Source organism: Magallana gigas, chromosome 2 (assembly GCF_963853765.1).
Source record: "Magallana gigas chromosome 2, xbMagGiga1.1, whole genome shotgun sequence".
Classification (NCBI taxonomy): Eukaryota; Metazoa; Mollusca; class Bivalvia; order Ostreida; family Ostreidae; genus Magallana; species Magallana gigas.
Genome location: NC_088854.1, coordinates 2,225,021 through 2,297,109, shown reverse-complemented (window position 1 = coordinate 2,297,109; position 72,089 = coordinate 2,225,021). Strand labels below are relative to the sequence as shown.

Here is a 72,089-nt window from a genome sequence, read left to right as displayed (position 1 = left end):
AAAAGATTAATTGGTTGTATTAGGATAAAATGGCAGCCTGTTTATTAGATCTAATATTTGCTTACTCGTGGTTTTCCTCCGTCCCTACCTTACCCGAGAACTTGAACAAGGATGATTCGTAGCTTGTATGGCTAATCATCACAGCGGATGTTTCTTTTTGACAGAATAATGAATTGATGTGCATATGTTTTATGCAAATGAACACTGCACCTTAATTCTTAATATTAGTGTACTTTTTTTCCTGCATATTACGATTAATCAGATTAATAATCAATTTTACCTCTGAGTGACTAAACAAAGCCAGAAAGTCGCACACATATTTTGATATACAAGCGAGGGGTTACATTTGATTTTAATCTTCAGAAAGCATCTTCATTTAACCGGTTGGTTTTAATTATTTTTTAATTCTCCAGTATCATCATTTTCAAATAACAAACTCTGTTGTGTGTCACAATCATCGACAAGTTTTCCTTTTTCTCATAATGTACACCGTAAATTTATTGGACGCTGAATATTAACTAAAGATGAATCAGTTTGTGACACGGAAACCATGAATTTATACCCCGTCGTACAGTGTTGTTCAAGAATATTAGGGAGATATAACACATCTAAAGGATTACGAACAAAACTCTTTCTTTCTTTCAGGTGTTACAGAGAACAATTTTTCAGGTTTTCAAACACTATGAAACATATTGTTATTATTAGACAACCTTGGATAAATCATTTTAATTCACATTTTATTTACAGACATCTGGATCTGTTTATTATCTCTTGAAAAATATACAATCATGTATTAAATGCTCGATGTACAGTGACTCCAACAGGGAACCTGATTACGAGCATTTTTTTTATTTATTTTCCCATGATAAAAAAACGGAAAAAATAAGCCGCCGTTAATTAATAAGTTTAAAAAACAAATTATGAATAGACAAGACTGAAAACTAGAGGTACTGTGAGCGAGCTCACAATTGATACCCCCCGCTGAACTTTCTCAATTGACCTTGGGTCAAGGTCATGACACACCCTTTAATCATAAGCAATCTTTGTTTAAAGTAAGAACTTCCAATGTTTCCCCATAAGAAAGATATGGACTGGACACGAATTTTGCACTTCTCCTGCCAGTGACCTTGACCTTGCCCAAATGACCTTGGGTCAAGGTCATGACACACCCTTAGGTCATAAGCAATCTTTGTGCGAAGTAAGAACTTTCAATGTTTCCCCATAAGAAAGATATGGACCGGACACAGATTTTGCACTTTTTCTGCCAGTGACCTTGACCTTGCCCAAATGACCTTGGGTCAAGGTCATGACACACCCTTAGGTCATAAGCAATCTTTGTGTGAAGTAAGAACTTCCAATGTTTCTCCATAAAAAGATATGGACCTCACACGAATTTTGCATTTTTTCTGCCAGTGACCTTGACTTTGCCCGAATGACCTTGGGTCAAGGTCATGACACACCCTTAGGTCATTAGCAATCTTTGTGTGAAGTAAGAACTTCCAATGTTTCCCCATAAGAAAGATATGGACCGGACACGAATTTTGCACTTTTTCTGCCAGTGACCTTGACCTAGCCCAAATGACCTTGGGTCAAGGTCATGACACACCCTTAGGTCATAAGCAATCTTTGTGTGAAGTAAGAACTTCCAATGTTTCCCCATAAGAAAGATATGGACCGGACACGATTGCACAGACAGACGGACAGACAGACAGACGGACAGACGGACGGACGGACAAGGTGATTCCTATATACCCCCCCCAAACTTTGTTTGCGGGGGGTATAATAACAATTCCTATTCACATTTTATTTACGGGAAATCCTTAACATCTCCTGAAAAAGGCATTCTGAAGGATTGATGACAGCGACTCCAACATGGTACGTGATTTATACATTTATCCCCCCGGGCCCATTGGCGTAGTTGTGGGTGTAGTAGGTGTCATTGTCGTCGTCGTCGTCGTCGTCGGGGGGGGGGGGGATTGGTTGATTTCATTTCTCTCATTAGTCATTACGGTCCATGAACTACTGACCAATGCAGGGACGATAACTGCGGCCAGCACAAATAATTAGATGAGATATCAAAAATCATTTTATCACATGTTTAGCTCAATATACGGTAGGATACATTTTTGATATTACACTGTTTGTTTCTCCGCCACGTGCATCATTTTCAAACGTAGAAAGAAAAAGGGGGAACAACATTAGTCGAAAAGTGTTGAGTTGTAAATGTGAACCATTTAATTTTGTTTCATTTATTTTTCACGAATTCAAAAATATTGTTTTAAAATGAAATGTTTGTTTGTTAAATTTCAAGGAACTTTTTTTTCATGTGTAAAGTTGTTGACGTCTTGTAAATAATGTGTTGTGCGGTTCATGAGAATATTTGCCATTACTTGGTATGATGAAGATAGAAATGTGCGACTGTGGCCATCATTTGACCCGTTGGGTACGAAGAGTAGACACTTTGACCGTATGTCGACTGGTAACTGTACTGGGAGTTGACCGTCCTAGTCATAAACAGGAGAGCAGCAACAAAGACAAGTAACTGTACTGGGAGTTGACGGTCCTAGTCCTAAACAGGAGAGCAGCAACAAAGACTAGGGTGACCCCACAGGAAGTTGTCATCTTTTTTTGAATTAACCGTCAACTAAAAGTGTAGAATTGGAATGTTAAATATCCTACCCTTTTAAATATCATAATTCATTATAGTCCTTAACCTTGAACATAAAAAGGGTTCCGTATTCTCTAATTACCAATATAAGGTAGGAAATGTAAAATTTAATTGCCTTAAATATTTTTTTTAACTTAAAAGTTTTGTGAAATTGATGTTCATAAGAACGATTTCAAACAGTTCTAGTCTAAACAGTTGGCAACATTACATCAATTATATATAGGCCAATTACTTGATGGTAATTACTTACTCTGAAACTAAAATCAGGTATTCCAAATGAAGATTAAAGATGTGGAGTTCAAGTGTAGACTTGTCACTTATATTAGGTGACTGTTTGATCACGTGATAACTAAAGAAATGATCCGACAGATAAGCCGGCAAACTGATTATGCATGCATAAAATCTAATAAACATAATTATGTTAAGCAGGCAACATACGCTTGTTTTTGTAAAAGTTCAAATATAGTATAATAATAAGACAAGGTATCTAACTTTGAATGACAAGGAATAACGTTATCACCTAACGTGATTGGCAGTCATTTTCGCTTTAAGATGAAACGCACTGGGAGAATGCTTACTGCAATTCTCTTTTACAATAGTTTATCTACAAAATTATATATGTCATGATTGCCTTTGTTTACTTTTATTTGCATACACACCGTCCAAATATTGCTCACCGAGTGGACAAATTACATCACAAACATCCATGAACTAGAAGGTCATTTGATAGCGCATCCCTAGGGGGTTTCGGGAAAGCTTACAATATCACAGAGAACGGTATGTCAAACACATAAAGTTTTTATCCTAATGATAAGGCAAAGTTTACTGATTTTTTGAGGTTGATATTACCACGCTTATTTTTGAACTGATTTTACACAGAGTTTTAAACAGCTTCCAGATTCAAAATTCATTTTTTACTGTGCAATTAACAGTGATCTTTATATGTAAACTGATTGCATGACTTTCTTGAATAAGTGTTAAGTAAGAAAACACATGTGTTTCCTGGTACTCGACTAAACAGGTGCCAGGCGCAGTACTCCACTGATTTTGACCAAAATGTGCAGTTGTCTCTAGAGCGAAAAATTATTTTAAAATCGCAATTTTTTTGTTTATGCTATATTCAGTCATAGGTTTCGTATCATACAGCTTCTTGCATGCTCATTCAATCAGTCTCCTAGATTTATTTTGTTTATCCCTTGATGCGCCGGTTAAATTTCAACTATGACATTTTGATGGTTATTCTATAGGTTTTTTTCTGTTTTACTCAGTGTGAGTTTTCTTTCTTTTCACGCGATGCCGTCAATGATCGAGTTTATTTCTACTCTAAATGTCCCTTAAAGTCATGAAAGATTCTTCTGAGGGTAGATGGAATTTGTTTTCGTTTGTGTGGCAAGTCGTTATCCTTCTCTGACTTCAAAAATTGCGTCGCAAACCCAGGTGTGTCATGAAGAAGGCAAACATGACAAATCCAGACACAGGATGCCGTTTATTATGATTATACTTCGTGAGATTTTTAGAATAACATCTCGGCAATACCGACCTGTAACAAATTTTACTCTTTGGCAACGAAGTGTGTAGGACTTTACAATCAGTTAAAAAGTGCAATAAAAAAACTTATCTTTTGTTTATGGTTCTTTTGGCAACCACAGACCATCTACCTTGTTTAGTTTATATTTTCTTACTGGTTCGAAATAGTCAACACATGTTTTTTGCAACAGATACGATATTTGCAAATTGTTTTTCGTTGAATTTCTGAACGTTTCAGCAATCCCTTAACGGTTTTGGACTTGTGCCTCGTTTTGGACATCAGTCAATATGTGCGGTATATATATGAATCAATTCTTTCAAAATGCGTTTCAAAGTGATTAACCCACGATATCGATATGCCAAAAGCTTAACAATATCACAAGACGGATATATGCCAATATTTTTTTTATTATTTTCCTGACATTTTCCTTGTCTGTAACAGTCAAAGGTAGGCCAAATTTGCAGCATCATTAATAGACTGTACCAGTCAGAAAATTCTTTCTCCACCAAGGAACTTTCTCATAACACCTTATCAGACCACAAAATTGCCAATTAAATTAAAAAAAAAACTCAATCAAATGAAAACGTTGTTACCTGAATATCATAAAATTGGTACCCAAACCAAAAATTGCTGTTAGGTTGAGCTTTAAAATAAATGCAAAAAAATATAGTTTGTTTATATGATATAAATCTGACCTTGAGAGGTTTTACTCGGTGGTTACCTTGTACAGAGACAGCACTTGTTCGTGGAGTGTTCGGTAGGTATTTCTTATTGACAGAAAGATGAATTGGTGTACATCTGTTTAATGCAAATGAAGCGATGCGCCTAAAGCATTTACGTCCGTGTTTCTATTTTTCCGGTTTAACATGATTATATTATGGAAATGTATGAATTTTTTATCTTTTGCTTAATAAAATTTTGGCCTGTAAGTAGGTCACCTTTTTGCAATAGAATCAGAAGTGGGGTTTCCATATCTATTTTTTTTTGGGGGGGGGGGGCAGAATTTTATCTTTTTTATTGAGAGAACGTTTTTTAAATCAATCAAAATTTTTCTTAAACAACAAACCATCAGGAGCCTATCTGTTTTTATTTTGATGCTAACGGTGAATTTTACGAGCAAGAATATATTTTGACTTCTAAAAAATATAATAAAATATGATTGCATACTGGAAGCCTTCAGAATTTATTTTTCACTGCCAAATGGTTGACTTTTATTTAATAGTAAAGGTAGATATTTTGAGAATCTGGTTTACAAGCACGATGTTTCTGATGGTGAATAGATAAAAACATACACGGCATGTAAGTGGACGGTCGTTTATTGTGGCTTCTGTTTCACACAGTATGATACAAAGGGTTGGCTCACTCACTAATTCCAAGTATTTTGCGCAGAGTTATTTTCGTTATCCTGATAAGGAGTTCTCGAAATCATTCATGCAATAGTGCACATTTTGGTAATAACTTCTAAATAATATGAAAAAATGGAAATAACAATAAACCGGTTTCCTCGATGATGGTACGCTGGGCAGGTTAAAATGTTGCTTCGCTGTCTCAGTGTATGGTGCGTGGCATTCCTTTGTCGGTGATAAACCTCCTGAATGCTAATACAAATGTTTCAGTTGATAGATCCGGAACAAGTTCCAGATGATCAGCTCTGGTTGTTGCACATGTGAACAGACATATTGTACATATTTTATGTCTGTCTTTTTACTTTGACATTAATGAGTCCAGCATAATCTACTCCGGCAGTTGAAAAAGATATGCAGACTGATACACAGTCCTTAGACAGTGATGGTGGATCTGGTAACTGAAACTGGTTGTCCAACTATCTTCTTGCATAGAATGCATTTCCGTAGCATACGGTTAACACTATGTCTTATGGTCGGTATCCAAAATGACTGGCAAATTTCTGCGAGGGTTTGTGAACATCCGAAGTGTAAACGTCTTTTGAGGATATCCATTATTATCAAATCATTAAATCTGTGTTTCTTGGGTAGCAAGGCAGGATATTTTGCTGAGTCATCTAAAGGAGAATTGTCAATTCTACCTTTACAACGTAATAGTCCTTTTTCGTCTGGATAAAGTTTCAACTGTTTCTGTAGAGATGTTTGTTGTTTACCTCCGTTCATGGCAGTAATCTCTCATTCCAATGCGTTTTGTTGTACATCTTTGATCCAGAGCATTGTTGCTTTCTTTATTTCATCTAGTTGAGGTTGTTTAATATAATTTTGCCTTTCTTGACTGTTGTTCTCACTGGATGTTTTATAGACTTTTTATGAATCTCAGAACATGACACGTAACTCTGATCAGTTTTTGTAGACTGCAGAACCTTGAGATGTTTATGATGTTGCTTACTCCAGGCATGATGATATTCTCTGATACAACTTTCGGATTTTCATTGTGTAAGTTGTAAAAGTAGACGTCCTTGAGATTTCCCACTGATGGTATTTTGATGGTTCTGTTACCCATGTAGGACCATTCATCCAAAGAGTGTTATCTTAAATTGTGTGTAGGAAAGTTCCCTTGTCAAGATCTGGGATTAAAGTCAGTTGGAATGTAATTCCATGTATGTCCTTCTGTTGATTCTTCAGTCACTGCTTTTCTCTAGGTTGAATTGATTCACCGCCTTTTTCGAATGAAGCCAATGAAGGACAATTTTACTGTCACATCATAAGGTTGTTGATTTCACGTTCACTACGCCATTCAGGTTCTTAGATAATATGACTCCAACTACTGCTCCCATTAATTCTAGACGAGGTAAGGTTGTAGTTTTGATAGGTGCAACTCGGTTTTTTGAAATAATCAGATTTGAGGTATTTTCTTTCACAAGATATGCACAGGCTCTGTAAGCTCTCTTGCTGATATCTGTGAATAAGTGTAAATTAGGAACAATATCATCTGCAGCCGATATCTTGGTATTGTAGTAGATAACAATTCTGAAAGTTCCTCAGCGAGCTCCAACCATCTCTCCTGGTAACATTCTGGAAAGCTTTCATCCCAGGTAACATTTTCTTCCCAAATTATATCCTGCATAAGTAATTTGGCTCTTATAGTGATGGGACTCAAGATTCCTAGTTGGTCAAAATCTTGAATGATTGGCTGAGTACTTCTCTCTTTGTTGTAAATTTTATATTATTGTCCAAGTCTCGTCTTGGAAAAGAAATCTAGTCTGTTGTAGAATCCCATCTTAATATCTTTACACTGTCATCTCTGTCCAGTACCTCTTCCTCATCTGCTTTCAGACACAATCTCTTCTTGTTCGAATTCCAACTTCTTAAATTGAATCCAGCCTCTGTTAGATGTCCTTGAATCATTTTCAACTGGATGGTTAGGAATGTAATATACCTGCCCGTTGGGGGTGTCCTCTTTCTCTACTTTCTCGATGAATCCACATTTTTCATGTTTATTAATTATGTCGTCATATGTCTAATGTCACATGATTAACGGCGAATTACATTCTTCGTGCGTTCCAGTGCAATTATTTTATTTGAAGGTAAAATGCAGACTTCTTTCCATGGTGACTTTGCTGTGTATCGACTATTTTCATAAGTAACATATTTCTGATCTTTAATCGGCAAATTGGTTGGGTTTCTATTTTCCAGAATTCCTCTTAATTCAATTTCTCTAGGCGATTATAAGACAGTACATTGTAGGAAACAACGTGATTGTATTTGGCACTTGAGTGTGTTGGTCCAGAGAGTAGATAGCCTATTTTAGAACTTACAGCAACTGGTCCAGGTCCCCGTATGATGCCATTTCCAACAATGTCCCAGTAGTGATTAACGCCGATTAGTAATGAGATATCAATGGCGATCCATCGTAGAAGTGTGCAAACTACAAATGTTTCAGATAAGGGAGGTTCTTGATTGGAACATGATGCGTTTGGACTTTGGCCCCAATACATGGGACAACATCTACATGAATTTGTTCCACAGAATCTGCAATCAGATTCAAGGTGGAGGTTTTCAAAGTCATTTCTTTTAAACCAAATGCTGCAATTGTCGGAGTTTCAGTTTCCGTATACTTCAAGTTCAGATTTTCTGCTAGTTTCTCTGTAATGAATAAACTCTGTGATCCCTCATCAAATAATATATTTGTGACCATGACTGTTTCTCCACTGGTAACTTTGGCTGTTGCTTGTTCAGTATTGATTGAGTATTTGCACTACAAGATGCGTGTTGAGATGCTGAAGAAGGGGCAGATTTCTCGTATCTTGTTGAATCATGTGTCAAAGCCATTGCATAAGTATGAAGTCGTTTCCCAGACTTTTTACAGTTTCCTTGACTCGATGTGATTCAAGACAGTTGAAGCATAATGAATTCTGCTTCACATTGATTTTCTTCTGTTCATAGGTTAAGGTGCAATTGCCTCCAATTTGTGTTTTATCATCACAAAGTACTGTTTTGAATCTTGTGTGCATTTCTGGTTTCAAAGTTTGGTTTGCGTTGAAAAAATTGCTGTTGTCTCCTAATGTTAGTTATCTTTCCATTAAATGCCTTTTTGTAAAAGTTGGCTGTTCTCTGACATGTTGTGTCGTTGTAACACCAATCTTCATCAATGTTTGATCCAGTTTCAAGAATTGACAGTTTGTGTCATTTGACTTTCCTGAGATCACAAAGTGTCTAGTCATTTCCTCCATATTTTTAACAGACATTGATCAATGAAAAAATTAAAAACTTTTCTTTAATGTCCGTTGCCCGGTATAAGCTGTAACGACAATCAAAAATACTATTATATCGGAATGCGCTATGCTATTCAAGTAATGCTAATGCTCGTTAAGTATATTAATTAGAACGTAGTCTCGGCACAAAACAGTCTTATATTTACCTCCTCAAATATATTAGTAACGCCTGTTTAGTGCGTTGAAATCACAAAAATTTGAATTAATGCTTCTAAAATTGACCAAACTTTTATCGAATAATCTTTAATTATACACCTTTCTGTGCTGGCTTCCCTATTTGTCTTTTAAGGTATTCGGCTTGGTGCATGTGAACCATCGTTACTGACAAAAATATACCAATTGCTATTGGCAGTTCAAAAAAAAGGAAGCCATTTCCCACGATATTAAAGTTTACTTTAAATGTATATTTCTCATTATGCATATTTCTTATTATTGTGAAATACTTTTTCAAGTTTTAAATTCCATTTATTGAATCCAAAATATGATCTTATAATGAGCAGAATCTTAACAGAAAAAACTAAATGACTTAAGTCGTCGATTTTTGAAAATAATATAAGAATAATGTCCTCATTTTGAGAATAAGGAAAGATTTATGTCCCATCCCTCCTTCTTTTAAAGCCTTGTACACCAATAAACATATAAAATATGTTGCATCTGTTGTTTTTAAGTTGTTTTTGTTCTTTTTGTTGCTAATGTTTTTTGTCGTCCAACTTCCTGTTGTTTCTGCTGCTGTGGTAGTCAGGGATTGTTGTTGGAAATGTCAGTATCGGTGTCATCTTCTTAGCAAAACACAATTTGATGTACAGGGTTTTGAATTTATGACAATTGGTATGCAACAGTAAAACATGTATTGGATTCGTGGGGTAATTAGAAATTACCTCTGTATTTTCTATTTAGAAATAACAGAGGTATGCTTTCGATCATCTAGTTTCCGTCATTTACTAATGTTACTCGATGCGGAAATTATTCACTCAAATTATGAGGTCTAGATATACAATTTAGCATGAAATCTAGAACACAGAACATTAGAAATGGTAAGATTAATCAAACCTTTATCTTCTGTTGAGGCGTTTCAAATATTGCGTACAAAATTTAAGTAGAACTAAGACCTTATTATAATTTTCTTTAGTATATAACTATGTCTTGACGTTGAGTAAAGTAGAAAACATTTTAATTTTAAATGAAAACAGTATACCTGTACGTAATGTGTTTCGTAACATAATTCATTTAACCTTTACATGTCCGATATGTAATTGGGAATAGCGCTGAAGAAATGAAAACGAGAACTTTATTTTCAACATATTCATTCATAATCCATTGCAAGTCAGCTTTATATCAACCACAATTTTTAGGCCGGCGTGGGGTCTACGGGTTCTTCTGTGACCTTATCCTACAGAAAAAGGATCCAAAAAATTAAACAAAAGGTCGAATAGCGCTGTATATCATATAATGTCCTTTAAATACTAAAATAAGAAGCTGCTTACCCCAGAAGGTGAATTCGTTATTCTTGGTATCCTCCCTTCTGTTATTGGTGTCTCTGTTGTATAGTCCGGTTGTGGGTTTTCGTTGTTGTCCTCGTCGTCCATATCCCTCAAGAAAATCCAGGAACTGCCCACAAGTAGAGGCAAGGAGGCAAGTATCAATAGGATGACCACTACTATCAAAGGAGGCATTGAATTATATAATAATCAGTATCAATAGGATGACCACTACTATCAAAGAAGACATTGAATTATATAATAATCAGTATCAATAGGATGACCACTACTATCAAAGGAGACATTGACTTATATAATAATCAGTATCAATAGGATGGCCACTACTATCAAAGGAGACATTGAATTATATAATCATCAGTATCAATAGGGTGACCACTACTATCAAAGGAGACATTGAATTATATAATAATCAGTATCAATAGGATGACCACTACTATCAAAGAAGACATTGAATTATATAATAATCAGTATCAATAGGATGGCCACTACTATCAAAGGAGACATTGAATTATATAATAATCAGTATCAATAGGGTGACCACTACTATCAAAGGAGACATTGAATTATATAATAATCAGTATCAATAGGGTGACCACTACTATCAAAGGAGACATTGAATTATATAATCATCAGTATCAATAGGGTGACCACTACTATCAAAGGAGACATTGAATTATATAATAATCAGTATCAATAGGATGACCACTACTATCAAAGGAGACATTGAATTATATAATCATCAGTATCAATAGGGTGACCACTACTATCAAAGGAGACATTGAATTATATAATAATCATCTCTTTACTTTTGTCTCTATATACAGCATGTTTGCTCTTACTAATTTTTCATAAATGTACTCAGATGATTAAAGGACCTCACAAATACAATGAAATTTAGCACACAGTATCATTCATAGTGAAAACAAATTATCTCTAGGCAAAATACTAACAAGTCAGACCAAATGAAATCCTTGAACCTTGCGTGAAAAAAAGATAAGAGGAAATAGAGATTTTTATATTACGATTAAGTTAAATACAGGACAAAAGACGAATGGGGTAGAGGACAAGTGTAAAAAGGGGTAAATAGAAGACAAGTGAAGAAAGGTGTATGAACGATGTTGAGAAAGCCTCATATAATTGTATCTTGTGGTAAAAGTCATAGTCAATAAGACATTTTATGATTATATATATTCAATGAAACACTAGGATAAATTTTATTACCTGGTAAAATGAATTGAGAGATGTCCAACGGTCTATTTGGGGATAACCCTTGGCCACTATTCTGAGGGTTGAATAACTGAGAAAGAACTGGTCCTGTGTGCAACAAGACAATGGCGGCGAACCAGGTGACATCGAAAGTTTTCATTATGAGGAAGAAGACTTGAACATATACATAAATAAGATCAAAATCATCAAATACATATATTGTATATAGAATAAGACAGTATTTTCGGTTAAATTGAAAAATCGTCAAAAAGTTACTAATTCATATGAAGTACAGCTACAAATCGATACACCATATTACATTATTTTGCATTCATAGGTACAGTAACCAGCTCACCTAATTATGAAGTGGTGCCAATCAACTGTTATCAATTTCAGAATCGATTTTAATGCAAAAAACCATCGATTCACTGACTTCCTGTTTTTGAATGTTCATCGCCTCATATTAGTACATATACCTGACATCAATGATGTATCTACGTGTACCCCGTCACACGGTAGGTAGGAGAGACAACGCGATCTAACCGCATTTCGTAATCAGTAATGTTCGACATCAAAACAACTACTTGTAAATTGCAAGTGGATAAACATTTATTTTAGAAAGTGTAAGGACCCGTCCCACAATATAATCGCATATCGGAAAAATAAAGCTCCCAAATTTACACTTTCTATATAAACCAATGTCAAAACCATTAAATCTTTATTCCCATCAATAGAAAACGTCTTTTTCATTGAATTGGTGAAATCTAGTTTTCTAAAATGATGTTGCAATTTTTTTTTGTCTTATGGTCAAAGGAGGGGGTGGTTGTAGAAAATCAGCATAACTATCTTTTTTATCGTAGACATTTGTTATTAAATGTAGTTTTATATTCTATCAGTATGTTCACTAGGGTAGTGTTTACCTTTGTAAAATTAGTGGTCTTTGTTAGGCCACCATCAGCCTTTATTTCTATCAATCAATTTGCTAGAACATAGTTAACCCTCATTGTTGTTTTGGTTATCAGTTTACTTGTTCTTAAAGATCCGCCTACCCGGATCCACATATCGTATTCGGTGAGGAAAACATTTTTGCAGTTCGTGTACACTACTATTGGCAGTTATGCTACTGAGCATTACTCATTTGCAGTAAGAAATGTATTTATAAAATGTCTTTACATTATTGCCTCTAAATCTGCTTTAATTTGCATCAAAACACCACGGAATCAATAACATTTTAATAATGATTATTATTTAATAATTATTTCATTAAATAATAATAATTTAATAATTATATTATTTGATATTTAATATCATACTCTATATAAGTTTTTAAGTGAAGATAAGCATGTTTTTTATTCTTAATATTATATTATGGAAAAATATGGACTAGATAAACAGCACAAGAGCTATAAATAAGAGCAACCAGAAGCCTCTTTATAAAGTGCAGTTGATCATAATTCCACAAACCCCGTATTTTGTAAAGAATTTAATTATAGAATTAACGATGGTCAAACTACGTTGTCAATTACTAAAGTATTTTTGAACTGCGACAAGACAATTACCGACACATTCAATTTATTTGTATTTTTTGATAGCAAAATGAGCTCAACAATAAACAAGATGGATAAATTTTGCACTAACATAACCTCATTACATAAGCTGGTAATGATATGTACAGCTGTCAATAAGTGTAATACAGATATACGCCTTATTCTATATTCTGTGGGTTATTTTACTACGTGTGCTTCGGAATCAACCTTTTTCTTCCTTAAATCAACCAACAACAAAAAATACCCCACCATTTAGTGGCCCTCTTTTACTAAGTCTCTGCACCTTTTACAACTATGAGTTTCCGCACCTCTATAAATAATGTATAATCAGACCTAAATACATAACGTAGCAGAGACACAGTACTCTAGTCAATAATCACTGAAGCAGAAAGTCGATCCAGCCCCGTGTACCCTCAGAGATCAGATTTATTCAACATAAACTTGTTATATGAAGGTTAAACACAAAGTTTGTAAGAACTGATGTTACATGGATTTGACCGCTTGTTTATAACCTTTAAAATAAAATTAGTCCTTAACGTCACGAATTTGCTTTTATTTTTCATATTCAAGGTGTGCAGGAGTTGTAGAAGTATATATTTTTTTTATTTTTTAATAATACAGATTTTAATAGATTCTCTTTAATAAAAACTTAAAATATCACTTGATGTTACCCCTTTCAATTTGCATGAACATTTCCTATTTCGTACCCTTGTATTATTTGGGTTTATTCCGGGGGGGGGGGGGGGTGGCTTACTTAAACATTACCCTTTCTTGAAACTTTCCTAACTTTGTAAATTATTTAATCAATTAGCAAGCAAACAATCAATCCAAACACGTTAAAACAAGATGTCATATTACAATAAAAAGGAATAGTTTAAAGCTATCTAACTGTCTGTCCCAATTTTACATGCATAAAGTGTACATTATTAGCTTTTAATCAATCAAAATTACACCATAGATCTGCTTCTGAAAAAAATGTTTACAAAACTTTCTTTGTTTTCATTATCGCAGTGTCTTGTACATATTTCTATTAAATGTAATATTGTGTAAACGGTTTTGTAGGAGAAATTCGCAATGCCTCTAAATCTCTTTCCTCAACAAGGTCCGATAACTCCTAAATCTGAATGAATATCGGAGCGTGTGCAGTAGTCCAACTTTATGTATACATACAAATAAGTGGATGAAAAGAGTTTATAAACAGAATAGATGCATAAGATAGTATATGACAATAAGTTTGTCAGATATTTTGTGCAACTTGCCTGACTTCATTCCTTGCAATAAACTAAAAAAAATTAAAACCCTAGAATTCTTAAATGCACCACATTAAGAGGGATGTGTTGCCATCTTGTACATTTAGGATAAGAATGTAAACATTTTTTGAAATCTTCAAAGTAAGTTTGACAGCCATTCTAAGTGATCAAAAAGGCATTGCCCTGTTCTTGTTTGAAAACTTTTCCAAGAAAATGACATATATGTCTTCATATGTATTGCTTTTATATCTTTTGGCAACAGTTTTGTTCCGTTTCGAGCAGAAACAAGGCAGTTTAATAAATGTGTACATTCTTATCCTCAAATGTACAAAATGGCGACGCAGCCCCCTTAATACATGTATATACTTCTAATCTATTCTAATTTAAGAATCGGTAGAAATTCGTCGGCTTAGTAGTATTTGTTAGTTATTTCCTCTTTAAATATTTAATGACAAGAGCTTACATACATTTTGTTTTCGAGTATATTAAATTTTATAAGCTTAATGCCTTTTCATACTTATGTGGAATTCAAAATCACTGATTAGATTTATATTTCATATCAAAATGCTCCTATCTTGGATTTAAAATAAGGAATGAATCAAATATATACAAAATATTGGCAATGAAGGAGGCAAATCTAACTTCTGATAAAGTAAAAGATAGCCAAATACCACGGTCAGGTCGGCTCTATTCGGGACCCGTACCCAGGCACTTGCTTCTTTTCCTGACAAACTTTCACTTATGTGGTTTAAAACCTCACAACAGAACAGCTTCGGCTCTATTCGGGCCACTGATCTAATTGTATGGGTCCAGAAGTGTAATACAGTATATCTATAACCTTCTCCTTCAGCTGCTTACACAGGAATGATACCGACTCTCAGCTTTTCTCATTTATATATTTCATATACACATAGGAGGTCCATTGGAAAGGGGTGTCGGGTTATTTCATTCTATAAAATTGATTACAATGATCAATTCTTTTACTTTACCCAAGCTTCTGGGTACATTCGTCCCGAATGACAAAACTCTTTAACTTTTTATCTAGTATTTTTTTTCAATTTACAATTAACTACAAAATTAAATGCAAATTTTACAACTGCTCAACAGTGGTTTAAAAGAACAATGCTCATAACACTTTCTGTGTTAAAGATGAATATTAAAATTAAAAACAAGATCAATTACTCTATTATAGTTTCATTAATCTTAACCTCAACCTCTATATACTTCCTTACAGATTTTACTGAAACTTGTCTTTTAAACTCGGTTTGGGTACTAATGTCAACCTTCGCTTTCCTCTCTTGACAAACATTTTCACCATATATTCTGATTGACCCAGGTGGCTTACTGTCATCATCTGTTAATGTACGTTTTCCTGAGATAGAAGGTGACGTTTTCTTGCAAAAAAAAAACGACCAACGTGAGATCTAATCTCTCTTCATTGACTGTTCCTTCAATCTTAATGCCATCCCTGCTACAAGTTGAACTACTGATAGTATTTCCAATTGGAACTAGAGCTCACTCCTGGGTCTTGAAAAAACCATTCTTCGCTCTCTGATTCGTCTACACTTGACACAATATTGTGGTCGTTTCTAGTGTTATTTGCATTGTCCGGTGCTTTGTTTGTTTTACCCAGCTTCTGGCCAAATGCAATAGGTCTTTTTGTCAATCTGTGGAAAATTCAACATCGTCGAAGAAAACACTGGATCACATTGAACATTTCCTTGTCCCACTTCTCTTTGTCATCTAAGTCTCCACCATGCCTTTACTTGAAATCTAAGCAACAAAGAAAGAACATTAGTAACATAATCTAATAATCAGTCATGTAATCTTTTGACCAGACAGGGGGTCTTCTACTAAGAAACTGTATTGCAGGCAGTTCTTTTTCCTTGCTAGACTGTTTCTCATTTTTATATTTCTGCTGTTTACTGTTAACGAAAACACTCTCGTTTTTGCATTTTGTATTTTCTCTTGTTGCCTATGTTTTGCCGCTACACGTATGCTCTTGCTCCTGTAATGTTTCCGTTTGCCCTTCATCTGTTTCTCCAACAAACTTTTGAGGTCGTTTAGTCTTGTTCTATCAACATGTATGACTTGAACTGACTCACACTGACCAAAATTTACTTTGAACGTAACATTTGACATTTTCGTTATGATTCTATATGATCCATGCCAATAGTTAGTAAATTTGGATGACGGTCCTGACTTCGTTCTTGGAAAATACACATTCACCTCATCATTTTCCTTGAACTGTCCCCAGTTAAATTTTTTGTCACGGTAATGTATCTGGCGAATCATTTTGTATTTGCCCGAACAGCTTTATGTGCATTCTCAAGTATTTCTTGTAACTGCCCAACCCATTCATTTTAAGGAACTGGCTTAATAGCTGAATGTACATCATACACGAGGTCCACAGAAGTGCAGCACTTTCGTCCATGCATCAGTGAATTTGGTGGATACCTTTCATGGATGGTTGACCTATATGCTATCAAGACATACGATAAATGTTCGTCCCAAACTGTAGATTTTCATTTACAAATATGCTTAGCATATATGTTAGTGTTTGATTGAAACGTTCCACCATACCAACCGATTAGGGGCGGTACGGTGCTTTATGTGTCTCTTTCTGATGCCTAACGATTAACACATATATGAGAACAACTTGCTTTCGACCTGTCTACCTTGGTGTGCCATTTCGACGGATCACTTCTTCTGCAATGAATCTAGCAATTGTGGTGGATTCCATAATTTGATTTGCAAAGCTCTCTGTCCATTTTGAATAATAGTCTGCAATAACCATGATGTATTTGCTACTTTCTTTATTAACGATAACTCACCTTAGATGTCCGTCGCTATCCTTTCCATAGGCTATCTAGAATGTACCACTTTCATGGATGCACATTTAGTTACATTGTCAGTCTTCTATTTAGAGCACAATTCACAACCCTCTATATGCTGACGCACATCTTGCTGTAAACCTGGCCAGTAGTACCTACTGCGAATCTTAGACAATGTTTTCTTAATACCGAGATTTCCTGATGTTTTCATGTCATGGTAGTGTGCAAGAACTGTACAACGCTCGGGAAGATATAACTATATACTGATAAAGAGTCTGATTAACCGACATTTTTCCCCATTTACGACAAAGAAGATTATCGTTGTAGCACAATTTTTTCAAACTGAGAAACCAGTGACTTTAGAAAATGGTTTCCTTGCAATACTTTTATAGCACTTCGAAATGAACCTTCCTCTGCCCATGCACGCAACTTCATGAGATCTTTGACATTTTTCTGAGCCAACAACAATGGCTGACCTTGTCCAATTTGGTTATAACTTTGAATTGCATCATACAACTGAAGGAACTATGGTCCGTTCTGACATGGAAGTCCGAACTGTCTGCCATAAAGTGTTTAAAATACCTGAAAATATAAAAAAAAAAAACCTAAGATAATATGCTTAATATTTTCTTCTAGTTACGCAGTAGCGTTCTTCAGATTTTGACAAGCATCGACTGACTTAAGCACAAACTCTCACCTTGCCGTCGATTACTTGAATGAGAACAGCACGTATGGCTTTGTCGCTGGCAACAATATCCAAAATGGAATCCTTTTAAAATCAAGATGTGCAAGTATTGGTTCAGATGTTCGGAAATGTTTCAACTTGTCAACGAAATTTGACAGTCCTCTCTCCACTTAAACGATTCGTCATTTGAAATAACTACATAGACCAATAATGACCTAACTTTCATTAACATTAGTTGGCACGTTCAAATCCTGAATTGCTTTTGTCTTATCAGGACGTGTAGGTATTACATCTGAAGATACCATATGACCATTAAATTCAACCTACCTAGCAACAAGAGTATTCAAACAAACCTCGTCTTTTTGACATCCTCTCTTTACTTGAACGATTCGTCGTTTGCTGTCAAGTCGTGCAATAGCTTTGCTATAGTAGCAAACTCCCTCACAAATATCCTAGAATAACTACTGAGATCAATAAATGATCTTACATCTTGAACATTAGTTAGCACCTTCCATTCCTGAATTGCCTTGATCTTGTCTGGACGTGTAGATATTCCTTCTGTAGATAATGTATGGCCCAAAAATTTATTATGTCCTTGAACAAAATACACTTTTTCGGTTTCAGTTTCAATCCTGCACATTTTAACCGATCAAAAACTAGGGACAAATTCTTAACCATATCTCTAAAGTTCTTACAAAAGACTTATGTGTAATCTAGATTGGTAAGGCAAATTTCAATTTGCACTCCACGAAGAACTGTTTCCATTAACCGTTCAAGGGTTGTCGCAGCATTGCACTGGTCAAATGCATATGGCATTACAGAAATCTAAAAAAAAAAACTCGTCTGTTTGTGAATGCTGTTTTCTTTTCTGTTTGTCTTGATAGTCAACAGCAACCTGCCAATATCCTGAACACAGATCTAGAGTGAAAAACCAGGTATCTAGCACCCCTAAGCTGATCAAGAGAATCGTCTATCCTTGGCAAAAGATAAGCATCGTGCTTTGATTTATTGTTCAACTTTCTGTAGTCTATACAAAATATAAAAAACTGAACTGAACTTTATTTATTTTACAACGATTGATAAACACGTTCTACAACTTATATTAATATCTCTCGTTGGCACAGATGTTAGCGCGAGGGGGTCATTGTTGTGGGAAGAAGCCGGAGTATCCGGAAAGAACCCACGTGTCCAAGGGGGCGACCGCCGTACCCTATCACTTACAACCAATGTCGATCACAGGGATCGAACTCGGGTCGCAGCGGTGAGAAGCGAGTGCATTGTCCACTACGCTACTTGGACACCAAAACAAAATATGGTGGTATCGTTCAAAATTACATTTGATGCCCACGGATTGCTAGATGGTTTAATATGTTGTTGCAACAAATCGTCAATAAGCCTATCAACTTCTTTTTGCATGTGAACAGGCATTCTTCCTGGGGCTTGTTTGATAGGAAGACTATCTCCTGTGTTAATTTTTGGTGTTTTGTTGTGTCCTTTCATCAATAATCTCGATCAGACTTTGCGTAAGATGTGTAATAACGCATAAGCAAATGACAAACAGTCTCCTTATTTCCATGTACATAGTTGACCGTTCAAAGAGATCCTGTATATGGACAGGCAGTTTCGGCATGGTAAGATCATCATTACCTTTTTCAGTTAAAGTCATCACCTCAAACACTTGGTTTAACTCGACAATGAATGTTCCTTTTCTCAAGTTTTGTTACTTTATTGTGCAGATTCATAAGACGCACAGGAACTTTGTTTTATGCGTTCCTTGGTTCCCTACCAATGCTCCATCAAAATCACAAAACTACTTGCATTGTTGCACTATGCCAAGTGCAGGAGATTTCGATTATACGTCATTAACATTGCAGTATGTCATCACGTCACTCTTTGGTGATATCCCTTGATTTTCACAACCAATTTTACCTCTTAACACATGGTCAATGTTGCTACCAAAAACCTTAAGTTTTTATCTTAGACTCTAACTTCCAGGAATTTTTCTTTCTCAATAGCTTTGTTTATGGCTTCTGATGCTCCACAACTTAGTTGTGTAGTTGTAGGTTGTAAGGCTACAAATTCTCTACATTTTTCTTCAGATGGCCTGGCCTTCATAAATATAACATTTAAACGTCTTGTTCTGCGTTGGATTTTCTCTCTCGTCTAACCTTGGCTGGGACGAATCTCATCTTCTCTCCCCTTTAGTCATTTAACTCCTCCCTTATATGAGGCTAAGGCATCTGTTATATCTTTTCATGCCTTTTCAGTTTTGACTTTCTTTGATATCACCGATGTCTTTTTTCGCTCCTCTGACATTTCCCTGGCTTCCTGCATTTTTCTGTCAGCGCTGTGAAGAGCTGTGTGTCAACTGCATGGTCGATAGCATCATTCAAATCTACTGGCCGCGCTTGTTGTGTCAGGATCTCTCAATGCATCTATGAACTGCTCTTTAGCCAGTATTTCTTTGAGATCAACTTTGCGGTTGAGTATGCCAAATTTGTCAGCCTACGAATGTCCTGCCCTAACCCTGGAAGAGACACTACAGCCTTCTGTTTTCTCTCCCGCAGTTCAGCCCTATATAATTTCGTTTGGTTTGTAGGTGCAAACCTTTGCTGCAGTGCTGTACATTCGCATTGTTATTCCGCTTGTCGTTTGATGGCAAGTTTTCTAATACACCTTGTGCATTACCTCTAAGAGATATTGCCAAATACATCCCTTTTTAATCACTGACTAGCAATTTAACTCTGCACAAACCTCTAAGTGTGACTGTAAGTCACTCCAATTTGAACTTCCAGCAAATGTTGCCGGTTTTATAGACTTTCGTTTGTGTCGACATTATGAGGCAATTCAACATTTTGTGTCCTGTCTCTTTGTATATCACCTGTGATCACGTTTTCATTTTTGCATGTCACTTGTCTATGGCTATGTATGGTGTTTGCTCATGTCTGTTTATGTTAGTGTGTCATTTCTTATCCATAATTATCTCGGTTTGCCATATTTCTCTGACATGCCAAATGCCATGGTCTGCCAAACGGTTAGCCCACTCACTCTGGATTGCCGTTTGGTATTCATCAAGTCTGGTTATCGCATTTTGGCGAGGCATATGGTTTGCCAATTGCCCACGACTAACATGCCGTTCAACTACTGGTGTTGAATGTATATCTCTTGTCAACTCAAACCTTAGCCTATGTATCTCATCCTCCAGAAAATATATTTCATTATAAATCAAATCATTCACGTTAGATGTCATGTCAAACAATCTGGAAAGCCAACATAATCAAAGTACTGAAGTACTGACGGAAGTTGATTTTTTCAATTATCGTTTATTCAAAATCAACGATATGTGATTTTGCATGGCAAGTAGTATCAGTAATCGAAATATTTCTGAGAAATTGTATGGATCCAGGCAAGACTGAACTCTTGTCTTGTTCAACCAAACGCTCGGCTGTCTCCGTTTATCTTCGACAAGCAAGAGAGACTCTGTTTTGTCGGATATTAACGGATCGAGACAGCCAAGCGTATGGTTGAACGAGACTACATTGAACGATAGCGTAGGAATGCATACGACTTTAAAAAATATCTAAACTGTTTGTACAATTTAAAATATTATAATTTTCATGGTATTAATAAATAAGTTTTCTTAAAAAACAATGCTTCAGAATACACAACATCGAATTTATGGATTATTTTCAAGAACTAAGTGTTGTCAGCGGTATTGATTTGTGCTTAGGTCCAAACACTGTTTCACGTTCGCTTTGCCCGAGTAAGTGCATAGGAGAGTTGATTAAAATCAACTCCCAAAAATCAACATAATAAAAGCAATTAATGAAACACAAATAATCAAACAAAGACACGGTCACCGCTGCCACCAAGTAATGTAATGTGTAAATGAGTTTAGTCCCTTCTTTGATCGTTAATATAAGAATGAAAGGCATACAAATTTTCCCAATCACTGATCACATTTATATTTTATATGAAAATGTCCCTCCCTTGGGTTATCATCAAGAATGAATCAAATATACAAAGGATTGACGATGAAGAAGGCAAGCCTTCTAATAGAGTAACAGATAGCTACATGTAAGTACCAAGGACAGGTCGGCTCTATTCGGGCCCATAACCCAGGCACTTGCTACCTTTCCTGACAAACTGTCAGTAATGTGGGTTAATACCACCCCTTATAAACAATACCAAACAACAAAACAGCTTCGGCTCTGTTCCGGCTGATCTTATTAAGTGGGTCCAGACGTTTTATACAGTATTTCTGTTACCATGTCTTTCAGCTGCTAACAGGAATGACACCGAATCTCAGCTTCTCTCACTCATAACCACATGGGAGAGTCCAGTGGAAAGGGGTGTCAGGTTCTAAAATTCTATTATTTAACATTGATAAGTATGATCAAATACTTTACATAATTATTTCCATTACTATATATTGTATAGTTTTCATTATTAAATATTTTCATTTTTTATTGTATAATTTCTCATTTGCAGTAAAAACATTACATATACATATACATGTAACAATACTTTTAGATCCGTAAGGCACTGCTGTCGAAATATTAAACAATTTTACCGCACATAATCCTGTATTTAGTATTACCATTCTTTGTTAACTTATTCTAACCAATGATATCATCAGTGTCAATGACGTCAAATTAGGCAGCCCTAGACCCGCCCCCTCACAATATACTTAACCCAACCCCCCCCCCCCCAACCAACCAAATATCATTGGGAAACTATTATACGTTTCAATTATTTCTGTTCATCAATTAGAAAAGCTGTACGCAAAGTAACACAATAAGTTAGAGAGCTGGAACTATTTTCTGTTCGCCCTCTTCCAATTGCTTTATCTTTCAGCTCACTGTGGGTCGATCCTCCCAATTAATAAATATAACCTCGTTCTAATCCAAACAAACTGTTAAAATGGGTCTTTGAATGTCCCTTTCAAGCCCACTTAATCATCAGTATCGCAAAAAACCATGACAAGAGAACAGTTCCTCTTTTCACCTCAGAATCAATTGAAAACGACGTTAAAATGGAGTAATCACTACGCTAGATTTAATTAGTAATGTTCCTCGAATAGCATTTGTAAACCCAGATACCACCATTTAAAGGGTACACCTGATGCAGAGAAGAATGAATAAATCCGGTAAAATCTACAAGGGAAGGTTAAAATGTTAAACGGGAAATATTGTAATATTGGGTTGTCGTGTACGGTACATCACAATGGGAATAATGTCAGCCCTGCACCGCGTCACCTTACACTGTCACCCGGGCCTGCCCCTGCCTTTGTCCCCCGGTAAATAACTCTCCTTTTTTATTTGGATTGGGTATTTTTTCGATAGTTTGGCCTTTAACGGTGACAGATCAAAATTGTTTGCCTCCGTTTACTTAAACTCAAAGCGTGTTAATTGCGATTTAACAAGTAATTTTAATCAGAATGATTTCTCACGTTGTAAATCGGGTTTAAATAAAAACACAGAGGAATGTGAGTGTCAAATCAGTCGGTTAACTCGACCAGTGCTCTCGTGCATGCTCGTGCATGGGGTAAATTAGTAGAGAAATGGATTTTTTTTAATCTTAGCATTGATTTTATGAAAGATTAAAAATTCAATCAGATACAAACGGAGAGTTATGTCTCTTTCATCATCATCTCTCTCTCTCTCTCTCTCTCTCTCTCTCTCTCTCTCTCTCTCTCTCTCTCTCTCTCTCTCTCTCTCTCCATTTTCCCGTCATTTGTTAATTCAAAGTAAAACAAATTTATTTTAAAGAATTTTGGTACAATACTGATAAAATTATACAGAGTTAATTGTTTCTTTTTTTTTAATGCAAAATGACTGTTACCTTTTGCGCACGCTTCGAAAGAAAAACGTTATATAACAAAATTTGCAAGTGCTACTATACTTTTTTTTTTAAATTCCCCACTGCCATACAAACATTCTACGTGGGTAAAACGATAATTTCGGAAAGATCAATTATGTAATCTTGACCATAAAAGCACTGCAACGCATCTGGTAGCGTTTTCGCCAACTATATTTGTAGTTATTCTTACATATATTTTTTTGCAATATTCATTTCTTACATAAATAATATTTTTTTGAACTGTTACTGCTTCGCTATCAGAAAAACCCCAACTGAATTATGCCAGTAGAGCGATTGTAGTTCATAATCCCATGATCGGTGGGAATATTGGCTGCACCTTTTTTGCACTTTAATTATTTTTCATGAGTGTCTTAAATTTCAAATGGAGGATTGTGTTTATGGAGTTATAAATGTGACTGGTGGCTGTATTGTATTGTTTATTACCAATAACTATGCGGTTCAAAGGTTTCACGTATTTACATAAATAAATGTACAATAGATGCATAGACCTATATCAATAATGACGATTTTAAATTAAAATAACGAATATTGTTGTTAAAATCTAATTTATACTGGCAACAAGATGATAAAGAAAAACAACTGTAATAGTTAACATGATAAAAGAGAGGGCAGTCTCTGAAAATGTATTATAATTTCTATCTTACATGTAAATTTGAACATTTGGTAAAATTTGTACATAGGTACTTTTAGTTGTAAGGATCAAAAAAAAAGAAGCCTACAAACGTTTTGTCGTTAACTGAATTTTATAGAATTGAATTTCGTGCACGACAGTATATTATTAGTCTTGTACTTAATTCACTCGATAAAATAAAATTTAGCTAACTAAAATTAAACTCGTTAAATTCGTTAAAAAAAAAAATTTTTGACATAATTGATAAACGTAGAAATAATCGAGATTGTTTAAAATCTATAGAAAATATTTAGGTACAAGCATGTGCCTAAATATTTTTTATAGATTGGAAGACAGCCGCAAATAAAACATTTACAAATGAAATTCAGTGTTGTAATACCCATACGAAATTTGGCCCATTCTGATCATTTGCAACAGCTAAAGTCAATTATTCAATGTCTCAGGATATCGGAAACTATTTTGAGAACGCTCCAGTAATTTAGGCAGAAAACCTTTCATTTATAAAAGTCTCATTAGCTTTAGAATTAGTATGTGAGCATTAGCAACAGATCTAATGCCGTGGCCCGATCAGGAGAGTGTCGTTTTTTGTCATTGTCATAATGTATATTCATTTATTAATAAAAAATAAACAAGAAAGTCAAATGCAATATCAGCTTAGTAACTAACATCTCGAGCAATTTGCAGCACAAGGGAATTTGCTACTGAGTTTGACATTTGTTACTGCAGCTAACTAGCTGAACTAATTTGATAGCCCTGATTAAAGGGGATAATCCGTGTTATCCTGATTATTTCCCGACCAGCACAATACAGGTGGACACAGAACAGGATTTTTACTATCTCTTAATGTCTGACCTTTCTCTTGAGAAACTGAAATGTTTCTCCATTTTATGGTATCATTTTGTTTGAATTCGGGGCAAAAGGCGACGATAAAATAGGAAACTTCATGGAATGGCTATTTAAGTATACGGTGGCCGATCGCGGGAAAAATAAAAATACCACAGCTAATTTAACTATCAAATTAGCCCCTAATTAAGGTCTTTTTCTGAATCTATAGCATGAAATATTTTGAAGACGGTTTCACTTCTAAAAAATGTACGTTAAAATGTGGCACTCTTCTATTGCGAAGTAGTATATGTTTATTTTGACATCGAAGTAAAGTAAATGTACATGTAATTTTATATGAGTAGTGGATTTATCAATATATGAATTTTATTTATACATATGTTCTTCAAACGTAGATGAGGGGCTTTGTATTGAAATTGACGCGAGTCTTTCGTATTTTATTATCTCTCACAACTGGCAATATAGTTAATTTGATAAATAAATGGCCCAGGGCAAGATCGGAACGCAAAAAAATAGAAATAACAGAGGGCCGTAAAATTAATCTTGCCAAAACAATGTTGCATGAGATGAATTGTGTGGGTGCGCGCCTACCCCAAAGAGCATGTGTTGCAGAGTCAACCTTGACAACGTCGAACCGACAACCCGTGCTGATCGCCATTCAATAAATGTTGCAAACTCCATACTTTGTTTTCGAGCTCATTTGCTTCTTGCCTTGTCTTGAAGAATCCCCATCTACTGTCACCTGCTTCTGGACCCCGCCCCCTGCACGTGGGTGGATCGGGTGTCCCGGGTAATCACAGGGTACTATAGAAGGGTACTAATCACTCTGTCAGCTATTCTCAGTAATTCTATTCGGACCAAAGAAGAACGATCACGTTTGCTATTCCAGAACAACCCGTTTAATTATCATTAAGTCCTGCGCGAGGCTCCGACTCCTTTATAGGTCTTTGCCACCGCAGTTAATTTAGGATATGTATTTCGATGACAATGGAATTTTCGAGTTGTTTTTCAGGTCCCTTTGTCATTTCGTCGTCTGAGGCACTGCTTTGCATCGGAGAGAAATATCTTGGAAACTCTGAAAGAGCACCAAATTAATATGGAAACTATATATCATTTATAAAACGTCCCGCGCCGTGGGAAACGGGCAAATCGTGAAAAAACTGCCAACGAAATGATAGCTTAACGGCAGATGAGAACCCTTATTTTGCGAGACTAAAAGCCGATTTACGTACACAAACTTTGCATAGAATTGATATTGAATAACATCGTTAGTTCCTACTTATTAGGGCTGCTTTTCGGTCAGCCCCCAACCACCCCTTCCCACCTCTACCCGCCCCCTCCGCACCTAAACACACACAGGCGGGGACTGCTGAAAGGACACGCGTTTTTAAATATCAGCCTGGGTCAGAGTTAGGTCACTTTCAGCAGCATCACGCTGGCATCCTTTGAGGGGGGTAGTATTGTCTAGAGCTCAAATGGTAGATTATGTATATATACCTACAATGTACAAAACCACCGAATCACCGACAGACCACGCTTTCTTGCGCACTTTCTGGTGATAAGTAAGTACGGTGGAACGTAACAATCAGAGTCAATATACCAGATATTAAGGCAAAGTCACTATTCCTGTTATAACACATGAGTCAGTTAGTTCCTCTTATGATGTTAATACCATAGTCATGGTTTATTAGTACAAATGAGTACATGTATATCGGCGAGTAAGGGTCCTAGAATTTGATTGCGAAGACCCCCATCTCTGTATCAAGTTTTAATCGTTAATTCATCAGCTGAAGGCATTTTCATTAACTGCCAACAATACCACCACCGGCCGTTGGGTGTCGGACTTCATCGTCTACCCATAAATAACAATACATGTACTTCCGGTGCTTCATTTACATTAGAGATTTATCATCACAACAATCGCCATTGACTTATGGCAGAGTAACGGCCCCTAGGTATCATATGACCGGAAGCGAGGTCAGCCAGAGACCACTCTACTAGTCTTCAAAAATAGATTATCATTAATTTCATTTCTTGAATTAAAACGGAGGTATCCGATGATGATCGTATTAAAACTGATCTCTGTGAATTACCCAACACGTACAGGTATACGATCAGTGGCGATCATTGACCAAATTTACACACCGACCTCCAAACGATAACCGTTAATTTTGATTTTATATTCTCAGGTGAGAACGTTAAGCAAGCAATTGATTGGATCAGGATCTTGGACCTTCTAGATAGGAAATCACGAAAAATGACCCGAGGGTAAAAAATTCCTTGACATGGAAGTTAACATGGTTAAGTTGCAATCTGAAACAAGACTAGCAGAAAAAAAACAGTTCACAAAGTCAAACCTTCTGTCTGAATTCTGAGGCATGCTTAAACATCGCTAGCTATTATCTGACTTGTATTATCAAGTATGTATTATCACGTATGTGTAAGGGTTATAGAAACGCCGATTTGGTAAATGCAAAAGGAAATGATGTAGCACTAAACCACGGCTACGACAATTTGGCTTAGACCATCCACAGTTTGGCAAATCGTATTTTTGAAGAGATAGAAAATCGTGGTGTCAGCTCGGGTAGGCCTCGCCAATTAGAAAAACGATCACAGCGAGAAGATTGCTTAAACAGAATACATGATTATCACCGAAGTCCCGGCCGAGACATCAACCCTGCCCTCTCCCAAGTCTTTAACTTGTCGGAAACTATTTACGTTTTCTTCTCAGGGATAAATCATTCCCAAAAAAGTGTGATGATTGAAATGAAAATGATGGTATCTCTTTTTTGTCCAACGTGGGAACATACATATGCCCCATTGCGTTGTTTTGAGATAGGACACTTTTCTTCACAATACTTTTCTGATTCGATTTAGCGATTCTCGTCTGCATCCTCCACCGAGCGGATGGCCGCAGTTGTCCGAGGTCTAGGCTGTCTCTAATTACCCGCCCGTGGGGCACGAGTCCCGCAAACAACGAACCACAAAAGAAAATGCCTCGTAAAAGCTGGTGACCGTCGATTAATGACTTTCCACTATCGTGTACTGGTCAGTTTTTCAAGTCTTTAACAAAGTTTTCTTGATCGCTTAAGAAAATCGAGTGACATAAGGGGCAATCAAAGCTGTAGGGTCCCTTACACCCGCAAGGAAACGAATGACCCTTCAGTGTTTGAAGTTAATAGCAATCATGATGAGGTTGATAATTGTGTATTAACTCTACAAATCGATACTCAGACAACACCTGTTTTATTTCCACTCTTGAGGAGCCATTGAAATCAAAATGCGCTTTTATGCACTTTATACAATGGTATAAACAATAAAACAGTCTGTGAATTCCTGCTTACTTTGATAAAACAAAGCGCTCCAAAGAACAGATCGTGTGAAGAGCATCATGATTGGGACCAGCGATAAGGGCAAGGAATCACCGGGGGGGGGGCATGGGGCAGAGACCTTCCCGCCTACCATCCCTGTCAAAATACCTAAGTGATCGACGGCTAATCAGGTTTTAAAATTTTCGAAAACTGAAATAGTTTTTTTTTTTAGACTTATAGGCTCTTAGAACTGAGTACAAAACTTAATTAACAAGCATTCTGAGAGTATTGCATAAGCAATACACGTCCCCTACCGGTTTGTAGAAATTTGTGAAAACAATACACTGTTATGCGGAATATCATTTCTTACCGTCTGAACAGACCAACCCGATAACGAACCCGATTGTAATAATACATAAAACCCTGTCGATATAATTTACAACACAATGTTTGACACTATTTTACAGAACTTATTTGTTTGTTAGAAACAATAAAAGGAATGGTCCAAGAAATGCACGATATTATTACTGACAACATACTTTCCTCGTTTATCTGATACACACCGAGCCCGATAACGAACCCGAACATTAAAAAATTGGAATATAAAAAATTAATTTTCTTGAAAATATATCAACCAGACCCTACAAAAGTGTAAACTTGATCTGTAGTTTGAAATTTTGAAGCTGGTCAGCAAATTTCATATCATTCCTCAAACGCATAAAGAAAAAAGGTGTGGAAAACTGAAGTGGGACAGACGGACACACAGACAGACGGACTGACGGACGCAGAGGAAAGCTATAGTCCCCTCCGGTGAAAAGCGGTAGGGGACTAATAAAAAATGAATATTCTTCATCTATTCTGTTTATAGATATTTGTCAACGATACATGAGTTAGAGAAATTTCTTTGATGTAATCATACGCATCCGTATTGTATATTCTCGAATGACTTCTGAAGTAAACGAAACAATCAAAAGATTATTTTGATGTTTCTAATTTTATAATGATAGGGATAAAATGTTATTATCCTGACTATTTTTCTTCTAAAATTCCTCGAAAAAAATTTCCATACACGGTATGTAATACCGGGCAAGTCTCTGTAGACTACAGAAGTATCACATCTTATTTATCGTCCCTGTAATTGCTCCAGATAACTGGGATTTGAGCGATGAATACACTGAATTTGTTTCAATTCCATCAAAGACGGGCTTCTTCATAAAAAAAGTTTACACTGACGAAAATTTGAATTAATGTTTTAAAGCTTCTTAAACCCTTGGATGAGAAAAACGTTATCAGATTTCGGGAGAAGAAGTCGTCAAATTGTCCGCAACGAAGTCATACCGCTATCCATTGACAGCGGGGATAAAATGGCCACACCAGTAAGATTTTCTTACTTGCTTATGACTAGTTCATTAGGAGATTATATTTTACAAAACTGCTCTTGAAATTATGAATACCAACGGCCATCAATGCTTATACATGTACAATCTTTCTACACGAAAAAAAATAATATATAAGCTACAATACTTAGAACCATGACTTCAACCTTACTAAAAAAATCTTAAAAGTCAATGTCATCATTTTCAGTACCTCCAATGAATGTTTTAATTTGGCTAATTATGGGTTTTTTTAACAGTACTTTGAGACAAGCAGTGTTAATTGATTGTTTTTGTTATAATTAATAAAATTCATTGAATACGATCAGTTTTGATTTCTAATGAAATAAAACAAATTTTAAAAAATATTTTCAGACAGACCAGTTAGCTCGTCTTTGTTATATAGCTGGTCACGTGATTACCTAATTTTTGAAGAGTTACTTCTATAAATAGAATTGAATTTATTACTGGATATAAAAGTTATGAGGTATAGTATTTTGTGTTTAAATAATATTTTTGAATGAAAGGTTCAACCGTTTGAAAAAATTTAGAACAAACAAATATGTTGATATAAAGAATAAAGTAGTGAGTCGTTCTATACTCTCTTTCCTTTTATTCACAACATTTTATATCAAACAATGCACAACAATACAAGAACAAAGGAATACCATTCGAGCATTTTCTTGGCAGGTATAAAATAAAACACAAAAAATCTTTAAACAAACAACTTTTCTTTGGATTTTTTTTCTTTCGGAAAATTTCTCACATCTTCTGTTTTCTCAGAGATTTTACAATCAAACATATAATTATGTAGATTCTTTTCTCTTCTGTGATCCATTGAAGTCATACACAAAAAATCTTACAAGATTTCGCTGAGAGAAAGAACGTGTTTTCTTCTTCTTTTTAACTGATCGATCGCTGACTGTTTGAGTTCTTTTTCTGTTAAGTCGGGCTCTGACCCCCCATTATCTACTGTTTGTCGTTTATTCTCTCTCTTCAATATTTAATATAAGCCCTTTAAAGGCTTACATTTGATGATATAACAATTAGTGCCACACCTTATAATCATGAACAAATTTAAAGAAAATGTGTGTGAATAGATAAGACAGATTTTTTTTGACATTGGTTAAACTTCAATGGTTGAGATTTCTGGACTCCTGTCTACAGTCATTCAGACTTCCGGTCTCTTTCACAGCTAGCTCAGCGTCCGTCGGTTTGATATCAATGGTTGGTTTTTGGTCCACCCCTGTATCTGAGTCTGATCCGCTCCCCGATTTCTTGCCCTCACTGTGAGTCTTGACGTGTTTGGCAAGATGATCACTTCTCATGAATCTCTTGTTACAAACCGGGCAAGCAAACCTTTTCTCTCCCGTGTGAGTTCGTAAGTGACGTTGCAATTCGTCTGACCGCGTAAATCTTTTCCCGCAAAACAGCCAATTACAAACAAATGGTCGTTCCCCCGTATGCCAGCGTAGATGAGCTTTCAGATGAGAAGTTTTGCCGTAAACTTTTCCACATCCCGGAATATGACAACTATGAATATTTTTCTTCCGGAGATGCGCGGCAGCGGGTCCCAAGCGCTCCGCCTCGTGGCAGTTGGGACACTCACACGTGGCCCTTCCCGTGTATCGGCGCTGAGATCGGGGACTAGAAATTCCTGGCAAAGATGGTCGAGGCAAGAACGGTGAAACGCTAGCAGAAGTGAGATCATTTTGGCCCGGAATCATAGATTTGTATGAATCCTGTAGAATGGATTGTCCTGTTGATAATAAAGAAGAGGTATGCCCCAGCGTGTATTCAGAGGGAGGGTAACTGTGAGGTAACTGGGAATGGAGTCCCCCGGAATTGGTCGCGATGTCCGTGATCCAGTTTGAGGGAGAGGAGTGGATGTCCCACCAAGAGGAGGCAGTGCTGACTGACGGCGCCATTTCTGACTTTATACTGTGTGAACCGGAACCAGAAACACTGAACGGCCAGGACTCGTAGGGGTGGTTGGGCATTGTCGGGACCCGGGGGTACATGCCTCCTAAAGATTGAGGGGTCAGGGTCGACTCGTTGTGTATTTTCTGCAGCAGCGCTGTCTGGCCAGGATCAGACTGCGGCTGCGATGTCGCGGATTGGTAAAAAATGTCATTTCCACAAGTTCCGGAAGTTCCATGCAAGGTGGTAGCCCGTGACAATCCTATGGGTGACCCGGTTCCAAAATGAGAACTGTTCATTTTCTGAGCACCGAAAGATATCGGCGACGGCGCCTGCACCACACTGGACGATATTTTCTTCCATGGATGGAAGCCTTTACCAACAGCGGCCTCGGCCAAAGGTGGAGGACTCTTGTTGGTGATTTTGTTACATTGGGCCGCCAGCATCGCTAATGGTGTGCCAGAATACGTCACAATATCCTGAAAATATACAGATATATACAAGAGATTAACGTTAGAACTATACTACATGTATATAGCTAATGGGGTTCAAGCTTATGTCCCAAGAACCTACAACTACACACATATAACAGATTAACGACATAAGCTACCGGCGAACATTACTTAATTCTCGAAAATAAATCCCATTAACTCTTTATATTTGGCAACAGATGCAACATTGTTTTATTATCAAGAGTTTCTCCTTGAAGTCTTCCTCATTGTAACAAGACGTGAAATCACAATTGTTGCTTCTCGAGTATTCTAGGTTGCATTTTTAGGGTACAAAAATTTTAACTGAAAAGAAATCAGTCTTTAATTCTAGTATAAATTCTTACATCTGTTCTTTATCAATAAGTAATGACTAAGTATGTCAGATACTAATTATTCATTGACAGAAAGATCCTGAACATGCTTGTATATGATACACTCTGTAACATTATGTTTTAAAGCTAAACATTTTAATTTGTGTCGTACATGGTGGGCAATTGTCGCTGGGTTTTTTACACAAGCCCAGTTTTTGAGTGCATGAATGAAGCCCCGGTCGCCCCCCGCACCTCTTGCGGTAGATGTCGTATTGATCTTCTTTGATAAGTTACTGCAATCATAAATCACTGTGAAGTGAAGCGGAAATGTTCTTCATCCATGCATAAAAACAGTGGATGCTTGATACATTTGTCGACCTGATGAAATAACCGTCATTTCTGGCTGAAAGCGTCAGATTGTGGCCTGGTCGCTGTCTCACTGGCAGAGTGGGGGTAAGAAGCTGGAGGGGGGGGGGGGGTACTTAGGTTGGGTATAATGCTTGTTTATAAAAGTTTATTCGTAATTACGCCGTATTTCGGATTTTAAGGAAATCAACACGTGGTCGATAAATTATAACGGTTTTAATGTAAAAACAAGTTCCTCTTTTACATTTAAGATTAAAATAAAATTTAAAATGTAAAGAATTTAACATTTTAAACAATTTTAAATGATTATTTAACTTTTCTTTATAAATTCATTTTATTAAGCATAGCTCATTCTGTGAAATAACAGGTAATAAAGACACGAGTGTCTGTCTACAATCAAGTTTTGATTTGTTTCATTGGCACTATCTGAAATTTGCATGCTGGGTAGATTTGAGGAAATGCCGTAGTAAATTTCGGTCCTCACAATGGGTGGACGTTCATAGCTGTGCAGCCAGATTGCAACATTTTTTTGCAAATTGAGATTTCGCCCTTTTTATTAAAATAAATTGCAATTAATCTCTTTTTTCCCTAATGGAAGTGGGGCGAATGGCGATCAAACGTAATAAATTAGGATTATCAAGCGTCTTTAAGAATCTGATTGTGTCTGCTTCAGGATCCGCGGTGTTCGAGGCGAGGTGTCCACCATACGGAAATTATTGGAAAGATCGATAGATCAAATCTTTGAATTTCAATCTTGGATTTTAAAAAGCGTGCAGCGGCGCTAATCGACCTTACTGTGCCGGAACGGATAATTTATCGCTGCATACCTCATAATTAGAGGGCGCTGATGTGTGTCCACCATCTGTTGAATTTTAAGAAGTTAATCTTCTAACGTTTCATATTATTTTAAAATGCAACAAAAAATAATAATATACCGTTCAATAATGAAGATTTAAGACCCAGTGTCCATATATTAAAACGGCAATATGAAGTACAAAATTCGGAAAGGTCCCATTAGTTTCTTTCATAATTTTTTCATTAATAAAGCGAAGCATAATCGCGATCTTGTGTGGAAACCTCGCCTGATTTGGAGGTCGGGTATAATAGGGTCCCTATGAACTCGGGGACCCCGATTGTTTTTTGGAGATGGTGGCGAATTCATTCGGCCTGATTACTTTATCACCTTCCTACCTACGACTAATTTTTCAGCTTCCACCCAGTTCAAAGAGTCGGGACCGTCCCGGCCCTGTGATCAGTGGCCGAGGTCCCCAGAGTCACGGAATACGTACACGCTAAGTGTCTCAGGTGTGTTTTCAGCTTGTCGGATTTAGTTACCGTCACCTGTCAGGGTTTTAGAAACCCTTGATTTACACAAATTCCCAAAAAAAAATTTTTTAATGAAAGCAAAATTGTTCTTTTTTTTTTTTTAAATTGGATTATGTTCAATTTTTTTTTTTAAATTGGATTATGTTTTATCATGGTTATCAGAATAAACGTATTCTATATACTGATATAAGTGTTTTTCAGTTAATACGTTCCCTTATTTGTAGATGTCACTGCATTATTTCATTTGGTCTTGCTTTATATCTATTTTGTACTTTTTTTTAAATAGAATTTAAAATTTGAAACATTATAAAAAAAAAGGCAATCTTTTAAACAAAACCTTCAAAAGAAAAACATTAATCTATCATGGGAGAAACTATATATGAATAATAATTTATCTATTTTGGAAAAAAAATTATGTTTTACAGTGTATTTAAACTGGTATCAATAGATCAATGCATTTAAAAGTATATAAAATCGTAAAGAACATGAAATTATATAGATACTGAACTAGAATCAATCCTAACCCGATATAATTGATATTTTAGTCTACATCACAGGGAGAAGCTTGTATTGAGTGTTGCAGTGAATGGTTTCTACTTGTGATGGTGTGTGTTCTCTGTACAGTATTTTACAATGACAGTTGTGCAATGTTTTATAACATTTTTAGAAAATATATTCGTAAATTGTACGAACTTGCTTCTGATCCTACTGTATATGTTTTATTTGTTTCATTTTCCTTTTAAATTTGTTAAATAAACATGATCCAAGAATGTTTGGTTATTAAATGAATAACCCCCCACGATTTACAAATTACAAGTTAAAAATGTATCTATTATTTGTTTAAAAATGGAAAGAAAGAATTTAAAAAGAATCCGATTTTTACCACCGAATGACAAAACAGGATCAAATAATACCTCGTTGTGGGGAAAATTTAGATACTGTATGTTTGTGACATTGATAGGCAGAAGCGGAGATTAGTATAAATACACCGTCAATGAATGAATACAGAACAGATTATACAACAAGGAGTAATTCGTTGATTTCTACAGCGTTAATTCCTCGCCTTACCGGATGTGAAGACGGTAACGCTCGCTACGGACTCATTAATTTGTCGAATATCAAACATTTATTTCAGCGCAAAGTACATCGTGTAGAGCGGTTGTACTGAAACATTAGACTGTTCCCTAAACTATACCAACACTATCTCCAGCAGGAAGGGATAATATCGTATTGTTCCTGATATTTCAAAGCGTTGGGTATAGCATGAATTGCTTGTGTTTTGAAGTTACGCAACGAGTCATTGACGTGATGCTTGTCGTGTTCTCTGCATCTGCTAACACATATCAATATTATTTTACTTTCTGTATTTATTCTTTTATTAACGCATTAAGATAAAGTGTTCTTAATCACACACAGCAACTGCTTTAAATTTATTTGTGGTTTTTTTTTTCTGCGAGAGAATATCAAGTAAATGAAGATAATAAATGAAGATAGAACGATGGAATATTAGGCCCCACTCTAATTCATTGAGGCACGGTTTATTTCAAGCCTCGCTATTAAATTATTGTTCATTGCAATATCATGAGCTATAAAATGGTCGCCAAAAATAATTAAAAGGGGACAAGTATTTACTTTTTACAAATGGAAGGAGACGAAACAATAAAGGAGCAATCTAACTAAATTCTTCCACAGATTTATGGCAGCTCGGGTCTCAGTAATGCCATTTTTCCTATTTCCACGGGGAAATGTCAATTTCATTAGATCTGTCAAGGACTTGGCTATTTCATTACCGATATTGAATGCTGATTCAGAGTCAAACGCTTTACGGCATGCCTGAAGTTTTGCAGTTTATATGCAAAAAGAAACTAATTTCTAGTTTTAATAAATGAAAGTTTTTCATCAAATTTATTATCTTAATATACTAGAAAAAAAAACAGAAATAGAACGGAAGAACTACTTACTAGAAAAGAAATTCAGTTCTATTGTAGATTCCATCTGTTCCTATCATTTTTTTTTCTTCTTTCAGATTTAGCGCAGATTTTTGTAATTACCATATTGTTTTATCTGTGAAGAATGTTAATTTTTAAAATGCTTAGCGCTCAATGCGTTTCCATTTTGTTAATTAAATAATCGTATTTGTGGATTTTAGAGCCAGAGAATCTCTCTTCTCCCCATTGAGAGAGGGAGGGACCCCACTCTACCAACATTATTGTACCGACAAAAATAACAACTTACCCCCGATCCACCCGGTGTCATAATATTTCAATGGCCGCCTATGTTTGCATTCTTTGCCAGCAAAATACTGTTTCTTTAAAGTGTTTACCACTCCATCGGCCAAGGGTTCTCCTGCGAGCAAATCCCGGCACCGCCCCCTCTCCCTCAGCGCTGCATCTCGTGAACTTGAATAAGTGTGAGCCAATCAAATACTCGCTAAATGCGACACCGCACAGGAATCTTTTCACAGCATGGCTCTGTAGGCCCGCCTCTCTTGATAAATCAGATAATGCTAATTCCGCTGAAATCACAAATACTCCTTAACATTGCTAAAAGATTTTTACGACTTCACACAAACGGGGAAACAATGTTAAAATTATATTTTATAAAATGATTCATTTTACTGTTTGAATTAATTTTCATTTTATTACGAAGATCACATAAAAACTATGTACATGCACTTTTCTTTCTATATATACCATTCAGTTTAAACCGATCTAATTTTATCTGAGCAGGCATTTGTTATTATTAAACACAAATTTCACAAAATATTTTATTTTATTTTTTCATCTTGGCAGCTCATGGTAATCAATAGTTTCAGCGACACAAAATCCAATTTATAAAATACATAAACCGCTGTTTTTGACTCGCTCAAGAGCAAACATTTCCTGAAGTATTCTGTCCCTGTTTTATTATAAAACGTGCTTGTCGAGTTGTGAAATCGATTAAAAAACCGGGTAAGTAAATATAAAGTTGAAGGCATGAGGGCACTACAAATAGCTATTGACTTACACACAGTACGCCAAAAAATAAGATCAAACCCTGCCTGTTTGTCCTGAAAACGAATAGTTGTGTAGACCCCTAGCGGGTATAAGTTTGATGAGTGTACATTGTTTTAATTATATATTGTCAGTCCAAAAACTGCTATGTGTGCAGAGTTCGTCAGCAGGTGGGGGTACATCCAATACTTCAGATTGAAAACGGGGCCTTTTTTCTTCTTGAAAGAAAATTTCTCTTACTTTGAAAAATCCTCAAAATTCGAGCAAATTCTCTATATTTTACATTTAAGATGTTTACAAGAAATATTGCTTTTGAATTCACTTTCAAATATAAAAAGTATTGTAAATATTTAACTGGGGGAAAATGCACTGCAAACACGAAAAGTTGTCTTTTGTATTTATACTCAAAATTGAACTTACATAAAAAAAAAATTAAAATTATGAATTGGATACATATTGATGCGAAAATTTTAAATTATTTAATTCAATTAAGGTTGTCATAATAGTGGTAAAAGATTTCTGTTCTTTGCGCTATTTCCGGGACTCTCTCACCGATATTCTGCCAAGAATCGACTTTACTTCCGAGCAGACACTGAGATCGAAAAAGCTGTAATTTCGTTCGATAAGATGTATTATTTGCGTTCTAGAAAAAGAATGGAGGAGTGCCGAACAACCCCTAGGTTGGGTTGGGCGTGCGAGGGTTTTAACTTTCGATCAGAAAAGTCATTTGATTTCTGTGTATTCAGCAGTTATTAAGGGAAAATAAAAGTGCCAATGTTTAGCCATTTCAGTTCAACTATTTTGAAGATATTAATGTTTATTTTCTTCATTGATCGATGTGTGTCATAATTTCGTAAATTTTCACAAAAATGATTAAAAAAACAAAAATATTATCGTTTCAAAGTGAGAAATAATTTATTAAATTTTCAACGGTAGGAACAAAATTTTCTAAAAAATATTTTCAATGGTTTTAAGTTGAGGTACATGTAATACAAAATGAAAGACGATTAGAGATGTGAAATACTTGACTGTAGAGGGATCTTAGACTCAAGGGTTGTCTGAGGGGTGAAGCACATGATGGATGGGTGTTCTTAGGTCGACCCCCAGGAGGGCCAAGGCGGACCTGGGTCTGAAAGAATAACCGTAATCCTGTCTGATTACATAAAAAAGGTGTAGACGAGTGAGGATCTGTGACCCTCGTCCCGAGAAGTGTGTGGAGACAGATTACGTCCGTATGTGACCACTCTGTATATTTACATATTACACGCGGGGTTTACTGAACCTGAATGCGGTGTTAGACTTGTAGACTGTAAAGTGCACGAGGGTATAGCTCATTTAAATCGAATTTAACGTAGATGCCTGGGTCTTCTTTTATTCTGTATGGAAAAATTAAATTGAAATTGGTGTACTTTAAAATGCCAATTTATTTATCTGGAAATTTTAAATTAAACTATGCATTTATCAATCTTAGCTTGACGATGTAGTTTTATTTATAAAACACAATGGATTTCACGAATTGCATATTGTCAAATTACAAATGAATAATGATTCTTAACGAACAAGCAAAAACTGTAAGAAAGAAGAGAATTGAATTGATTTTTATATTTATTTGCCATTTAGAATTATTACTTAAAAATAAATAAAACCAAATTTAATCAATGTTTCCATATTGTTACTGAGTGTTCTTATGTAAATAAATATATTATAAATATTTAGATAGATTATGGTGTACATACAACATATATAAAGGCAGTATGACCTGGAAATGGAAACGTTTAGCGTAAACGATCCAATTATCTTCCTTGATGGCAGATTTTGAGACCCTGTAGAGTTAATTGTATATCCCTCGGGTCAGTTTCAAAATTTGTTTTCTTTGTCCATAACACGATCACAAATCACCAGAAAACTATCATGAGCGGGCCATAAATGGACTAAATGGAGTGCCGTATACTTTATTTGGAGGGCTCTAGCACTTAGGGCGTTGTGGATGTACTATAACTGACCGGGGAAGTACTTTGGAAAAAAAAAAACAGAGGGAACATTACCGAGATTTACGTCTGAAATGGACGTCAAGGTGACACCACCTGAATGGGGAAATTTGTTACGGACGAAGATTATCTGTAGAAATTAGTTTAAACAATATTTATTCATATTGACATGTGTGCAATTTACATTCATGATACCAGTACAAAAACTAATGTATCGATACAAAACCGGGGAGTTGATGACCGATGAGAAATCGTTTTATGATATATAACATTCATGCACATTTTATGATGGAACGAAAAGGTATTGAGATTTTTAAGAAAATCACTCAATGTGAATTGCTTTTGCTTAATTATAACTTATTTTTATCTTTTGATATTTCAATTTTAAAAAATAATGGACTTTTCGTATTCAACATATTTCATCTTTGACAAAAATGAATGGGTTACGACACTCATCTTTCTTCAGTGGCAAAAGAATTATCAATGATATATATTTGTGTTTTTTAAATCATGATGAAACGTTTTTAATATTATGATATACCAAATGCCTACTGTGAAACTGTTCAGAGTTTGGGCTAGTTAATTATGTCACAGAGTAAAAACAAAACATATCCAATTTAGAAAAAAAATTCAAGTAACAGAATTTATTAATTTGGTTAATCTTGTGAAAATGAATTCATTTAAAACTTTCAAAATGAGATTGAAAGAGTCATGGGGTTTGAGTATATTCTATTTTTTTTTAAATATGAACACAACTTGGTCTCAACGTAAAGCTGCTAGTTTTTTATGCACACTAAAACAGAAATATCAACAATATTTACAACAGATCTAGATATTTGAAATAAATGTTAGAAAATGTAGAATTATACTTACATACGTTTTTAAAGTATAGTATTTCAAGAAATTAATTCAATTTTATTCCACCGATTAAGGGCCCTCAAGGGGCAACAGAATGATGGTAACAAAAATCCGGTTATAACTTGCAATTATACTAGTACTGTGGACTAATTTAATCATGTAAAGAGCATAATTAAAATTATATTATATGTTGAATATCAATATAACAATATTAGTATAAATTATTTTTTGATCGGAAATCAGAAATGTTTAATATAAAATTTTAATAATAGGGAATTTTTTCCCCCAAGAAGCAAACAATTGATACGGGCTCCAAAAATTACATTACATGTATTTTAGTTATAAGATTTTCTGATAATTGAATGAAGCTAATCAGCAGCTCTCGTACTTCAATTCTATCTCATTAATCATCCTAAAGAAAAGAGCAACTTCATGAAAATATTAAATTTTATTTGAAAAAATTGGACCTTTAGATAATTGCGTCTTCATACAATTCTGTTACAATCCGAGCAAATGAAGGCCGAGTTAATATCTGTTAATTTTCTATTGTCGCTGCTGTAAGTAGCATGTAGAGGTACGGTCGGATGTTCCTCTTTAAGCCGGTGTTTCTTGATTAGATAGAGAAATCTTCCATTAATTGCACGCTTTCCTCGTCAGTGTCAATTTCTCCGCGAGTTAATGCTTCCGATTACGGGATTGAACCCCAGTTGATGAAGAAACTGAATTGTCGTCGGCGAAATTATGGGTAATTTTATAAAATTGACGTACGACTGGAACAAACAACTTGCAACGTTGTCCAACATGGCCTTCCTGACCTCGCGCGACATCTGGCTCCCATCACTCTATTTCTATTTCGTTATTTCCATGCAACTTCTTTTTTTTTAAGGACTAATATTTTGTGCTGCAAACATTTTTTTATTAAGCTTTCTGCTATTTGCCTTTTGAACATTATATTTCCTATCAATTTATCCGCAAGTACAAGTAGATTTGGAAATATCTATTCATCAGTAGTTACATTTCAATATTTATATTACATAGAGTTTTAAATATGTTTTTTTTTATATGTTGTTAGAATAAATTGTTGAATAGAAAACGCTTTGATTTCTTCCGAGAAGGAAACTTAATATAATAGAATTATTGAATGAATTTAACACAATTTCATTTAACAAAAGCTCTTCCAAATCAATTGACAATTAATTTAACAATCTGTAAGCAACGCCTTGTTTTCATTTTCCTGCGTGTTATGACCGCTAGGTGTCGTTGTAAGGATCACGTGATTTACAGTCGTAAGATGAAGTAAGATTCTTTTAATTGGATTCTTGGCTGAAACTTCTCTATTTCGGCGTAATCATGGCCGCCGTTACACGATGAAAATGAAACGCACGCTTCGCCGTCAAACTAACGCATGTCAAGGAAACGCCAGGAACTACAATTATAGCCCGCCAAAACGAAACGCAGGGATTGCTTGATGGCCTGATTTGACGTCTAAATATACGTTTTTGGTTCGGATTTTACGCCTTTCTACCATCTCACTCTCGTTAAGACAGTAATCGAGTGCTTCCAAAATGGATTCTGGACTAAAACAGGCCATAAATTACCGCAATTACCCGCTATTGACTCGAATTAACTTCAATCTAGAGATTAATATATGAATTGTCATCCTGCTGTTTTGGGAGATGATCTTAATTCTGATCAATGAGCAGAGATTGGGAGGCTGGAAATGGTGCACAACTTTGCTCCCTGTTTTTGATTGTTTTTGAAAAATATGTATGAAATAAAGAAATAACAGACATTCAATTCAAAACTTCTTAATTTTCCTACAAGCTCTTTTCAAAACTTTTCTTGTGAAATTTAGAAATTAGACCCAAAGCCTGATAGTTTAAAATGATTAATAGGAAAAACTCTTTCTTTATGCAGGCGATGAGTCACCCTGTGTAGTAAGTAAATAGAACGTTGACACTTTTAGTATCGAGTTTTTGTGTGCACACACAATGAATTCATCTTCTTTTATTAAACTCAAAACAGCGATTTGTTCGTCATAGACAAATCTTTTAGGTCTGTGTGGTTGTTTCTTCTGCGCTATTTTATTTTATTTAAACAGAAGAAAAGTATGGAATAATGCACAATTAAAGAGTTAAAATATGTTGTGGATATTTCTTCTCAGAGAGGTGTCAAAATAAACCCGAGCAGGGAGCTCAGCAAGGGGTGAGAACCCGGGCGACATGGATAAAAATGAGCTGTTGTCTTTAAGAAATACAATTGAAAGAGAAAAGATGTTTGGATAAAAGATGGTTGGTACATCTTGTATCAACAAGCAGGGGTGACCGATGGGCGGTCATTCTTGCGCCTTTGACGTTCTAATCCGGGTCATCTCATTGTCGTCTGCCGGCCAGAGGTGTCGTCTGCAGTGTTAATGCCATTCAGCTCTAAATCAGATAGTCCAAAATTTAGTCAGATTGGTCCACAATTACAATTGTGGGCAATTTAGTTTTTAAAAGAAATTTTCTCCCCATCGATAAAAAAGTATACAATTAGCTAATTTTCTCTATTAATAACAATGTAATGCTAATGTCAAAATGAACCAAGTCATTTTATTTTCACTTAAACTTACTTTACTGAATGACAAAACGTCTTTTGTCGAATTAATTTTTTTAAATCGTTAACCTGTATATACACGTTGTAATTTAAACAACAGAAAAGACCAGTCAAACACCATTAATGTAGTATGCTATGTACTTATTATTATATACTAAGTATTTGTGTCGTAGGTACTACGTCACGCGTCGCCTGTGGTCGAGCGTCCGGCGACTTTATCTCCAGAAACTGTTTGATATACTAATTTAATGGCTTATCTACTAAGGCAATCTTGAATACATAAAGGCAACAATAAAACTGGACATTTTCTGCTATTAGATCATTACTTTATCGCCCATTGAAAAATACTGGGAGTCATTTTATGCGGTAGGGTTAACTGATTTATTTGAGATTTGCTCATAAATTGCTGGTTTATAATGGTATATCGCACCTACCCATCGAGCCGGGCTATGTAAACGTGAAATTCGGTTTCAATTGAAATTGACACTTTCATTCCTAATCCATCAGGTATTAAAAGTGATACATACGGATAAATTCAATGGGGTTTCTTTTCCCCCGAAGGAAATGTCAGATGTGAAAAAGATAAGCATCAATAGTGCGACAAGATAATGATGAAAATTTTAATGGAAAGGCTGAAGTTTCTTCACGGCCGACAATCAAATTAAAAATAAAATCTACAAGAAAACGTTTATATCTGCTAAAGATCTGGAAAAAAGGAGAAAACTGATAGTCGGACAAATTGTATTTCTTTATCAGTCACCATCTCCCTCACAGGTGTGCTAAATTACCTTTTATTTTAATAGCGCAGAATGCCCATCAATTCTATTCCTGGGTTTTATTCAGAATTCACGTTGACCCTTCGTTTAAAGAAATTCGAGAAAAACTTTTTTTTCTTGGTGTAAGATATCTGAATCTTACTCATCGGTGAAACTGCTATACTGAAAAAAGTTAGGAGTGAAATATGTCATTGGGCACTCGTCAAATTGTTTGTGATTCACTGCCTTTTAACTTTTCATTTTTTCGTAAATATACATTTGCTAAAAAATGCTATACTTTAAAAAGAAAAAGGAATGATTAGATTGAAATTAACAGGGTTTTTTTTACGCCAGAAACTTAAACTAAACGAATAAAACTCCATATTTCAAATTTCAAGTTTTTCAAATTTATATCTTTTAAATTATTCATAAAGTTTAGCAGCAGTTTTTTTTCCTTGTCATAGAAAATTAACATGTCAAAAATCAGAATTTATGAAGATCTAAATATTTTATCTTCATCAATGGTTTCGCGTTACATAATTCAAAATAAAGCCGGTATGTCGTAAAATTATGCCGTAAAAGGGAAACGGATGAAAAGGACATTGTTACTCTTTCAAAATCACGTGAAAGGCTTGTCACCCATAGACAAATTTTGCAAAAAGAAATGCATGAAATAGGATAACCTCTGAGGAAATCGAGGTTTATCGCTGCTACGTCCAGGCCATTATGTATACACAATCGGCAAGATTCCTCGCGTGGATTTTAACACCTTGGTTTTGAGCAGAGCTTGGGGGAAGGTATGTGCAAAGGCGAAGAAATCACTGCGCATGTCAATGCAAATCAAAAGAGTTGACTTGTCAACCCCTACAAGGAATGGCGAGAGCAGGCGTCGCTCGTACCACGGGATACATTCAATCTAAATTGAAAATAATATTCCGACTTCAAAGTTAGTGGTAGCTGTGATGCGTCTCACATCTTCTCAATGGTGGGGGAGTCTAATTAAGGTCATTACTACTGAATTACATGTACAGTCTCACCCTGGCTCTTGTATTTCGCGACGAAAATTTGTCACAGTTAGATTCAACAAAACAAACAAATAAGACGGCGTTGAATTTCAATGACATTAAAAGATGGGCCCAGGGGTGATCTCTCGGCTGGATACACGATAATTCAGCGCCATTTTTTATTGAATTCTTCCTTTTTTATTTTTGCGGGCAAGTGTCTGAAAAGGTTCCCCATTATACGGATATCGTTTCACACTTCAACAGAGTCCTCGTTCCGAGGGATTAAAAATGAAAGCACAGCGCAAGTGATGGATGAATGTTCTTTTCGGACAATTCATTTGTTCCGCTGATTTCTGTGTTACGTATGTGTCTTATCACTGTTAGAACATAGGGGTAAATCGCGAGGTGTTCCTAACGATCGTTATCTGGCGAGTTACGTCCCCTTGGTGACAGGGGCATGGTTTCTTTACTGATTGATAGTCTTGCTTCGGCTCCGATTGTGGGAAAAAGCGACGTCTGGGGGCTTACGTGGAAGAATGCAATTCCAGGAAATGGAAACCCATGTAAACAGTCTTCACACCCTTGAAACAATAAAAGAGTAAATGCATATATATTGTTTTTAATATTCGAAATGATAATCTTCTAAATGTTTCATCCTATGAGATTTCACTATTTTGAGATCTGCATGTGTATTACCCCCAATTCCTCAGCCCTGATTTGTCAGGCTATAAAAGATAAACCATATCAGTGCTGACTTGTGGTTTCCTGAAAATATTATCCTAAATCACCCGTGACATCGGAAACATGCTCAGAGAATCGAATAATTTTAAACTTCAAACGTATATTTTTCAAGAAAAACTCCCGTCTGCCTATAAATATATATCCAGAACGTGTAATCGCCTAAACTAGTTTCCATCTTGAGTTTCATTTTGATGCCAGTCCAATACATCATTTAGTATTTAACATTCCTAAGGGCATCCCGAACAGATTAAAGTTTTGCCAGACTTTTAAAAGAATGGTCATAAATAAGTTGATATAGAATCCTTTTCTTTTCTTTGTATTTCTTTTGAAAATAAAGTTCTTTCAGATAATTGTTACGACTCGATGTATCTTCAACATAAAGGTAAAGAGGCCATAATAGAAATTCAAGCGGAATTTTTATGGTCCCACAGGTGTTCAGAAAGGAAAGAGTTAATAAAATTTGACTGCGATATTTGGTCATAGTAATCTTTTTCGAAGCATTTCAACATCATCTGCATAAAAAAATTGCACACAGGTTTGGGAAATGATGATCTTGGGATTTTTTTTTTATCACGTAGTAGTATCTCTTTTTAAAGAGCTACAAAAATAAATATCAATTTATTTTCAAAAACAAATTAAAAACTTATTTAATAAATGAAAGGAATAAGTCATTTATGCTCAGAATGTTGTTAATTTTGATTTTTATCGACTGAAATAAGTATCTTAAAAAGAAAAGAACAGAAAAAGACATTGTGAAATTGCAAGCAACAAGCATAAGTTTGTTTCTTATAAACCAACTGTTGCAAACAACCATTCAGCTAAACAACCATTCAGCCAAACAAACAATCAAACAAACAAACAAACAAACAAACAAACACACAGACCAGGAGAACCTAAAGTAGCCAGCATTCAGCCGACACACGGTGCCGGCCGGGGTCTATGGAGGGTCCACCATGGAGTTCACAGAAGGTGCTAAATTCAGGGTCGTCAAGGAATTTATCCAATCAAGCCCAGGAATACACTGTATCCACTCCATAATTCAATAAAAGGAGAGTGCCTTACAGTTAATGAAGCGTGGAGAAAATGGCTACCGTGGAGGTAAAAATCTACTAAAAAAGAAAAATCGTCAATACACGACCGATAAAAATCCGGATTGAAGTTTTAAAGCGTATTTTATACGGTGATCCCGTGACAAATTTATGTAGATCGTTACCGATTTATAAGATGACAAGCTGAAGCGTAAAATTCCTGGTTAAGGCCATCGTTTGCTACATAGCTGGAGATTGGGGAAGCAGAAGGGTGCGCTGTATGAAATGACAATAAACTGACCCAGAGCAACACCTCGTCTTCCATAATTCTATATCAAAACATTCCAATTTAATACAACACATGTCTTGTATACATCTATGTGTTTTACATGACGAGAATATTTCTTTGAAGTCTTTGATAAAAAACATGAATTTTATTCATGTGAGTTCCTATTGGATATATGGATAGAAAATTAGACCATTTGGCTCGTTTTGTCGCTTCCATGTTTGAAGAGTTTAAAGTGTAACAAAATATGTTTTAGATGGCGCTCAGTATTAATGAATCAAACACGACCTCTATTTCATCATGGAAGCTTCAAATACCGCATTCCTGTCCAGAGTTATTCTTTGATTTTCATAATATTTTCCTGTTCTACAAAGAAATAAAGAGCTCCAATACTGGCTATTTTCCTTGGCAACACCAGTACTGTGATGTGTTTTTCGTGCAGTGACAAAGCCATTTGCAAGGATGAAGCAGACGGTGGTGACGTCATCACAGTTTCACAGTAGCCATTATTCTTTCTTAGAAAGTTGGCATCAAGGATACTATAAACGTGGTAAATGTGTTACTTAATTGTTTTCTTCCTCTGAAGATTAGCGATTAGCTTTCATTAGGGATTATAGCAGACATGCAAAACAAAAGAGATTTTTTTTTCTCAAAAGACAAACTTTGATTGGTTTGCTTTGCTTCTACCACAAAAAGTGCAGGGAAATTATCCTGGCTTTCTCATTATCTATATTTTATCTTCACTGGAGACGAATATATTACAGACTTCACAAATTAAAGAAAACTCGTGTCCTTCTAAGCTTATGTTTGCATGATATATTTCGGTTAATAAAACTGTTCGCTGTTACATCAAACACCAGCGAGGGAGACATTTTACACTTAAGCTCGTGGAAATAAATATATAACGATCCTTTAGATATGTTTATAACTTCTTGGCTATTAAAAATGGTGGAAGAGAGAAGCCTTGGCATCCAATGTTTATTAAATATATGGTGATGTTTGTAATCCGAATCAGTATATAGGCTCACTCAAAAACCCGAAGACTGCATCAAAGGTGTAGTCACTCCAGCGGGATGTGTGGTATCTTTTACGAAATGCGCGCACTGGTTTCTAAATTCATCTAAGTGAAATAATTGCTTAATAACCAAACTAACTTCAAAGTTAAAAGACTGGATTGTAAATTTAAATTTGGCTCATCAAACTGACGGGACCCTTTTTCCTATCCAAGATTGAGTTTCAGAACCCCGGTTCAAATGCCTGTATGTTGTATACCATTAGCCCTCTCTCCGCAGACAAACTAGATCTAATGTATATAAATTGTAAATTGAGGGAACATTACACTCTTGTTGGTCTTCATCCTGGCGGGTTTGGATGCAACCAGATAATCCAGATTAATAAATCAGTTAACATCCAGATTTCATTTTTTTTTCATTTTGTCTAGCGCTTATCCGTAGAAAATAATATCTATTTTTTTTTTATCAGAAGCATTATATGGCCGTGTTCAATGTAATTTAAAATTGTGATAATTACAATAAAATGACATGCAATGAAAGTGATCAAAATATATATTAAATTTAATCTTTTTTATAAACTATATAAAGACCTTGGTCTATAGGTTTTTTAATGGATGGATGATATATATTTAAAAACAGACCATTGTAAATAGATGTAAAAATAAACAACAAATTGACATAAAAGCAATCATTTACTTACACTAGGACAAACAGTCTAAAAAGTAAATAAATGATTTTTAAAAGAGTATCAACTTTCAATCGTGTAATATAAAAGGGCTTTCAAGTGAAAAAAGAAAAGAGAGTCTTTTAACTCATATGTAATAGCAATCTGTTGTAGCTATTAAAGTCATACCTACTAAACTGTAGCCCGATAGGAGTGGATCAAGTTTCTGCCGTACACCGGTCCTAACCGTTCCCTTGTTGTAATTTGTTGTTGTGCTGGAGATCCACAGTCTCCTGTTTAAGTGTCGGCCTTACTTTTTATTACTTACATGAACATAAAGATGGTTAAACCTGATGAATATTTACGTTGGTGTGGATACTCCAATAAAGCCGAGATTTAGTTACACCGGCTCACTAGAAACATGAAGCTATCAAATGGGTTTTATGATTTCATTTGGCGTTTACGGGTTCGATAGGTCTCTTGTGAAGTCATATAATGTTTATGAAATTTCAAAAGATGCTAAATACAAGAACAAATGTGCATATCAACTGTAATACCACTAGCATAAATTTTATAACGAAAAGTGTATTGTCATTCTACTCATCACCATCATCATAGTTATCACATCATCATCATCATCATCATCATCATCATCATCACTAATAGATACATCTTCACCAGATTCATCATCATCATCGTAATCATCATTAGATTTATCATCAGATTTATCATTAAATTAATTTAAGTATGAAATTGAGAACTAATACTGTAAATACCTGTTTTGTTGTTCTTTTGATTTTTTTTTTCTTTACTTATGTCGTATTTCCTATCTATTTATGAACTGGGGTCTCCTGCAAGTAAAACACCCACCTCTGTACTTAACTATGTTCATTGTTTACTCTGATAAGCTGCAAAGCTTAAAGAAGATAAAGAATAAATGGAATCATCATCAGTGTAAAGCCTGAAAACAATACTTAATCGTTAAATTGATGGCCTCTTCAAACAGAAAGATGTCGTGATTGCGTCATGTTATCATCTTAATATCATTTTAATTTTAGTTCTCTCTCGTTTGATACCGATCACAGGGAGTGATTACAACAGATGGGGGCCCTGGTCAGTTGAACCATGGCGACACTAGGGTCCCCGGAACCCTCTGATGCTGGCACAGAGAGCACAGAACTACAGAGATCCCTGTTTCAGCCCCCATAGCAAACTAAAAATGTCGCATAAAGTTTAATTCTGAAATAATTGAGGTATCTGATTTTTGTTGAGCATGAAACACCTGCACTGAGAGAGTACAGAATGCGGGAGGTAGGGTGTGGAATTCTTGTTTTATTACGGTCTATCGTTTTGTTATTCTTTTTTCACTTTCTCCAATATTTAAATCTTTGTTTCTTGTGGGACTTTTATAATGGAAAGGGGGGGGGGTCTTCAGTGCACCTGTATTGGAGTAATTTTCTGCCTAAAACATTACACCAAGCATTTATTAGATGTTAATTCTTTAAATGTGGGTAAACACACTAATTATTCCTATCAAACTGTCACTCTCCTAGCAACTTATAAAAATTAAGTTACAACATCGGATTTTTTTCTACTTGTCATCTTGTACCAACAGCGACAGAAATGGTTTTAAAAGAGATTCCTTGAATTAACTGCGTTGTATGATGGCAAGGGGTCCCTGGAGCATCTAAGAGCACCAAAAACCGCCGAACACTTCAGCAAATAAGTCTTAATCAGCTCCACCAGGTACTTGAAACGTTATTGCAAAGACTTAACTCTTTGCAGGTGAAATCCGGAACTATTTGTTGTGCGCTGTTGGGAGTCTTCATCATAAAGATTTCGACACCCCTTGTTCAGCAGAGCTAGCGTTTTAAGTGCTTTAATCATTTCATATACCACGTCGGTAAATTATTTATGATTACAGTGCCACGTGTAGGCCATTAGTTATATATCAGGAAAAACCCTATTATCTTTGCTTTGCATATTGCATAAAACAGCTAACAGACGAGCTGCACCCGAAAATCAAACAGCAAAATGTTGTTCTGAAACATATATTCCTGTACGTAAATATGTGATTTCGCATTTACTTTCAAGAATTAAATGAAATGAAAAAAGGCCAAATGATATATAAATTAAGACAGACTGCATACATATTTACACTAATTCGACTTCTTTCACTTGATGTTTAGCACGCAAAGAGCGAATTGAAAAAGACAACTTAAAACGTGTTCTATTACCGATTGAAATAGAATTAATTTCTTTTCCTTTTCATCTGTATTTTGAGTAGAAAAACGTTTAAAACATTTGAAACAAGTGTTTGATGTAAGTAGATTATGAATAATATTTGTAATTCCGTTCCCTTTTTTTCATTTTCCCGGTTATCAACAGGCAATGTTTGACAGGAAAAGCAATTGCCTCAAAAGACATTACAGGCAATGTTTGAACAGAAAAGCGATGCCCTCAAACCTAGAGCTCTAACAGGTTTGATATCCATATGTCCATAAAAGGCTTATCATATAACTACATCTTTAAGCACAAACCATTTAATTTTATTTTGCAACCATTAAGTATCTACTATATGTTTTCAAAACGTCTTGAAAAATGAATTTTAAAGTTTACTTGTATGCTACAGAAATTTAATTATCTCAACAGTATTCACCCATGAAATCTGTTCATTTTGGGATTTTTTTTCAAAGAAAAATTGTGACAATGTTACTTAGAATATAAGACTATAAGTTTTAAAGAGAGAAAATTAATTAAACAATAAAAATAAACATTTTTAATTTTAAATTGCCTCTGCAAAATGGTTCAGTTACCACTACAGTAAACGAATAGACTACGTAGATATAGATATATGTGTATAACAACTTTCCCCTATAATTTTTCATGAATATTTTAAGAGATGTATTCATATTTTTATGGGTTTTTTCTTAAACTGGGGTTTCTTCGCGCATATTCTTAGTCAATTCATTTTGAGAAATTAAATCTAAAGCAATATTATTTAAAATTGAATTTATTTATTATCCGTCAATTATAACAAACAAATGGTAAATATTCGTCAGCTAATGAAAGTACACTAGAGGAAATGCTGAAAATTTCCTTTGCTTTCACTGCAATAATCAACATTCTTCATGCATTTATACACTAGTGTTTCTAGAGTGTCTGCTAGAATTTCACACCCAAAAACTAAAAAAAAAAAAAATAATAAGTCGTTCAATGTATGTTTCGAACACACCTCACGGTAATATCATGATTGTCGCTCCCCAGTCGAAACACTGAAGACAGAGGTATGTAGATGAACTGTAACAGAACAAGTTTGCACCAGGATAAGGTAGGCAACTATATGTTCGGGAAGACACCAGCATTTAACTTCGATGTGACTAACGAGGGAGTCATTACCTCACAAGTAAGGCATACTTTGTATGCAATGTTAAGGGGTTGGGTACAGAATTCCTAGTGAAATCTTTGGTTTTGGGGGGTTGGGTCTCGGTGCCCTGACCCTGGGGTCATTTCTTGCCACCGCCCGGGGTTATCGCTGGTTTGTCGTTGCTGTTATCAGAGTCTGAATTACAGTCCGACTTTTTGCCATCACCACAGTTATGTGTCTTGGTGTGCTTACTCAAATGATCACTTCTCATGAAGCGTTTGTTGCATATTGGACAGGCAAAGCGTTTTTCGCCTGTATGCGTTCTCAAATGCCGCTGGAGTTCATCCGACCGCGTGAAGCGCTTCCCGCAGAACAACCAGTTGCAGACGAACGGCCTTTCCCCGGTGTGCCATCGTAGATGTGCTTTCAGATGAGAGGTTTTTCCATAGACTTTGCCACATCCGGGAATGTGACAACTATGCATGGCTTTTTTGCGCAAGTGGGCAGCAGCCGGTCCAAGTCGCTCAGCCTCTTGACAGTTTGGACAGTCACATGTTGCCCTGCCTGCCAAGCGTCTTTGAGACTTTGATGATGTTGTCACATTTGAGAGTACCGGTCTTGGTAAGAATTGGTTCATTGAGTTAGCACCGATATCAGTTTGTGACGGAAACATACTTTTGTACGTCTCCGATAGCAAATGCTGATTGCTAGCCAGGTATGGATTACTGGAGGATCCTAACGAATGAGTCAAACTATAGTCTGTGTTGGAGTAGTTTGGGGGTAAAGAGGAGTGGATCCCAGGGGTAGAGCCGGGGATCTCTGAGTACCACGAGTTATGGTTAGAATGCATGTCCCACCACGACGCGGATGTGTTTGGCGGAGTGCCGACGTCCTTGACCGTTGAGTGATGCGTCAAGTTCAAAGACCAAGAGTCGTACGGATGACCGCTCATGGACGTTGGGAGTCGTGAGTACACGTTTCCAAGCACTGAGCCGCTCATGCAGTTTTCTGAGTACATTTTGGGGGGATAGGTAGGTGATGGAGTATCGTTTGAATGCTGAGAGGCAGGCGACTGATGTAACCAATCGCTACTCCCGTTAGCCGTACTGACAGAAGTTATAGGAACGCGGTTGTAGTTCAAACCGGAGGCGGACATGTTTGCGTTTAATCCGGGTATTCTTTGTGATGAGAAAGTCATGGGGTCCGGCGCCGTCACTGCTGTAACCGGCCTCTTCCAGGGGTGGAAGCCTTTATTGAGTGATGAGTTGCCAAGAGGCGAGGGACATCTGTCCAATTTATTGCACTGTGCGGCCAACATCGCCAGTGGGGCTCCCCCGATGTGGTAGGGGTCCTGAAATGAGAGAATTCAGCTAATTTAGCATGATACATTACATGTTCCTGATTCAAAATTTTATGCTCAAAAAATTCTCTCTTTTGGAAAATTAGGAAGAAAATTAGGTGTCTCCAATTTAGAAAGACATATGTTCCAGTGAATTTACCAGACATAACATTATGAGAGAAATTTTATAAGGACCAACACGTGTTAGATGAAATTGAAATTGGGGAAATAGCTCATAACTTTGCATTAGACTTGATAGTAAACTTCTAAAACCTCCATCAAGAAACCAAATTATTTGTGCAGAATTGTAATAATATGCAAATACACGAAAAATCATCAAAGGAAACGCATTGACCTGTGACGTTTAAATGAGATGTTCCCCTCTTGAATGCGAAAACGGGATTTTCTAAAGAGTAATCGGATTTAAACTTTGTCAAAGGAAAACACGGCACTGTCACAGCAGGGGGAAGATGAATTGAAAAGTCACCCTTGTATCGCCGAAACACGGTCCCCATCGATCGAAGGTTTCCCCAATCGCTCTCCAACAGAACCTAGAAGTTAGCGAGAGACTTCTGGGGCAGAGCTGCGTGGGGGACCACTGCTATAAGTGTACTTCACACTAACTTAATCAGCTTGCCTAACCTCAGTGGCCCTTAACAGTAATTAACTAGTTTGTTCTAGCCCTATGAGCTTTGTAGCATCACAAACAAACAACAATTGATACATGTACACTGCACACCTAATATTATTTTGAAAATATCTGCAAACGATGCAAATAATCTGTGTTTATAATCAATCTTTCAAGGAGGCTGGGGTGAAGGAGGGGGTAATCGTCATATCTACCCTGAATGTTAAGATATGATTTGTTAAGCTTTTAAATTTAAGGATTTTCCTATATCTTTTTATGTACAGAGCTCTTCTCCTTAAGAAGATCAATACAGTCCACAAAATGACCCCGTCCATCCATCCCTCTTTTGGATGTTGACATTTAACCGTCTCTCTAATTCGTTACAGTTTAATTAGAGTGTTTGATTAAAATTGAAAAAAAAAATCATAAATGCTTTTTCACGCCTCTGGAATTCATTTTAAAACTTTCAAAAATAATTAGATTCTCGTTGAATCATAATAAAGTAGAATATTAAAAATTGAACTGTAACAAATCGTTTGTTCGCTGATAATTGTTTTATTTTCTGCCGTGTTTTCGGACCACGTGCTATCAATTTTCTATTCCGAAATAACTCTGACCACCGCACTCTGACATTAAAAATACGACACCCAGTAAATCAAATCGTGGACCTCGCACCTGTTTTGAGAGAAACTCGCAGGAAATTCGATTCAAGGTGAGTCATTCAGAGGTTGATACAGTCAGGTGAAAAACACGATTAGTACCTCTCGCTCTTTGTTAGAATAACATAGTTCGCATCAAAGAGTTCTATGGAAACTGCGGCGATGCATGCTGCTTTTCTTGTTATTTGAATCAATTTTAAATGTTTGAAAAAAAATCTTGTCACTGTAAGAAAAAAAGTTACAATGAACTTCAATTTGTTTATCATATTTTACACCCCACAAGGAGCTTATCTTTCTCTCATATTTCTTTTAAGTTTATCATAAGCATTTCTGTTAAATAATTTATGTAGTTTAATTTTTACGATTTTCTTTGGACTTTTTATAGTCCTTTGATTTTTTCCGTAGTTTTTCCAAACTTTTATTTAATTGCAAGGAAGCTTCAATTTTCTGACACGATGTCGTTTTCCATTATTAGCTTGGTTGACTATATGTATTAATCACCTATCTTTTAGTATATTTTTAAAATCATGAAATTAGTTCTTCTTTAATCCACGTACTCAAAAATATACAATATGCTTTTTTCCGATTATCTATACTTTATATACCTTCTCTCAAAAAAGAAAAAAAAACCTGTTGAAAACCATTATTATAAACTTCTATTTAAATTATTTTAATTCATATTATAAAAAGCATTAGATTTACAAAATTATAATTCTAATTTCAATGAAAAACTCTAATACGTTATGTTTTATTTTATTTGTATATGATACGGAATGTTTGTTTGTTTAAGTGTCTATCATCGCCACAATTAACGCAACATTTTAATTATATTTTTAACTTCGGGATCAGAAGTTTTTCAGCTTCTAAAGAAAAATATATTACCACCATATGTTGATAAGAGTAATTTTTATAAACACGCATCCAAATTTATTAATAACGAGATCAGGGAGATGGATTTCAATTTCAAGATTTGAAACGATATTAACACATACCCAACCACTTAATTATCAGATCAAAGAAAATATGCCTCGAAATCTTCACAAATCTAGCACAAAAAGCATGTTTATAAATTCACACATTTTCATTGTGATCGCCTCAGTATGACTTGATTTTACGAAATCGTTCTACTTAAATCTGTGACAATACGTAACGCCCAGGGAGAGGGGGACCCGGGGAGCGAGAGGTCTGGGGTCTGATTCACGCAAGCTCCGATTGATCTTACACCGATAGCAGTCAGATTGAGGCCCACAGATTGAAATCATTATCTGCCCTACCTTGCGGAAACATATATCAGTATTTACGAGAAATGAATGTGTCACAAGTCAATCAACAATTGTGTGGTCAAATAATAAACAGACGAATCAACGCGCTTCACTGCATTAATGTCCGGGTACTTTCACGGATATTAAAAATTTCATTTTGATTGAAATTGTACTATTTTATTTAACTTGTTTATTATCTTAAACCTTTTTAAAAATCAAGCTATTTAAGTAATCAGGGTTTTGTTTTAATTTTTTACAATTTTTTTGCATTAAATCTCTGTAAATTTTAAAAGATTTAGAAAAACGAAACTAACAACGTTAAGACATTTTTCAATCATTCCTGAGAATAATAAGAATTGAAACATTGATAAAGAGTTATCCATGTTTATCAATAATAAACTTCATTTAAGGAATCAATAAGATAATTTAATTTCTAGAAAAATTATATGACTATAGGGTATATTGAATGTCCCATAATTTGTGTGTGATAGGTTTTGGTATAAATTTACAAGACCAGAAATCTATTTTCTATTTCCGGACTTCGGATAGAATTCGAAGGCATGGAATAATATAGATACATGTACTGTGAATTGTCATATATTTAAAATTGATGATCGAGAACTTATTATTTGGATGTTATTCAATTTAACTTTTTTTTTTTAAGTATGATTTTATTCATACCTTTAGAGAGAATTTATATGTTTTTGTGTTTTTGTAAACTTCAAATAATTTTTCCACTAAATTTGCATAAACAAATATTTCTCTAAATTATTCGCACATTTATTCGACTTTAGAAGGATCAGTTATAAACAGGAAAAGCTATGATACAATGACAGGCGTTTGGTAAGTGGTTTAGGAAGAAATGAGGCGTGATTGCCCTCCCTTAATGAACGCTGATTTACTGATTACCCGTCAATGTAATTCTTTGTTCAGATGCAAAGCAGAAAATCGTCAAAAGAAAAGTTTTTAAAAAAAACTGGGTACCGTGTACAATCTAACGTTCTGTCGGAAATTAAGGAGGGTTGATGGACAAAAAACTAACAGACAGATTCTCTGTAAAATGTTACATGCGATTGTTTAAGCCATCAACTATGGCTTAGTAAAGAGAAATTCCTAATATTTTAGCTCTAAATTTTGATTTTTTCCCCTATCTATGTACAAAACTCCTCTTTTAAAAGAGACGAATATAGTCTAAAAATGGCCGCGACCAAATGAAGGTATTAATTATCGAAATCTCAAGGATATGTAGCACTAACGCAGCTTACCCCCAATTAAAAGTGCGTAAATCTTGTCTGGCCGTATCACTGTCACTTCAAAAATTACTTAATTAACATCAGTTATGTGTTATTGAATATGCTTCAATTCGTAGATATATGAAGAGTTTATAGAAATGTGAAGATTTAATATTATGCAAACTAATGGATGTAATTCTTATTCAAACCTTTTTGATATTGAAATAATTTTCTTTACACTGTACAAAATATAATCTCAATAGATTACTTCTTATTTGAAATTCACACTACAAAAAATATAAAATCTGAAGATAAGTAATGCAATGGAAATCACTTCAGTGTTGATCTTGAGCTTTGAATAGCGTGAAACTGAAGAAGACTTTAAAGTTTGATAAAAATAAATGCGAATTCGTTATCAAGCAGCGGGGTCTAGATTTCCAAAAGATAAATTCGGAAGAAAACAGAAGAGTTTAAATATTAACTGTCTAGCACCCAATACCCGTATTTTTCAATTGATGCGACTAACTCAAACAATTATCGACTTTCAAAATAAAACGACTGGCAATTCATCTTGAAAGCATTCATTAATTAAAGCGGAATTCCCTGGAAGTTTTGTCCGTTTCTCGTCTTCGTCACATGGTTATTTTAGCTGGTTTCCCGTTAATTAGAACAAGAACTTTACTAGTAATAAAAACAGAAAAAAACGTAATTTGAGGTCTGATCATCACCTCAGCTACTCAGAAGAATTTAATAATTGCCAATCCCAAAATGACTTCTTCCAATTCCAGCAACGAAGTACTGTCGAGGCTGTAATTTTACAGAAATTTCTAGCAGAATCTTATAACACTGCAATTATTCCTCAAAAAATCTATACGTAAATACAGATTACTAACGAAGCCTGTATGAAGAAAAAAACCTGGAGGGTGATATCTTCAAGACGCACTCAAAATGTCTCATGAAAAACTCGTGATAAAATTGGAGGTATGGAAAAACGATATGAATGCACAATTATTACAATGAAGACTTACCCCTAACACTGTCGCTGCCATCTCTGTTTAATGAGAGTGTATATTAGTTCCCAAACATTTGTTCATCTCAAAATACTCGGCCCTCAGTGTCCTATGTCACGAATTGTGTATACATTTAATTTGTCTCGGCCCGCCCTCTGGTGCTGTGCGCATTATCTGATCTGTAATGTAAACCCGCCTCCCATTGGAGGAGGCTGTATTCTCGCGAGATGATTGACTGTGTGTGAGAGAGGAAAAAAAGGTTGATATCAAGTAGCGAGAAAACTCCCCTTTAATCCCTAATTACGGCCACCGCACAGAATAAAAAGTTACCTATAATGGTTTGAACGTGATGAGTTTTAAATCAAGGATAATTCTTGTAATTAATCAAATCAAACGGCGATATCTTTTTCGCCGAGTTAAAAAAGCTAAAATGTGTTTAAAACGGTAGATAATTTCATGAAACCAAGTCTAAGCTCTCAGATCGTTGGAATATCATTGCAATTTGAACCATATCATATTCACTGTAGATGAATTGATAAATGCAACGCTTGTCTTTAAGCAGATGAAAGTTTACTTAACAAATTACCTGATTACTGCTAGCATTGTTCGATATCTACATGATGACCACCCAGTGCACGTTCTTGAAATTTCAGGCATTGTCCCGTCACATTTTCTCATGATATATATTTTATCTACGTACATTTTTTTTGGTTCGATCGACACTGCCAAAATAATTTAATTGTAAATCATGATGGCCCGGTTAAAATTGTATACTATCTAATTTACCCTTATTCAACATTCAAATAGAGAGAAAACAGCGGTTTTCACTGCACTGAAATGTGTTGAGCTAAATACTTGTCATTTTTATCGAAATATTAATCCAAAATGGGTGTCAGAATTTAGTGATGTCAATCTAATAACATGATGTGCATTTAGTCAATTGTTCGGCCGTTCTCATTTTAGACGTTGAGTACTATAGTACTTGATTTTCATTTTGCTGTAATCTCAAGTTTATTAATTTGGTCTTTCTAATTTTCGCCTATATCATTGACAAGTCATCTTCCATTAACTTCCTTTGTCCTCCAAGTAAGGTCACGTGATCTGGAAAAAGACCCAAAAGAGGTTCGGCGTATAATGAAACATTTGTTACACTTTTTAATTCTGCGTTGAAGGTTTAATGTATGCAGACAGAATTGTGTAAATAATCAATTGAAATTCGTCAAACTCAATTTTAATTAAAAGCTTTCTTGAAGACGGGCCCATAGAGTTTGGGGTGCTTGAAGGCGTCAGAAGGACGAACCCGACAGAACAAGACTGTCAGAGATGAAGGCAAAACTAAATGTTTTGATATAGCAGTGTATGCTGAACACATTTTGACACATAGTTATGAATCACCTGAGAGAAATTGTGTAAATCCGAATTATTTTTGTTATCAATGGCGTTCAAAAGAAAATGATTTAGACTCTTTATATTTTATATTTTCAATCGTTTTGGACTTCATTATATGCAAAAAGTTTATCAGTTGCATTATTTAAAAGAGGGATTTCTTTTATTATCATTTTTCAACAGAAGGAAGTATTCATAGAAAATATTTATCTATCATAAATTGAATTTCTTTCGAAGTCACAAGTAACCAAACAGTATTTTGTGAATTGTATTCAAGTGAATTAAATCTAAGATTATACAATATTTACTGTACATCTGTTATTAATATGAAATTTTGAATATATTTTCCATTGACAGTGACAGTTCTATAAAAAGTTCATATAAAAAATGCACACTTAATGCTGTACAGTAAAACAAAATTGGAGAAAAAATAAATGATGCTTGACTGTTTTTACCTGTAACAACAGTGCCCTTTACTCATCTTACGCTGAAGTTTTAAATCAATTACAATTTGTTTTGATTATACTTCTGATAAAGGTTGACGCCTAGTGAGTTTCGTCCCTTGGTTCCATAAGGTAGACCATTATTATTACTATCAACATAAAACTAACACCATTTACCGAAGAGGTTTTTGCTAAACTTTTTAATTCATGGAATAACAACCAACAGATGCGTACCACTAACACTTGATGTTAAATATAGTTTCGTCGTAATAAAAAATATACCTAATAATTCATGATTAGGTAGGGGGTATATTTGTTATGATGAGAAAACTATGTTAGTAAGATGCCTGTGACGTGTACGCTTATATACCTGTACCTGAATGGATGTAGTCTGATGCCAGGGACATAGCGACATTATTGATGCAAACTGATGTTTGATGAATTGCAATTTTTGTCTAACTTTCGCAACTACAAAAAAACCAAAAAAAAAACCAAAAACAATTTATTTCTTTTTCTTTTTATTGGTATCAAAATGTAATATATAACTTTTCAGAGCGTTTTGTTTTTTAATAGTACAATAAATTGTTATAAATAGAATTAATATCAATACTTTCTGAGGTTCAACATCTCAAACTCCAAGTGCAGTGGAAGTTCCTCCTGCATTTTAGCCTCTGTGTGTTCATATAAAATGAAAGTGGAATCTTGAGTTGCCATTTTTCTAGTTGAGCATCATTTGGAAAGAAAGAGATTGAGATTTTGACAAACATATGACGGCATTCCGCTCCCTCTACACTCCGGATTTGTTAACATAGCCGGCTTTCAAGGCTTGATTCATAAAGCTGGTATGCAATGGCAACATTATATAATTTAAAAAGTTAAGAGTTATTAATGTACTTTATTTTCTACAAGTGTGTAAAATGAGTTTTCAGATTTGTCACTTGTACTTGTGGTAATGCAAAATATTACTTATACAAAACATCAATTGTTTTGTTTTAATTCTTATTACAAATGTACGTATATGTACAAGCAACTCACGGCAACAAAAACTCAATAGTCCAATAAAGAATTGTAGATAAGTTTTCATTTGTGTCATTGTTGGAGATTGCAGTTTGGTTAGGATCGAATCTTTCTGTCATGAATAAAACTTTATTCCGTAAATATTCAAGCGCCATTAGGAGTAATGCTTTTATCAGCCACTTGAAATCAGGCGTAATAACCTTATTAGAGACAGAAGACTGTGATGGCAGAAAGTATTTCATTTTTCTGACAGATACCAGCACACGGGCATGTTTGAACAAATTCGCCGTGAAGAAATGCGACACACACACATAGCGGTCTCTCACCCCTCGCACCGACCGTGAAGCACCCCCTAGTTCAAAGCGACAGCGAGAGCACCAGAAGGTTTGATCTCAAAGAAATAGATAAATTACAGTGCTGAATTCAAAATAAAACATTAAAAGCACAATACTCTAGCTCCCCTCTTCTCAACTGATTGAAAAAATCTTTTCTTCAGAGGAAACATTTGCAATATTAAGAACTTGGTTAATGACTTGTTGGACAACGGTTTTAACATGTTCTCAAGAAGTTCGTAATTTGGCTTATTTGGAAAGCAACGCTGAGAGTAAGGCGATTTCTTGCACTAATTTGTCATTTACCTATATTTCAAGTTAAACAAATACACATACCCCACACGTGGACCCAACACAAGATGGCCAAGGTTTCAGTATGATATAGCCAATCAGAACACAAGGGCAACGGTTCCAAATTATAAGACACTTTTTTAAAAAAGGTTTACCGTACTTGGTTTATTTATCATATTTCACTTTTTTATTGTAATATAATAATAATCACATAGTTTCAAAACTGTATAATAAGATTTGTTAAACAGAAATTCGTAAATATGCAAGGAAACAAAATTTTCTCTGAAATGGTGTTGAATAAAGATAAGTAAAAATTGTTACATCACATGCACCACGATTCACGTTCTGGTTGGTTCACTATATAAAATGTAAACATAATCAAAAATTTATCAGAGTACATATCGAATCCATTAAACAATTTCTTTTCTTTGTATTCGAAACTAAATGTTTTGTTAAATATGTATTTTCCAAATGCTTCCTATCAGATTAATTTTTTTTTCATGTACATGTACAACTTATCAAAAACAAAACAAACCCAAAAACCCCTGAATTTTAACTTTTTTGATTTTAGAACGAAGTAAAAAGTAATAATTTTTTTAAATATTTTTTTTCCATATTTTACAAGATATCATAATCTTATTAAATTGTTTATAACTAAAGTAAAATGTTTTACCAAATTTTGTCTTTATTAGAGGGTCTTAAACTTTAAAACATAAACGATTTGAGTAAAAGGCTATTTCATCAATGTTTCCTTATTAAGTGCAGAGAATTCATGCGAAATAGTATCAAATTGAATTAATTTAATCAAATAAAATAAACAAGTTTGTAGTTTGGTTGAACCTCCTTCGCTCTCTCGTCTATGTTTCAGTGAAATGAAATCATGGCGGACTCTTGTACGTGGTCCGTTCTTATGATAACGTCATTGTCTCTTTGATTAGCAATATAATGGTAATGCAGATGTCGTCACCGCGAGGGGTCTCCCCTTACCCCTCCATCTGATCACGTGACCTCCAGATCCCCATCCGAAGGCCACTGTCTCATTAAAACTGAAATATTTCTTAATGATCAAGTGTATTGAGTGAATGTTGATATTAAATCAACTAGGAGCCCGCTATCCCTACACCTGCTGCACGCCGGTCCGTGTATGTGTGCTCTTGAGTATTTTATTCCGTAATCAATTGGATTTGACAACTTAAGAAGTTCTACGATCAAATTAACATATCTCGGCCTCATTTCGTCCTTCCGCAGAATTCATCAGCCATACAGAGGAATGTGGGAATATTGGAACCTAACACCGGATGAATCACCTTTATTAATTATGATACCTGTATAGGTAAACACCTGTATGACGGTGAAACAAGTACCCGATCAGATGACGTTCTAATTCATTAGTTAACGTGTCCCTCTCACACTGGACGACCCAGCGCATCGAGTCCCCCGCTCATTGACGACTCCTGAATAGAAGCAGGGCTGTTTACAAAAATACAAAATTCACGGGTTATTCTGATCTTAAATATCATTGCTGAAATATGCAGCTCTGAGTAAATTCAAGTTGACGTCTCGTATTCTCTGTTCTTGTCAATGTGCTAAAAAAAAGTCAGCTTTTGTTGTGCATATTTGAAATGAATGGAAGAACCGGAATTCTGGTTCTGCGGATTGAATTTATATTTTTTTCCAGGTGATAAATTATTCGTGACTTTAAAATCAAATTCATTGTTGGATGCCTTTCTGGAAAGAAATCCAACTGCAAATTTCCCCACAGATCATTATTATCACAGAGAACTTACAAAGTCCGTCCCCCTTTTTTTTATATACATGTACATATGTACGGGGCATTTCTTAGACGTTTTTACATATTTATTCATGAAGTTGTGTCTCAAAATATTTCGGGAAAATAAGTTGTTGTTTTTTGTTTTTTTTTTAAATATTATGCCATGAAAATGATACAAATTCTACATATGCTTTGCCATAACATGTACCAGTGTACACATACAAATAAATAAAAATATTGAATGAACAATGCAATGTGCCGATGGCTCACATACGTGTGGATTCATTCACACTCTGCGTTTTGATTGATGCCCTGAAAAGTGCCATAGCAGGGTGGTCTTACTTATATTCTGAAATAATCATAAAATGGCCATCTTATTGATTTTAATGGATTATTTATCTAACAAGGTGTGTTAGGTTCTTTAAAACTACATGTATAATGATTCATGATACTAGATCAAACAAATATGCAAAAATTGAAAACAAATGCAGAAACCATTGCAAACTGCGTCTTTAGAAATCAGCAGCTGGCTTGGATTAAGATTACTTGCACCTGGAGGCGGAGACTTGGAGGATCTACATATAACGTGAGATAATGTGAGGGAATCCATTGGTCAATAAAATCAATCAATGGTTAGTCATCTTTTCTGGTATCTTCGCCACTTGCGTTTTTGTTTAACTAAGTGACAGTAGTTTTTGTGAATGAAAATTTATGCTACGAAATTACCATGACAAAATAAATACTGGTTGTTTTTCTTTTTCAGTTTAAGTAATCGATACTGCTTTGAGATTCTACATTTTGTCAAAATGGTGTTGGTGTGTCCACACAATGTTGGTTTGTTAAAGAGTTACGGGATCGTCCAGTTAACGAACTTGATGCAACAACTTTGGAGAAAGCTTATAATGCCTCTCAAGGTCTGTCCAAGACAACTACTAGCTCCACTTTGTCGGTTTGTCTGTTATTGTGCTGTATTTTCTAGAAGATCAAGCAAGTAACAAGCACTGATCAAAGACCTGTTTAACTTCATTTGTGTATTCTGGACGCTGTACGGTCCTTTTGGCTTTGGTATTTGCACCAAGTAACCCCGAGGAATTACCGACAATTATAAATCTTAAGGCGTGGATTAGAGGCTTAACTCTAGTTATATTGATAAGGCTGTCAATATATTTTCTGCCAAATGAACTACAGTTTCTCCAGTCACCCAACCTTCCCTTTCATCTTTCATAGATCCCTTTAGAGCGGAATGAGTATTCTAACTCATTAGAAGTAATTTTATCCGCCAATATGAAACAATCTGTTTGCCGTAGATTTCATATTCATCAGTTGGTATTTTTTTTCAGTGTGGTAGAAGGATGGTTAATGGTGAAATAATTGATTTATAAATTCTGCCTGATTACCCCCGGTTTTCTTAAGTATAAGGAGTCCTTCGCCGTCGGACGGGGACTGGCCGCTGACTTTTGGGTGCAGACCGATTTTCCGGGTGGACGGAGTCAGTTTTTCCTGTGATTCCGCGCACTGTTGTTTTTCGGGTCAGTGCTGCTTTCAACAGCTTGTGGGTTCATTTAAAACTGATTAAAGGCATGTCCCCTAATGGTTGGCCCCTCCCGAGTACAGCATTGTCGCTGTCCTCTAAGGCTCTTGATTCTCTGTTAATTCTTATTTCTGTGTAAAATGGCTCGGGCTCTTAGTTCTATTGATGATTAAAAATCTAGGAAATAAACCGAAACCGAAAACTTTGGAGAAAGCTTTTATAACCAGCTGGAATTATTAGTAATTCTTATTGTCATGGCGTTTTTGCATGTGTACAAATTAGGAAAAAAAGAATATAGTATTTTGGTTGAAGAATTAGGGTTGGGTTTTTTTTCTTAAAGCAATGCAATTCATTTAAACAGTTCCAGTTGTCACAAGATGTGTTGAAAATCCGACAAGGTTTTGTAAATCATAGTAAGGTGTGTCCCTACTGATTTTTAAAAATTATTTATATCACTTTAACAACAATACCCATTTACGAATGCCAGAAATTCCGGATATTGGGAAAGTTGATTGTAATATTTGATATAACTGTATACACTGCATTGGAAATATGTAATAATTATTATTGGAGAATCCCAGAGTTATTGTATCTAAACATAAGATATTACATTACAAGCAGAACCATGTATATTTGTCTGCCTGGCTGAGCGGTTTTTGATAATCTGCTATTTTACATTTCAAAATGTCGTATAATTTCATAGATCTTAGTATAACTTACACTGTTAATGCAGTATTTACAAAAGTAGTTCAAGGAAAAAAGTCTGAAATCTAACTCCAAAAAGGCTTTGTACATTAACTTTTTGGAGTTAGGGTTAGGGTTACTAACTACTATTTTTTCATAAAACAAAATATTAATGACATTTTTCTAAGTTTTAGACTTTATAAAAAAAAAATTGAGTTAACCACCATAAATTCTTTTATAGTTTTTCAAGTACAACAAATATTTGTCTAAAATTTTTAAGACAAAATGATATGCTATGAGTAGACCATTTAAATACAAAAAATATATGTTCAAGTCTGTGTATTCATTTTGACTTCTTAGTTTTTTTTAGTTTGGGGTATTTTTATTTTAAGTTTCGTGTTTATCAGCTAATAAATGAAAGTTGCAAATGTAATAGGTTTTAAAGTAATACCCGATAAAAGAAAAAAGATTTCAGACTTTTTTCCTTGAACTACTAGTATGTACAGCGAACCGTAAATAATTGACAGGCACGTAGCATCGTTTTTGAATGTGGGGGGGCCAGACCCATCCAAAAAATCTTGACAAGCAAAAAAAAAAAAAAAAAAATATAAGGGAAATTTAAAGTTTCCAAAAATCTTCAAAATCCTAATCCGTGGGGGGGGGGGGGGGGGGGGGGGGGGGGGGGAGACTCAACTATGCTTCCAAAATAATTCTTCCCTACCAAATTTTTTTTCCTCCAAATCATGAAATTCCTAATCCGTGGGGGGGGGGGGGGGGGGGGGGGCCGCTAACTTCAATTTGACTACTCATTTCCTTATTTTCATATCAATTTTTTACTAACTTCCAAAAAAGTGGGGGGGCCAACTCCATTATAATTCATTTTTTTATATGTAAATTTTAAAAAATTTGTTGCTGCGAGAAAAAGTGGGGGGGCCAGGCCCCCCCTGGCCCCCCCTGATGCTACGTGCCTGATTGAAATTAAACTAATACGTGAGATGAAAAAGGAAGAATAAATATCTTTGATTTCATTATTGTGATATTTTCAATGATAAATTGTACTGTGGTATTGATCTCATGAAGAAATTTTTAATCAATGTGATTATAATACTACAAAACGTCTATGTAACTACTTGGATAAATGTTTTATGCAGAGAAAACAGTTCCAGGGACTATGTAGTATTGTATAAAACTGTCTTGCATGCTGTAGCCTTTATGTTATAATTTTCTTTATATATATATATATATATATATATATATATATATATATATATAGATAGATAGATAGATAGATAGATAGATAGATAGATAGACACAACCAAATGTTTATTAAAATTTCACATTATTCACATCAATTGTATTCACAGTGTATATATATATATATACTGGCGTTGTATCCACGACTGTGATAACGTTAAAGCTATGTACGTAAGAGTTACGTACCCTGCTCTCTGCTACATCTACATTTTGTCGAGAGGCTACAAACACAGGCACTTGACGTTAAAGATTTTTAATGGGAATTATAGTACAGGAAATCATCTTGAATTTCTATCAAAAGATATATTTTAACGTCAGGTACCTGTGCTTGGGAAAAAATATACTTAGTTGCGTATGAATGAAACATCAAATAATATAAGAAACGTTTGGATATTAATTACATGTATTTACAACAACAAAAATTCTTTCAATCAATATTATACATTTTCTATAAATTGTCTATGTCAAAATTAGTTGTTTCCTAATTTTACTGATTTCAGTTACTATTAGACTTACAAACATTGTAGACATATCTATTAAGATACAATAATCGGTCAAATGGAAAATTTAGGGAATGAATACAGAATACCGGTATGTAAATCTAATTTTTTTTGCCGAATATTATCTTTTATCACATTTGCATTAGAAGGGTTTTTTTGAAGTGCTGAAATCAAACGACTCTAAATAAGGACCATATTTTGCGGTCCCGATGTTACATTTCTCGATGTAAAATATCTCTCATTATCCATCTACCAACGAAAGACAACTCGTTTCTCCTTCAGCTGGTCTTTTTTTCCCCCCCAATTTTAGTATCCAGTTTTTGTTCTTTTAATTTGTGAATACGGATACATCAATGACTGTGACAGTTATATAGTCTTAGCTCAAAAAGTCGATCAGTTTAAGAAATGGTTGAAGTCAAAGTTTTGATATTCTGGAATACTAGTTAGTAAAAGTTTCAGTAAAGTGGACTGTTTTTCATAATAAAAAAAATACCTCCTACCTAATGCCAGTGTATTAGTGCTTTAATGGGAATATTTTTGTATCCAAGAGAGAAGAGTCGTGTACGGTTTGGAAGTATTACTGGTGTGATACTAAAGCCTAGACAAAGTACATGATACATGGTGTGATACTAAAGCCTAGACAAAGTACATGATACATGGTGTGATACTAAAGCCTAGACAAAGTACATGATACATGGTGTGATACTAAAGCCTAGACAAAGTACACGATACATGGTGAGATACTAAAGCCTAGACAAAGTACATGATACATGGTGTGATACTAAAGGAGAGACAAAGTACACGATACATGGCGTGATACTAAAGGAGAGACAAAGTACACGATACATGGCGTGATACTAAAGCCTAGACAAAGTACATGATACATGGTGTGATACTAAAGCCTAGACAAAGTACATGATACATGGCGTGATACTAAAGCCTAGACAAAGTACATGAAACATGGTGTGATACTAAAGCCTAGTCAAAGTACATGATACATGGTGTGATACTACAGGAGAGACAAAGTACATGATACATGGTGTGATACTAAAGGAGAGACAAAGTACATGATACATGGTGTGATACTAAAGCCTAGACAAAGTACATGATACATGGCGTGATACTAAAGCCTAGACAAAGTACATGAAACATGGTGTGATACTAAAGCCTAGACAAAGTACATGATACATGGTGTGATACTACAGGAGAGACAAAGTACATGATACATGGTGTGATACTACAGGAGAGACAAAGTACATGATACATGGTGTGATACTAAAGGAGAGACAAAGTACATGATACATGGTGTGATACTAAAGCCTAGACAAAGTACACGATACATGGCGTGATACTAAAGCCTAGACAAAGTACATGATACATGGTGTGATACTAAAGCCTAGACAAAGTACATGATACATGGTGTGATACTAAAGGAGAGACAAAGTACACGATACATGGCGTGATACTAAAGGAGAGACAAAGTACACGATACATGGCCTAATACTAAAGCCTAGACAAAGTACATGATACATGGTGTGATAGATACTAAAGCCTAGACAAAGTACATGATACATGGTGTGATACTAAAGCCTAGACAAAGTACATGATACATAGTGTGATACTAAAGCCTAGACAAAGTACATGATACATGGTGTGATACTAAAGCCTAGACAAAGTACATGATACATGGTGTGATACTAAAGCCTAGACAAAGTACATGATACATGGTGTGATACTAAAGCCTAGACAAAGTACATGATACATGGTGTGATACTAAAGCCTAGACAAAGTACATGATACATGGTGTGATACTAAAGCCTAGACAAAGTACATGATACATGGTGTGATACTAAAGCCTAGACAAAGTACACGATACATGGTGTGATACTAAAGGAGAGACAAAGTACACGATACATGGCGTGATACTAAAGGAGAGACAAAGTACACGATACATGGCGTGATACTAAAGGAGAGACAAAGTACACGATACATGGCGTGATACTAAAGCAGAGACAAAGTACATGATACATGACTTTCTTGGGATATTTCAGGAAACAACGAATTGCTTCTTATATATAAAATTGCAATAAACCTATACATGTTCAGAATTATGTTTTCAAGATATGGTAGAGAAATTGTGATTAATTTAATCAGGTTGAATAAATTGAATTGTATAATATTGCAAATGTTTAAAAATAATCTTTGATGTGTTTAAACAGTAAATACTAGTACATGTTCTGTTAATTACTTAGTAAACATTTGTACCTTTTTTGTGGGGAATGTCTTTACATTACATCATTCATAATTTTTAAGCTTTAAAATGTGTACAAACAATATATGCTTGGGATTTGTAATTGATTACATCAATAGGTCAACAGTGTATTATCCTTGCATTATTTACCTATATAATTATATGAGATACATGTCTCTTGGTTTAAGATAATCTGAACATGAAATGTTATACTTCAACAGGGACGTATATAATATATAAGTAGTCTCTGTAATTAATCACTCCGATTTTTAAATGCAATAAATTATCACTGATACGAAATTCAACGATGAAGACTATTTAAAACCACGATATCTCCAATTTCACGACATTTTGTCATATATATATATATATATATATATATATATATATATATATATATATATATATATATATATATATATATATATATATATATATATGGCTAGTATACCTATGACTCCAATATCTCAATATTTCAAGGTATATTTAGGAACAATTATCTTTCCTGCGAGAAAGCCCCCCCTAGCCCCCCCCCCCCCGGTTCCGACGCATATATATATATATATATATATTATATATATATATATATATATATATATATATATATATATATATATATATATATCGTAGATGTGCTGGCGCATTAAAAGGTGTTTCTCTCTCAACCAGTGCTCCCGCGGTGAATTAGTTTTGACGAGATTACGACCCTTGGTCTATCATAATAACGATGGGGGAGAAGGCCTTTGGTTCGTCAGTATGACAATGTTAAAAACTTTATCTTGATTTTTGTAAACAGACCATGGGGGTTAAAATTTTAAATGCAAGTACAACTTTATACTTAGTTTAGTTTATATATTTGAAACCTTTAGAAAAGGTTTCCATTAAAAATAAATGGTAGGGGTTTCTATGTACACTTTATTCTGAGTCCCCTACAAACTCTTTTTGTAAATTAACTGTGCATAATTTTTTTCCTATATATACATGTATTTAATGACATAACTCAAACAGAATATAGATACTATTGATATATATTGTATACCCATATAATTGTTACATATATTTCATATTCTAAATACAATGTATGAAAGCTGTAATAATCCAAGGGTGTCCCGGCCTTTGGAGCAAAACTGGTAGGGATCTCTACGCTCTACAGACACTGTATTCTGAGTCCCCTGCAAACTATTTTTGTAAATTAACTGTTTTCAATGCATACATCTTTTCTTATAAATACATGTCTATATGATTGACATTTATTATATAACCATATAATTGGCAAATCCATATTGAATGTTGATATCATGTGTATGTATAAAATTATAACTTATCTGATCCAGGGGACCCCTGGCACCCCAGGTGACGATATACCTGTGGGTCACTGCGGAGATGTACCTCAATTGTTATGCAATTTATTGTAGTGTAAGTCAGTGAATTATTTATAATAGTGACATGTGTTTTATAAACAAATAAAGGAACATGTATATTATATAATAACTTAATGAATAAACACCCGGCCCATCGGACCTATACGTCACTTTATAAACATGAATATACAAATGGCAATAAGTCTACGCATTGTTATTTTTATACAGGATAGATTGTCTTCACATAAAATCTGAATATACGAATTTTACAGTTTGACTAGGAAAATTAGATAAGAGAAAACCAGTACAATCTGAGTCTTACATGTACATGTTTAGTAATCGATCATTAAAGCCAATGCTAGTTAAGAATTCATTTCTAAGTTTTGAATAAGATCTACAATGGAATATAAAATGAAACTCGTTTTCTATTGCTTCTAAAAAACATATAATACATAGTCTATCGTTTACTTCGTCCCCCTAAATCGCCCCGTATCTATTCTGATAGGACGACTATACCTAAATTGAGCAAGTATAGGTATGTGAGGTTTGAGTATGTCCATTTTAACGTATTTTTCTAAATGAAAATCGCGTTTAAAAGACCTTCACACTGTAAGTTAGAGATAATTGTTTTATTTAAAAGATTTTTGAAGAAAAAATACATTATCTACGAATTACTAGGCCACAAATTGGGGTTTAATGTATAAAATCGTTGTTAGAACTTGGTTGTAATGAAGAAGCCATTAGAACATTAGAATAGAATTTTAGATCATGCCAACTGTTATGTTTGCTATAATTGAAACTTCGCAGTAATGTAATTGATAGATATTATCTACTGTGTTTGCTAAAAAGATCTTAATTCTCAAAGCAGAAGTCTGACCTTTTTTTTTTAATTTCACTTGAACAAATACATGCATATTATTTTATTGTAAAAGTTGTTTACTGTTTCCGTTATGTAGAATCGCATTTGAAGACTAATGTCAAATGATTCTAAATAATAAAATGAATATCATAAAAAATTGAATCATAAAATAAGAGGTTTTTTTTTAAAAGGGATATCTGACAGATAGTATCACCCATCTGTAACGTAGTTAATCAGTTTCTTCCTGGTTCATAAAATGAAAACATTGCGAACATATAATATTGGACAGCTGTGGACTATATATATATATATATACATAGGCGTCGGAAGCAAATTGAAAGTGGGGGGGGGGGGCTAGACTAATCCTCAGAAATATTGAGAAAAAAAACCTCCCAAAATCATGGAAATCCTAATCCGTGGGGGGGGGGGGGGGGGGGGGGGTAATATACCTATGCTTAAAAAAAAAAAATTTCTTACCCATATTTTTGTTTTTTCCAAAATTATGGAAATCCTACTCCGTGGGGGGGGGGGGGGGGGGGGGGGGGTAGTATACCTCTACTTCAAAAAAAAAATATTTCTTACCCACATTTTTTTTCCTTCCAAAATCATGAAATTCCTAATCCGGGGGGGGGGGGGG

General features: G+C 35.1%; 2 protein-coding genes and 1 long non-coding RNA gene across 3 annotated transcripts; all 3 read right to left on the bottom strand.

Moving 5' to 3' along the window:
* Positions 1-10,076: 10,076 nt before the first annotated feature.
* LOC105332909 (uncharacterized) lies at positions 10,077-12,122 on the bottom strand. Its single transcript, XR_010709993.1, has 4 exons — positions 11,935-12,122; positions 11,595-11,753; positions 10,359-10,531; positions 10,077-10,264 (listed from the first exon to the last, which is right to left on the bottom strand). It is a non-coding gene; the product is annotated as an uncharacterized lncRNA (long non-coding RNA).
* Positions 12,123-30,501: 18,379 nt separating this feature from the next.
* LOC105345436 (transcription factor Sp9) lies at positions 30,502-36,754 on the bottom strand. Its single transcript, XM_011453561.4, has 2 exons — positions 36,586-36,754; positions 30,502-32,335 (listed from the first exon to the last, which is right to left on the bottom strand). The coding sequence occupies exons 1-2, from the start codon at positions 36,604-36,606 to the stop codon at positions 31,070-31,072; spliced, it is 1,287 nt and encodes a 428-aa protein (XP_011451863.2). The 5' UTR covers positions 36,607-36,754; the 3' UTR covers positions 30,502-31,069.
* Positions 36,755-51,272: 14,518 nt separating this feature from the next.
* On the bottom strand, positions 51,273-57,949 carry LOC105345434 (transcription factor Sp9). Its single transcript, XM_011453560.4, has 2 exons — positions 57,791-57,949; positions 51,273-52,993 (listed from the first exon to the last, which is right to left on the bottom strand). The coding sequence occupies exons 1-2, from the start codon at positions 57,809-57,811 to the stop codon at positions 51,782-51,784; spliced, it is 1,233 nt and encodes a 410-aa protein (XP_011451862.1). The 5' UTR covers positions 57,812-57,949; the 3' UTR covers positions 51,273-51,781.
* Between the last annotated feature and the right edge of the window lie 14,140 nt (positions 57,950-72,089).

Bases quoted from the DNA above. Each gene is read 5' to 3' on its own strand.
- LOC105345436 (XM_011453561.4), bottom strand. From the start codon at position 36,606: ATGACACCGGGTGGATCGGGG. The intron at 32,336-36,585 runs GTAAGTTGTTAT...GTATATTTTCAG, and splicing joins TGACACCGGGTGGATCGGGG to GATATTGTGACGTATTCTGG.
- LOC105345434 (XM_011453560.4), bottom strand. From the start codon at position 57,811: ATGGCAGCGACAGTGTTAGGG. The intron at 52,994-57,790 runs GTAAGTCTTCAT...CTCTCATTTCAG, and splicing joins TGGCAGCGACAGTGTTAGGG to GACCCCTACCACATCGGGGG.